Below are 67,835 nucleotides of genomic sequence, written 5' to 3' on the forward strand. Positions count from 1 at the left end.
TTGGATGTGGTGGTTCGCATCTGTAATCCTAGTACTCAAGAGCTGAGATAGGATCGTGGATCTAAAGCTAGTTTGAGCTACATAATAATATCCTATCTGAAACCAAACAAAAAAATTAATTTTTTTCTAATTCACATAAAATAAGTTTCCTCGGTTTGAGAGTGCACAGTGATTATATAAGGGTGTGGCATAGAAGCTAAAAAATGCTTCACCCCTCATTGTGAGAACAAAAGTTTAGCCATGTTTCACTGAGGGCTTATAGATATGGGGGCCTAGCAACTATTTAATGCTAAACTCATGCCTCTGCTACACTCTGTTTTGTATAATAAAAAAAAATAATTATGTCTGTGTTTCTTATTTCTAAAAACTTTTTGAAGTATTTTACAACGAAACTTTACCTTGACACCCTTCCGTGTAGCACATAGTACAAAAATGTTCGCTAGTGTCTTCTAACTATATTGAACAAGCAAGTTTGCTAATGAAGGACTGTCAGATACAATATTTATCCACTTCTGATTTCTCTAAGTAGGAAAACAATTTTCATCAGACTTCCCCCCAAGTTAAGCTTGCTAGACAAGCTTATAACGCTGTATTTTGTTCTCACAGATAAACCCTTAGACTAACACATCTACCTTTACTTAGGAGATGTTCATGGCGCTTCTCATCAAACAAACACAGGAGCACCTCCTTCTGCTTCCGGAACTCGGCCATCTGTTCCTCTTTTTCTTCAGACTCTTCCTTAGCCTTAAGGGAAAATATTGCTTTAATCTTCCCAAGCAGAGAACAGATTGCTGTTTTAGACTGCTTCCCTTAGGAGAAATAAATCCTCAGCTTGTGGCAAGGGTGTACCCTGAGTATTTATCTTTACATCAAACACTACAATGTGGAAGATAACATCTTACAAGAAGGAATCTTCCATATACTTGTTGTTCTCTCATTTTACTTATGTTTAAATAATTTAATAATATCAAATACTCTTCAAAAAAGTCTTAGAAAACATTACTTCTTAATCAGAAAGACTATTAATTCTATTTAAATTCTATTTTGACTATTTTAGTCTATAAATGAAGCTTCTTAAATATGTTTTATATTATGTTTTTATTTAATTGCTTTCTTTGATTGGTTAAAGCAAGTCTGCTTTATTTGAACACCCTACAATTCCACTTGAAATTTGTTATTTGGACTGCATTAGCCCAATTATCCTCATCCCATCAGAGCAAGCACTTTGTGGTGAAAGCCTGTAAGTAATAGTATCGCTATTATTATTCATTTATTAAATAAATGCTCACAGGAAAGTGGTGGACATAAAAATGTAAGCAAAAATTGAATCATCTCACCTCAAACACATTATCTTTTAGGAATAAGATGTGTTGCAATTAGTCACCCAAGCACAGCTTTGTGACCAGGGACAACACTATACAGGAAGAGAAACATTACCCCAGGAAGTGACAGGAATAAGAAGGTTGGCAAAGATGGAAAGCTCTGCCTGGTGGCAGACATTTTCAGCTGAGAGGATTCAGACCACTGAGATTAGCTAGTGAGAGAAGCCCAGTGCAGTTCGACCATGTGATATATGAAAAGCCTTAGGGTCCCTGTCATGGATGTTTATCTTTTTCTTGAGAGCAGAAAGTATACATAAGAGGTTTTAGGCAAGAGGAAGAGGTCATCAGGTTTGCATTTTGGAAAGACAACTAAGTCCACCACAGCACAGAGAATGAACTGAAAGGCCTACAATGGGGAAGGGATGGAACAACCAATGAAGAGACCTTTGCTTTAGTGGAACTCTGCACTCAAGTCATGGTAGTAGGTGAAAAAAAATATGTGAAAGCTATTGGAAGGCTTTGCCCTGGAGGAGATGGGAATGGGGGGGGGGGGGCTTGGGGGGAAGGTGAGGGGGACGGGAGGGGGGAGAACAAGGGAATCCGTGGCTGATATGTAGAACTGAATTGTATTGCAAAATAAATTAAAAAAAAACAGGAAGTGAAAAAAAAAGTTGGTAGTGTTCAGAGATCCCTCAAAAACATTGAGATGGCTCAGTGGTTAAAAGCACTTGTTCTTGTAGAGGGTCCATGGTTCAACTGTTACTGAAATACTTTAAAAAGGGGAATATATCATGATAATTATTTGTGGTAGATATCCTTACTTTCTATTTTGCCTACAAGTTAAGTTATGCAAGAAGTGAAGTAGTTTATTTATTGTCACAGACATCCATGGAGAAGATGAAAGTTGAGCCCATATCACGTGACTTCAAAGTCTGTGCTTTCAGAATCCCTTCTCAAAGTGGCAAAGTTGAATGACTAGAGAAGCTGAGTCATGAAGACAGGGTGAAAGACCTCTACTCTGAAGAAAACTTGGAAACAATCTCATTTAAAAAAGAAAGAATCAATTGATACTGTCTGTGGCCAATGGAAAGGATCTAGTAGAAACATTAGCAAACGTTACATGGTTAAATATATTTGCCTAGTTTCTCTCTCCTATGCCAGTTGTGTGTGAATTGAACACAATATGCAATTTTCAATAAGAATAAAAGTTACATCAGTACTAGCTGTTTGTTATAGGTAAAAATCATTCTTTGTAATGTAGATCTTAACTTGGCATTGTTTTTATCCCTATGAAGAAAGTTAAGTCTATCATGTAATATATAATCCAAGAAGATACATTTGTAAAAGACAGATTATAAAAAAATTATAACAACAACAGACAATTTATGGGTTAAATTTCTAATTCCTTTCATAATAAGGTTATGGCATGAATTCATAATTACCTGAATCCTTAGGAATTCCTCTTCCAGACCTTTCAGGATATTTTCTTCAAACTTTCCCCAGAAGTTAAATCCATGTGGCTCTAAACCAGGTGTTCTTTCTAGCCATGCCTTAAATAAATAATTATTTAGGTGAATACCTGGTAAACATAAACATTTAACACCGTCATAATTTTGAGACTTATAAAACTTGGGGCAGTGGCCACTGAGGCCAGAAGAGGACACTAATCCCCTGGAGCTATACATGGTTGTGAGCTACCCTATGTGGGTGCTGGGGACCAAACTGCCATCCTTTAGAAGAGCAGTAAGTTCTCTTAACCACGGGACCATCTCTCCAGCCACCCCTGCAATCATTCAAAGATTGCAAATGACTTTGTAGACTGGAAATCAATCTGACTTTATTAACACCTATCTTGTCTTGCTCATCCTGCATTTACTTTTGAAATTAGTCTTTTATTTACTTTACTCTGTCTTATTAAGTTTCCCAGTAGTATACAGGCAATAGTAACCTAATTGCCTACACTTGCAACACCCAGGAGATTAAGGATAGAATGCAATTCACTAGAGAAAAAAAATTAATTTGCAAAGAGAAAAGCTTAGTGACAAAAATCAAGATGAAATTTGTATCATGCTACCATAAAAAATCAAATTAATCATCCATAAACACTATTTGTAAATTCCCAGAAAATTTGAATAATAAGGGAATTTTTGTGATGGGAACATTCTTAGTAATTTAATTAGTAAAATTTTTCATTATGATTTTCAATTATGCTATATCTCAGAGAAACAAAGTTGATTAAATAATCAAACACAATCAAGGCCAAAAAATCAGCTACTTGCATATTGCTTAGGAGGAATATTTGATAGAATAATTTAATGAGGTGATGAAGCTCTTAGATACTAGCATACAATTATATAAATCTTGTGTAATTTCTCAATAAGATTCTTAACATTTTAAATATTTTAGTAAGCTTAATTACAAGTTTAGTAGGTTTTTTTTCTGTCTTTGTTTATCATGAATGTCATGCTATTTTGATAAGAGTGCTTGAATTCTGATGCCACAGAAGCTAAGTTAGCAAGAGGTTGGAGCTGTACTTGGGAGGCCATGCTCTCCTACCTCCACCAGCTGCAGCAGCGTCTGCTCCTGCTCCGATTTCAGCAACAGCTCACTCTCCTCTCCTCTGAAGTTACCACGATAGTGTTTCCTGTTGTAAGGGACTCTCAGGCTCTGAAGAACACCTATCTTATTTTCTAGCAGTCGGAACTGTAAACTTTGGAAGCCCGATGCTGGAGATAGGTACTCTCTAAGAATTAACACAAGAAGGGAAAAAAGAGCAAGGGAGAGATGAGACTGTACACCTCTACACAGCGCCTTCTAAATTGAGGGTTTGTCAGAATATCTATTGGGAACAGACAGCCACCTGGAATTCTGCCTAAGAAGCCCCTTATGTAAATAAAAAATGAGGTACTCAAGCACCACTGTCACTGTGGACTGCTTTGAAGTTGGATAGTCTCATAGTTATGAAATGTCATATATTTTAATATGTGTAATACATATTTTAGTATAAATTAATTTATAGACATAGTAGATAATATAAATTTTCTGTAAGAATAAATTGACTAAATATACACATAAATAATAGTGAGCATGTGTGTCATGCTTTTCTTTTCTAAGAAAAAAAGACAGGTGGACACTAAGAATGTGTTTTCCACAATGGCAGAAGATTGTATACAAATATTATTTAATCCATCTACCAGTGCTAGTCATGGATATTATCATCCATCTTCCTACCCAGGTGAGCATCCGTGAGATGGAGCAAGTACAAACAATGAGATGCTACCTGACACAGACAAAGATGATCGAGGATGTGACTACACCATCAAGACTCTCGAATCCTCTAACTCTCCTAAGTGATGCTGAGAGTATAATGTCTTAAATGCTACCACAAATAACTCAACTTTTTCCTCTTTTTTTTTCCTTTGAAACTTGTTGGGAACGTTGCCTATTACACATATGATGGACTCGGTTTAAATTTCTTGAGAAAATTTCTTCTCTAATTTTAGAAAAAAAAATTCTTGTATGTGTGCTTTTTAAAGATGTAAGTCATATTCAGATGCAGATATGAATGTACACACATATACAGATGGCTGTGTGTGTTTGAAAGGTTAGAGCCAAAATTGACAGTATATAATGAATACTGACATTTTGGTTGGCGTATTTTATTTATATACCACTGCTATGTCTTGCATTTTTATATTGTGAGCTATTTAAGCCATCCCATGTCTAATATCTTTTATTGAGAAAAACAGGACACATGATGATAAACTGAAATTAGTTGATCATCTAGTTTTATATCTAAAAATGAGTCATGGAATGTTTTTAACCACTCCTCAAGTATTTTGTGATCACAGCCATGAGTGTCCTTCAAGAGCTAATGAAACAGGCTTCTCCTTTCACTCCATACATGTTCTTCTTTTAAAGAATCAGAATGAGAGAGTGAACCCTATTGCATTCTGAAATGGGAAGTGCATACCTGAAGTCGTTGAAGTCCAAGGCAGTCATTGTTTCCAGCACAGAGAACTGCTGCACCAGGAGCTTGAAGATGACCACTACCCTGTGCATCCGAGTCATCACCTTGAGCATGTTCCTCTCATCCCTGACCTGGTGCGGAAGGAAGAAACCTTGAGTAGTCGGTTGGATTTTGAGAAGATACAGAATAGATTGTGAATGGCAATGCATTGCTGTCTGTCAGCTTTGTGTAAATCTTAACAGAGACAACTGGAACTAAAATGTACCATGAGTATTTGTGAAAATACTGCAATTCTGAGTTGCATGAAAGAGATTTCTCCAAATTAGAATTTCTTTCTATTCTTAAAGCAGAGGCAAGTTAGAAGCTGTCCATGAAAACAACTGCCTCTGATTTCAAAGCATGTTTCTGCTTTCATTTTGTTTCAGAGAAGAAAGTTCATTTCATTTTTGTTTCAGAGAAAAAAGCTCAAAGTACCAGAGAGACTTCTAGGAAATGATTAGATAAATGGATAACTCTATTAATCCATTCTTCACTGAAAGCCCAGGTTGCTACTGACAAACCATGGTATTGTATTCACAAAAAAGGGTGGGAGAGAGAGGCAGAGAGACAGAGACAGACACACACACACACACACACACACAGAGAGAGAGAGAGAGAGAGAGAGAGAGAGAGAGAGAGAGAGAGAGAGAGAGAGAGAGAGAGAGAGAGAGAATAAGAACTGGAGCTCATGGAGCAGAGCCTCAGAGAGGGAACCTATGATAGTGTCTCGAGCCTCAGAAATGGAAGATGGGAGATGGGAGATGGGTGGGTGTGCTTGCTCTTCTCCTAGCCTCAGGTGCTGTTCGGTCTTCTCTCATCTGTCTTCCTATCCTTTCCCCTTTTTTCTTCCTCTTCTGACTCTTCCCTTGTCATTTCCCTCATCTAGCCTATCTTGTCTTCCCCCCACTTATCTTACCATAGGCAAAACTAAGTAGAAATAGAATTCTGTTACCTGCTGTGGGATCTGGGATCATTACAAGTTAGCCTGGTAACCTACCCCATTTAGAATAGCATCTTAAAGAGAGGAGTCACATAAAGGACTTTAAGACTTGAAATAACGATGAAACTTCTCAGAAAGAATCTCCCAAAACCCTTTAGTCATTTCAGTATTTTGTTAAATATTAGTTAGAATGTTCACTTCAGACATTCTATGTGCATTAAAAAGGTACACAAACTCAGTTTAATGACATTGCAACTTACGTGGCCATTTTGAAAAATCTCACGAACGGAATCTAGTTCCCAGAGGATTTGTTTAAACCAGAGTTCATAAGCTGTAATTTTAAAAAGTCAGTTAGAAAGTTACAGATGCCTCTTTGACTATAATTATATGACAGATACTTATAGGAAATTGAAAAGTATAACTTTAAAATTAATAAATGTGATCATGGACTCATTTTTATGTTAGAAATAAGCACTTAATTTTAATTATCTCTATTTTTTAATTTCTAATATACTGGGAATTTTACTTTATTCTGTATTTTCGTTATTAGTACAGAGGCTCCTCCCAGCAGACATATTTGTTTAGGTCTTTTAGGATAGCACACACAACCCATTCTCACTTCTTGTATAGACACCTGATCCTCAGCTTCACCCCTCCACTGAGAAATTAGCAATCACAAGCTTAGATGAAGGACTAGAAGTTCTTATATTTAAAAAGCAAGGTTGTTGTTGTTGTTCTTTATTGGGGGGTTCTTGGGTTTTGGTTGTTCGTTGTTGGCACAATTCTAGGGACTTGTGGGTTCAAGATAGACAAGAAAGCAGATAGCTGACTGATCAAACAGTCACAGTGGGGCCTCATGCTAATCACATTGACAATTGAGAGGCCCTTTGTCTTCTAAGTGAGTTAGTCTGGAGCAGCACAGCCTCTCTGAGAGTTCCTGCTTCAGTTCCAGGCCACTTCCTTAAGCCAGAATTCTATCAGAGCATTTCTGCTGAGGAATGTAAGTGGGATTTGTCTGTGAGAGCTTGCTTTCCTCTTCCACAGGGGTAACCAAATAGTACAACCAATATTGAAAAGTCCTACAGCCTAGCCAAGTAGAAGATGCATGTTAGGACTAAAACATTTGATTACTAAGAATGTCATTGGGGATAAAGAACTTTCCTTAACATCACCCAGTTAATCCATTTGTGCAGTGATCAGTTATCTTCCTTTAGGTGGAAGCTTGTGCTTCAGACTCAAGATTCATAGTAAGAACGTAACAGACATAGGAAGACAGTTTGACTCATGTTATCAGACTGTTCATGGCAAGCAAAACGATTCTTTCCCATTAGCTTGTCCTTTCACATAAGAAAATTCACAAAAGAAGGATTTTCGTCATAGTCATCTATGTTTTCCTTCAGTAACTAGCACAATGCTTGGCATTGGGTGTTTGGTTAACGAATAAGCAAACTAAATCATCAGTGTAATAATTAGATGAGCATAGAAGGTTAACAATCTGATGTCCCTGGTATATCCCATGTGGTACCATTCTATGGATAAAGGCTCCGTTGTGATAATTAGGAAACTGCACTATAATTTTCAGTTGTGCTTAAGATTTGGGGAGATCAAAATTTTATATTTAGATAACAAGGAAATCAAATGTTTGCTCGTCATTTTATATGTCTGTTTCCAGGTTGAACCTTGTGTGGGTAGTCCTATGAGCCCCTGCCAGCATGCTGTAACTAAAGCCTGGAAGACATCAAATCACAATGCCCACCTTCTGTTACAAGCTTACTATGTGTTATAGTCGAATGTTTAATGATTATTATTTCATCTCCTCATCATGGAAACAAGTAGGAACACAGAATAATTGTCTTCTTTGGATGATGGAGGTCTGAAATCTAAGTAATCTGACTAAGATTGTGTCATTCAGAACAGAGATGGGGCTCAAAATTATCTTTGTATTTCATTCATGCTGACTAGCCAGGATTCCTCTCTTACTGATTTTTCTTTAGTATGAGCCACCAATGAAAATTTAAGGAAAAAAATAAACAAATACAAAACATATAACACAATGAGCTAACTCTTTCCTGTCGTTGATTTCTTCATTAAAAGGCTTTTCTGGTGTTAACCACCCAGGGGAATAACTCATTTGAACAAAAGACAAGAACTCATTGAAAGGGAAAAGTGTGTGGGTTTGTAGATTAGAGCAGAGCTCCTGGACAGACACACAATATAACACAGAACTGACAACCACACAGCAAGCATTCTTAATACTGTGGGGTCGTAGGCCTATTAATATACATATTTGTGAAAATGTCCATGTAATCTCAGTGTACAAGGCCCTTCTGAAGATACAAATTTCTAGCCTGAATACCACTATCCAGAAATAAAAGGTCTGAAAAATATTACCAAATATAAAAACTCTGTTTTTTGCTTAATACTTAATTTTTATAAAATTATCTGTATTTGTAGAAACAGAGAAGGAGTAGATTGAGGGGGGAGGGCAACGGGAAGGTAGGGTAAGGGAATGGGAGGAAAGGAAGGAGGGGAAACTTCCATCAGGATGTAAAATAGATGAAGAAACAATAAAAATTTTAAAAAATATAAATGCAAAAAAAAGTATGTATTTGTAATAAATTAAAAGGACTTATTTCTGGAAAGTAGGTTTTGTTGATGCTCCATAAAAGGAAAACATAATAGCATCTTAGCTTGCAAATCCTTTCGAAATTTCAAGATCTGTAAAGTCTCTCCCAAACTCAGAACAAAAAAGGAGTCCCATACAATCTAACCGGCAGTGAAGGAACACAAAAATAACTGAGGAGTGCTCAAAGAGATTCCTGTGAAATTTCACGTGACACAGAAATTTCTCAAGTGTATCTAACGAAGACAATTCCTCAGTCTTTTACTGTCTTACAGGTAAAGTAGCTGTTGCCTTATTGATGATAAATCATTACAAAAACAGCTGATTGTTTCCCAACCCTTATGACTTACCTTGATGAGTTATAATAAAAAGGTGTTCATCGTGGATTTTATTTCCTTTTATTTCACTTTGAAGTTCTTGAGCATTCAAAATTTTTTCCAACTTTAAATAAGAAAATGAGAAGATTGATTTTGAGATTTTAGATCTGGAGTTTCAGAAGCACACATTAATAAGGAGCTGATTGAAATCCTGGCTACCAAATGGCACTGCCCCTAAGTGAGTGTGATGTTTGGCCAGCTGCAAGTCTGCGATACCTTCCTCTCCTCCCTCCAAAAAGCTCCTGGAAGGGCTGACATTTTTTTAAATCAGTCATCCTTACAAAACCATCAAAAAAAAAAAAAGGCATCAAGGATTCTATTTTTCGTCTTAAAATTTTAAGCTGACTAGTAACCATAATGACCTCTGAATTCCTCGCTGAAAGCTCTCTTTTATTTACTAGTGATTTCGAGAAAGTTCTGTGCACCTTTAACATTTCTGCTTTGTGATGAGGAATTCGAAGACTTTTTATGGTAATCTGGGGTTCTGACCACATCTTTTTCTATGTCCTGGGCAATGCCTGTCTGCCATCTGCACCGTAGTTCATCTGTCACGATCTTCTGTCCAGATACAGAACTCCCAGCTCTTGCCGTACCTCTTCTAGGGAGGTACATTTCACCCCTTAACTTGCTAGAGTGAATTTGAAAAGGCATAGATACGTAATGAATAGTTGAGTTCTAAGGTTCAGAAAACTGCTGATGACTGAAAAAAGACAGGCAAGGAAAGGCACAGAGCCCAAGTTGGTGGCTAACAACAGCAGTTAACTCCAGTGAAGACTTGCCACCTACCTGCAAGTAGTTCCCATAGATGAGTCCACCTTTGCTGGCTCTGTTCTCACCAGTTTGAGCTTTGTCTTCTTCACTGTCTTCTAGAGATAAATTTTTCAAAGAAGATCTGCAGTTTGAGTAAATGACATAAAAACAAAGGAGCTTGAAAAAACACAGTGACCATAAATCTAAGCCACTATGATTCTGTTACTATTTCTGTTTGGTTTATTAATAAGTGAAGAAAATAATAACAAGTAAGGTGATTTTTAGGTCCAGAAATTTAACTGCTTACAGGCTAATGCTGTGGTGGCCCCCTCCATTTGAACAGAGATTAAACACTCACCCCACTCTGTTTCCAAAAAACGGGCACCCACTCATGGTACTGAGGTGTCTCAGGAGCACACAGATTTGCTAGGCCAGTGACAGCATCTACCTCCCCAGATATTTCAGTGCTGCCTTTTATGTATCCTGATTACCAGTCCCAGCCAATCAGCACTCAGCTTACACTCTTAGCTAGGCACTCATTTGAACTGGTTCAGAGCTGAACCTCTGTAACTTGAAGGTGGATTTGTGTTGTGCACAGCTTGTTTGCTAGAAGAGTGAGCCAAATCAAACCCTCTGACTTGCCAAGTTGTGCTTTTATATCCAACACAGAAGACATCAAATAAATCAATAGAGGCCAAGTCCACAGACATTTGCATTTAACCTCTTAATTCCAGTAATTTTTCTATTAGAGTAAGGATCCCTAAAGATAATGAGATTATAAACAAGTTAAATCTCTCCAAGTAGGATTGTCTTACATTCTCTGAGGAATAAGAACTGAAATGTTCCTGGAGAAAGAAACTCACTGAAACAGGCTGATGCTGCTAGAGCCACGCCCAGTCCATGTTAGAGCTCATCTGGCTGTACTGAACTCAGCTGAGGCATGCCAGTCACAGGGATTCACAGTTCACACTAGTTGAGGCATTCCAGTCACAGGCAGGACAGACCCATTTATGCCGGTGCCTGGTACAAAAAGAGCAATTACCACGTGCCCATAGTTCTGAAAGATGTCTTCATCGTGGATACAATGTTCTTTCTCTAAATACCACTTGCTGGCTTCATAAATAATGGCTTTGAGTTCTGTTGAGCCAAGACAGAAGCTCCATCACCCAGCCCATAATCGATTTATGCTACAGTTAGGAACTTGACACAGACAGCATTGCCTATTTATCCCATCCAAAAGAGATACGTCATCATCAGGCTTCTCAGAATAATCAGAAGCCAGAACCTGTTTCTAGGCTAAGCTCTAACTGTAACTGGGTAATATGAAGAAACTGATTTAAATTTTATAGCAATGTCCTCAAGAAACAAAGCTTTTAAATTAAAATTTAGAAGACTCTGATGCACATTTAATTCTTTATTTTATTATGGTTTAGTCAATTTGAATATTTAATTGGTAAATATTGTAAAATAATTAAATGGTGTGATACTGGAGAACTCAGAAATCACCAAATTCCTCTGCGGTGCCAGCCTTACAAGCTTCGTGTTCTGGCAATGGCCTGATCATAGCTTACACGTGAGACAGGGACCTTACATAGGATAGGGCTGACTGTTCCCTTCATCATGTTCTGGCCCAGAGGGTCTGAATCAGAGAATCCTCAATTGATCTCATTTATTGCTCTTTCAGCTAGGTAGGTACTTACAAGGATGAGAGCTAAGTGATTGATTTCACTCTCTTTAAGGCTTTGTACTGCGAAGTGCTCTTCACTTTCGGGTCATCGTGCTTGCACAAAAGGTAAGAAAAGTGCTTCTACTCTAAAAATTATAGAAAGTAGGTAATTTAAGAATGAAATAGTTTTCCTTTTCTTAACCTTGCATTATGCAAGGTTCTCCTAATAAGTGTCAGCTTGGGAGTTTGTTCTCCCAAATCTAGACAAAGCATCCAAAGATTTAAAGCTGATATGTCAGAAAATGGGTAAATGGATGGAGAGTAGTTTGCTACCTCCACTCAGGGTGGGTAGCTGCTGCTGCAGCCCCTAAATACATTCATTCTTGATAATGTTTGCCATAGCAACCACATCAGGTTTATGAGTAGTTATAGTCTGAACAATACTCAATTGTTTTTCTATGTGGACAAATTCACTAGTTGATATTTGCTTCAGACTGGAGATCTTTTTCTTCATTGTCTTTTTTTTATTTAAAAATTTTTTTTATTCATTTTACATACCAACCACAAATCCCTCTCTCATCCTTCCTCCTGCTTCCCCTCAGCATCCCTGCCTGGCCCATCCCCCCATTCCCTCCTCCAAAAGAATAAGGCCTCCCATAGGGAGTCAGCAAAGCCTGGTACATTCAGTTGAGGCAGAACCAAGTCCCTCCGCCCTCTATCAAGGGTAAGCAAGGCATCCCACCATAGGTAATGGGATCCAGAAAGCCAGCTCATGCACCAGGGATAGATCCTGATCCCACTGCCAGGGGCCCCTCAAACACACTGAGCTATACAACTGTCTCCTGTATGCAGAGGGCCTAGTCCAGTCCCATGCAGGCTCCACAGCTATCAGTCTAAAGTTAGTGAGTTCCTACAAGCTTGGTTCAGTTGTCTCTGTAGATTTCTCCATCGTGATCTTGATTTCTCCAATATGGAAGGAGGAATGTGGTGCCTTGTGCATGCTAGGCAAATTCTCAGTTTCTGAACCACTTGCCAAGCCCTTTTCATTATCCTATTTTAAGCTTTTACAATTATCAATATGTATTATTCCAAACAAATCTTATAATCTCAATGTCTTCCCCTCCCTCCTCCAACCCTCCCTTCCCATCTACACCATTCATTCACTTTTTAGTTCTAGGGATAGGACCACATGCCTCATGCACTCCAGGTAAGTTCTCTGTCCTGAGCTACAGCCCAGCTCCTATACTGGAAATTTCCCACAGTTCTTGAAAAAACAGATTCTAACTCAAAGTAGCAGATGTAATGTAGAAATTTAGGCACTGTGGCAGATCCGAGGAATATATGTGTGGAGGCAATGTTTTCTGGGTAATCTTCCAAACTCGTATCCAAATGCAGGTAACTGTATATGCGTGGATTACTAAGGAAATTTGCTAGACGAAAAACTGACTAAGGTGCATACTTGGAAGACTCAAATTGTAACTAATTTATCAGCCTGAATGATCCCCCAAACCAACTGCTGGAAATCCTGAAGACAAAACATTCTTCCATCCTGGTATGTAGTAACAGAATGTCAAGTATGTTAAACATAGAGGTTTTTTTTTTTCCTTTCATTGAAAATAGACTTTTCTCCTTGAATAATATATCCTGATGATGGTTTCTCCTCCCTCTACTCCTCCGAGTTACCTCCCACACTCCTCTCATCTAGATCTACTCCCTTCTCTCTCTCATTAGGAAACCAATAGGCTTCTAAGGGATAATTATAAAATACAGCATAGTAAGATAAAGTAAAAACTAACAGATTGGACAAAACAAACGGAAGGAAAAGAGGCCAAGAGAAGGCATGAAAACAGAGGCCCACTTGTTCCCACACTCAGGAGTCCCATAAAAACATGAAACTGGAATCCTTAATGTATACACAGAGAATCTGGTGCCGACCTGTGCAGACCCTGAGCATGCTGCTTCAGTCTCTGAGTTCACACGAGCTTTGCTCAGAAACACAGAGACTCTTTAGAGCAAATAATTTATTTCTAGATCTCCTTTTGAGATTTCAAGAGAACAGACATGATCCAGGGGAGCAGAACCAGGAAAAGTCTGTGCAGGCAATGGTGTTGGGCTAGATTTAGACACTAAATAGAAATGACAAAACCAGTCTTCCAGCCGCCGTGGTTTTCCTTTAACAAACACCCCATCTACTCTGTTATGTGCTTCATTGTCTATATCTACTGCCTCGACCTCCCAAGCCAATTGCCTACATCTTTAAAATTAATTATTACACTTTATTTTAAATTAATTAAATTACATATTGAAGCAGACATGAAAGTACAGAGCTAGTAGCAGTGTCATCATGCACAGATGTTCTAGTGTTCTTAACTTGGAGAAGTTAATTCTGAAAGAAGTTGAAATTTCTATTCAAATATTCCCTAGGAACCCTTGGTGCTCGGATCCTTGCTATGGTCTGATGATTGGTTGATGGGTTGATTAATTTGATTGATTGACAGACTGACTGAGGAAGGGCCAGACCATGTAATCCAAGATGTCTTAGACTGGAGCCGCTGTTTCTGCCTCCAGAGTCCTGGGATTATGGGCATGTCACCACCATGTCTAAGTGCTTATTCCTTTCCTTATGTGTGTAAGAGTTTGCATGCATGTATGTATGTGCATCACACATGCCTGGTGCCCAATAAGGCTAGAAGAGGGCATTAGATTCCCTGGAACAGACTCTTTTGAGCAGCCATGGCAGTGTTGGAAACTGAACCCAGATCCTTCTGAAGAACACCAAGTACTCTGTAGCAGTTTGAATGTATTTGGCTCCCATAAACTCATAGGGAGTGGTGCTATTAGGAGGTGTGGTCTTATTGGAGAAAGCATGGTCTTGCTGGAGGAGGCTACATGACACACACCTTTAATCCAGACCTTGAGGCTGGAGGGCACACCTTAAATCTGGGCCACACCTTCTGTTGGAAGTGTGTCACTGTAGGAGTGGGTTTTGAGGTCCTTTTCTCAAGTTTCACCCAATGTGACAGTCAGTGGACTTCCTGTGGCCTGCAAGATGGAGGACACTTGGCTATTTCTCCAGCACCATGTCTGACTGCATGCCACCATGCTCCCTGCCATGATGGAATGAACCTCTGAACTGTAAGCAAGCCCTCTCGATTAAATGTTTTGTTTATGAGTTGCCATGGTCATGATGTCTCTTCTCAGCAATAGTAAACCATAACTAAGACATACTCTTAACCATTGAGTCATCTCCACAGCCCCTCAAGTACTTATTCTTGTTGACTGCTCCTTGTTTGCTTAGTGCCACTACCTCCATACCTCTTCACGATGTCTACCTAGAAACACCATCAAATAACTCCCCAGGTCTACTGAGGTTGTGCTTTAGCGGAAAGCAAACTCATGTCTACTTATATCACAAAGTCTAACACATTTAGGAACCAAATAACAACTTTCTATTCAGCTTTAATCATTTCCAGGCAAAGAAGTGTCAGCCCTTCAATACAGCTGACAGGTTAAATCACCATACTGATGTACTTTTCTGTTGGTGGTATTTTCTTTCATTTCCATAAATGGGACTCTAGAAAGAATAAGAATCCTTTAACTAGGTGCCAACTTAATCAGACAAGTTGGAGCTTTCCAACATCTCTTTATTTAAACCCAAGAACAGACTTACTTAGTGATTATTGTGGGGGACTGGAGAAAAAGCAGGAAAGAAACTGTTGATTTCAACAGGAGGAAATCATGTTGCTATTTATGAGAGTTGTAGGACTTTTTCTTTATTACTTTCCAAAGCAAAGAGCAAGGCATGCTGGGAAGGTGAGTGCTGCTGTTACTTATTTTAGCAATCCTGTAAATAAGGAAACAAAGCACACAGAACAGCATGGAAACCACCAAGACCCCAGGACTCTTTCTCAGACTGGTTGTAAAATATGGTGTTTGTGCATAAATGCTTACAGATACACTGTTACTATATTTCTCTATTTACTAAAACACACATTATAAACACAATTACACTGAGATTTGAAATACAAATTATAGCTATTTTAAACACAAATTTATTATGAAACCTGCTTTTCTTTGTTTTTGGTGTAATTTGTGGTAAAATTCCAATCAACATTTTAAAAATAAGTTCTTTCAAGATTAACATGATACATTGGCCATTAATGTTTTTTCAACAATGGCCTGGAGATGTAGCTTATTGGTAGATTGCTTGCCTAGCATATACCAGATCCTGGGCTCCATCTCCATACTCCATGAATGAATGAATTAAGAAAATAATTAATCAAACAATAAAACTAGTTAAAATTAATTCTTCATTCAGTGGAATTCTAAAAGTAATATATTATGTGCAAATGAGAAAATATTAAAATTAACAAGAAAGATAAATTGTACAAAAAAGTTTTTGTAAAGATTTTATTTCATTCACAATGTACAAATTTTGAAAAACATTTAGAAGCACAATTATCATCAGCTATATTACAAACAACAAAATGATGAAAACCTTTGGGGCCATTTAGTGCAATATACAGTTTGAAGCAAATGAAATTGGAGTTCAATGGATCTTACTAATGGAATGTCAGCAATATTGAAAGTTTCTTGCTTTTGCTATTGAAGTATGATGAAATCCTAAACATTGGACACATGAAAAGGGGTTGTGGCTCAGGCAAACTTGCAAATGCTCCAGTAGGGAAATGTGGACTTCAGGAAAAGGAAGCTGTTCTGAGGCTGCCTTTATGAACTTAATATCCAAGAAGCCCTCACACTTGCTACTAGAGCACAGAAGGATGCATGCTCTTAAGATTGTGATTTTCAGGTCTCATGGAGGGTGAACTAGGGACTTTAAGCTTGCTACCTCCATGCTAATGTGCCCTCTCCTCTGTCATCTGTGCTTAGGGACTCGATCTTTAAAACATGCTTCTGGCAATTTTCCAATAGGGTGCTTCCTAAGATGCCTCCAAGAAAGAGTGATTTCTTCCTCCTCAGTGATTTCACCAATTATTTCCCATTCAAATTCTTAGAACTTACCAAATTTTCTTTTCTTTTTGTGTTTTTTATTTATTTATTTATTTGTTTGTTTGCTTATTTATTTATTTATTTATTTTTAATTTGTATTTTTATTTTGCAATACAATTCAGTTCTACATACCAGCCATGGATTCCCTTGTTCTCCCCCCTCCCACCCCCCATCACCTTCCCCCCAGCCCACCCCTCATTCCCACATCCTCCAGGGCAAAGCCTCCCCTGTGGACTGAGATCAACCTGGTAGACTCAGTCCAGGTAGGTCCAGTCCCCTCCTCCCAGGCTGAGCCAAGCGATCCTGCATAGGTCCCAGGTTTCAAACAGCCAACTCATGCAATGAGCACAGGACCTGGTCCCACTGCCTGGATGCCTCCCAAACAGATCAAGCCAATCAACTGTCTCACCCATTCAGAGGGCCTGATCCAGTTGGGGACCCCTCAGCCATCAGTTCATAGTTCATGTGTTTCCATTTGTTTGGCTATTTGTCCCTGTGCTTTATCCAACCTTGGTCTCAACAATTCTTGCTCATATAAACCCTCCTCTTTCTCGATAATTGGACTCCCAGAGCTCCACCCGGGGCCTAGCCATGGATATCTGCATCCAGATACCTCAGTAGTTGGATGGGGTTTCTAGCACGACAATTAGGGTATTTGGCCATCCCATCACCAGAGTAGGTCAGTTCAGGCTGTATCTCGATCATTGCCAGCAGTCTGTTGTGTGGGTATCTTTGTGGATTTCTGTGGGCCTCCCTAGAATTCCTATAACCCTGCTTAAAAGGAGCCTGTGAGCTTCTCTTGGGGATGCCATTTGTCACTTTGTCAGATGGTGAGACCCTAACATGTTGGTAATTTTTAATAAATGCTCTTGTTGATTGCATACATGACTGGTGGTCTTTTTATGAGACTTCTCTGGGACCCTAATACCAAAAGGCTATGGCTTTTGATTTTCAGTGAAAGTTGTGGCACAGTTATTTGGGTTTAGTTGGTTGGTGTTGTTGTTTTCATTATTGTTTTCTTTCTTGATTGTCACTTTGACCCAAATACCCAAGAAACCAATTTAGAAAGAGGAAGAGTTCATTTTAGCACAGAGTTTAATCAGTCTCACTCCACAGTCCTTTGCTGCACTGAATCTTGGCCCAGGAAGATCATCATGGTCACAGGAGTGTGTGTTCATGTCTGATGGAAGATACTGTTCATGTCTGGGTACACAGAAAACAGATCAAGAACCAGAAAAAAAGGTAAAACTTCCAAAGTCCAGCCTTTAGTGACCTTCTTCTTCCACTGAGCCCAGCACTTGCAGTTCCCACACCCTCCTAAAATGGTACCATGAGCTGGGTACTAAAGGGTCAGCACATGAAGCTGTGGGAGACATTTCATAATCAAACTATAACTTTAATTCTCATGATTAATTTATCACTGCCTTATGTTTGCACAGTTACCTGTATAAATGATTACAGAACACTTGCTAAACTGTAAAAACAAAAATGAAACAATATTTAAAATGCTTTTTCTATGTCGGGCACTCTGCTGGGGTCATTTTATTTCTCACTAAATTTATTAGCTTATTAATTATCTGGCAGCCAGGATTTGTTCTTGATTTTGGGATGGATTTTCTCTCTAGACTGTCCTGAAAATTCCAGACTCATCAAACCCTCCCTGCCTCAACCTCCTGAGTTTAGCAACAGAGGGTTACCTGTCCTCAACCAGCTTGTTTCTGTGCTCAGGCCTCTGAGAATTAGCTTTGCCTAGGCTGAATTAGTTGTTCATTAACAGAGCCAGTAGATACACCAAACATTTCCTCATGTGACATCTATGCATTTTCTCCTACTTGGATTGCCACATAATGCCCAATGAGTAAAATATACCTTTGTAAAGGATAAGTGTTTTACATTGTTGAATAACTAAAAATGCCTTAAATTGTCTTGTTCAGTAAATAAATTCATTTTGTGGTGTTCTATTTATTTGACTTTGATTTTCAACTTTGTTTAATTGCATGGATATGAATCTGACACAGATGGTGGTTTCACTAGTGTCTGCAAGAAGTAATACATTTGTGCAAGCATAAGTCTCAACACTTTCATATTTCCATCAACATCTGGTACTGAGAACAACCAAATGCAGAGAAATCTACCTAAGCTAATATGATAAAATATGATGGCACACAAGGATTCTATGCCTCATAATTTAATTAATTAAATGATTAGGATTATCTACATACTTTATCCATTTTATACATTCTAGATATTTTAAATACAGGCTATGTTTTAGAATTCCACCATTAAGCTAATAGTGAGGATTAATTAAAATAATATACTAGAACAATGACTGGAGATAGAGCTCATTAGTAGTGTCTAGCATGTGTGAGCTCCAGTCCAAACACGACAAATAAAACAATACAACAAATACAGATACTTGTAACTGCTGATTTTCATTGGGTACTAGACTACTTAGGTTTGTACTACAAGACTTCCTTCACTCTGCATATCAAATATGATGGCCCTGTTGCAAGCAGGTTTGGAAAATGCAGGATTGAGGTGATGAGCAGACACAGATACTTTCAGGAAGCTAGGGCCAGCAGAGAGGGAAATAACAATGAAAGCCTAAAACAAGTTGAGAAGTAAGGTGACAGATTAAGTTGTGGCTGTAGGAAAACTAAAACAGAGCTTGGAGACAGGGATTTACAGAAAGCAAAGGTAATGAGAAGAGGCACTTGTGTGAAGGAGGCTCAGATGCCAAGAGTCACTGGACACAGATCTGTGTGCATGTGAGACCAGACTGAGTATTCTCACTTCCATTGACAGAATTTTATTTCCAAAGAAAATCTATGCAATAAAATTGATTATCCAATATATTCAAATTTATAACTCTTCTTAATGTTCTATTGGAGCCATGGAGCCCCAGCCACTGCTTGCACATACCTCAGTACTGGCATTTCTGAGCTTTGCTCATACACAACTACAGGGTCACACAGCAAACTCAACAGAGTCATTTTATGTATTCTCATTAGTTGTGAAAGGTTTTTCATCAGGACACATTGATGAATTCCACTCTCTTCTTAGTATAAGCGATCATGTGAATATTTTTTCGTGTGTTTCTATCTCTTTTGTCTCACTTACAGAAATACTGGGTGATGACAGAAAGGTGAACTCAAGTCCATGCCTTCTCTGTTACTAACAAGATAAAGCCAGAGCTCTCATGCTGAGCATCTTCAGAGCTGGAAGTTTGGGGTAAGACTCCTTATTAGTTCTGACCTGCTACAATTGAACATCTTAAAGCTAACAGGTAAAAACAGCTAAAATTCTGATACCAAATAATAGAAAAACCTTGATGCTCAATGTGAATAAATAAACTACTTTTAGGATTTCATCTTTAATCCTTTTATGCTAGCTTCATGAAAATTTAAAACACAGAAGAATAATAAAGATGCAGTATATAGCTGTTTTGCTTAAGCTTCACTCAGTGTCACAGTCTACTTGCTATTGCCTTATGATTAAGATGTAACCAGCACTATGTCTGCCTGAACATCACCATACTCCCGCCATGATGATAATGAACTAAACTTCAGAAACTACCTTGAAAGAACAATGCTCAACTTCAAATGGAAAAACAAAAATCCCAGTATAGCTAAAACAATCCTTTATAATAAAAGAACTTCTGGAGGCATCCCTGATTTCAAGCTGTACTACAGAACTATGGTAACAGAACCACATGGTATTGGTATAAAAACAGATAGGTGGATGAAAGGAATCAAATCAAGGATTTGGACATAAGTCCATACACCTACGGATACTTGGTTTTTTGACAAAGAAGCCAAAATTATACAATGAGAAAAAAAAGCCTCTTCAGCAAATAGTGCTGGCTAACTGGATGTCAGCATGTAGAAGAATGCAAATGGATCCAGTCTATCACCCTACACAAAACTCAAGTCTAAGAGGACCAAATAAATCAGATACACTGATCCTGAGAGAAGAGAAAGTAGAAAATAATCTCTAACACATTGGAACAGCAGACAACTTCCTGAACAGAACACCAATAGCACAGGCACTAAGATAGACAATTAATAAATGGGACCTCATAAAATTGAAAAGTTTCTTTAGAGAAAAAAAAACACCATTAATAGGACAAAACAGTAGCCTATAGAATGGGAAAAGATCTTCACTAACACCACATCTGACAGGGGACTGATTTCCCAAATATATAAAGAACTCAAGAAACTAGATACCAACAAACCAAATAATCCAATTAAAAATGATGTACAGATCTAAACAGAGAATTCTCAGCAGAAGAATATCAAATGGCCCAGAAACACTTAAGAAGATGTTCAACATCCTTAGCCATCAGGGAAATTCAAATCAAACTGACTCTGAGATTCCATCTTACACTCATTAGAATGGCTAAAATAAAAAAAAAAAACACAGTGACATCTAGTGCTAGAGAGGATGTGGAGCAAGGGGAACACTCCCCCATTTCTGGTGGGAATGCAAACTTGTACAGCCACATTGGAAGTCAATACAATGGTTCTCAGAAAATTGGCAATCAATCTACCACAGAACCAGTGATAACACTCCTTGGCATATACCCAAATGGTGCTTAATTATACCACAAGGACACTTGCTCAACCATGTTCATAGAAGCTTTATTTGTAATAGCCAGAACGTGGAAACAACCTAGATGTCCCTCAACCAACCAAAGAATGGATAAATAAAATGTGGTACATTTACACAATGGAGTATTACACAGTTGTTAAAAACAAGGACACCAGGAAATTCGAAGGCAAATGGATGCAACTAGAAAAAAATTATCCCAAGTGAGGTAACCCAAACAAAGAAAGACAAACATGGTATGTACTCACTCATAAACGGGTATCAGCTGTAAAATAAAGGATAGCTATGCTACAATCCACAGACACAGAGAGAATAGGTGAAAAGGAAAGTTCATGGGGGATGCCAGATCTCCCTGGGAAGGGGAAATGGAAGAGATTTCAGTGGGTGGGCTGAGGGCTGGTGGTGATGGGAACAGAAACAATCATGTTTGGGGGAACAAAGAGGGGGAGTACTGAAAGAGACTACTGGAAAGGGGGGATGCATTTGGGGCCAGGTAAAAACCTAGAGAAAGGGAATCTTCCAGGAATCTACAAGGTTGACCACAGCTAAGACTCCCAGCAGTAACTGAACTGGCCATCTCCTGTGACCAGATTGGTGCCTAGCCCAATTGTCATCAGAGAGGCTTCATCCAGCAACTGATGAAAACAGATACAAACCCACAGTCAAACATTAGGCAGAGTTTCTCCCCCTGTAGAAGAGAGGGAGAAAGAATTGTAAGAGCCAGAATGGTCAAGGACACCACAAGAAAACTCACAGAATCAACTAACCTGGGCTCAAAGGAATTCTCGGAGACTTAACCAGCAACCAGGAAGCCTGCACGGGACTGATCTAGGCATTATGTATATATGTTACAGTTGTAGCTTGGTCCTCTTGTGGGACTCCTAACAGTGGGATCAGGAGCTGTCTGACTCTTTTACTGGCTCTTGGGACCCTACTCCTCATACTTGATCACCTTGCCTAGCCTCAATACAATGGGGAGGTGCTTTGTCTTATTGCTACTTGATATGTCATGTTTTATTGATACTCATGGGAGACCTGCCCTTTCCTAATCAGAAACAGAGGAGGAGTGGATTAGGGGTGGGGTGGAGGGACTGGGAGGAGGGGAGGAAGGGGAAACTATGGAGGAGATGTAAAATAAGTAAATAAATAAATTTACTTATTTAAAAAATATTCAGGGTATAAATATTTTCAAAGTGTTTATTTTACTTCAGTTATTAAAGTACATTATAGTATGGATCAGTTTTAAAAATAATTCTGATTACATAAAATTGTCTTTTCTCCTATCCCTAAAATAAAATAAAAAAAAACACAGTCTCTAAGATACCTAATAAGATAAAATGATGCTTAATTTTAATTGTTGAGGTGGCAGAAGTTATCATTACCAAGGAGGCTGGTCCCTGGTCATCTCTATGGGGTATTGTCTTGATTATATTAACTGACATGAGAAGACTTCCCCTGTGTGAGTGGCACCATTTCGCTAGGCTGGGGGTCCTGGACAGAGTAAAAGTGTAGAAAGTGAGCTGAGCACCAGCATGCAGGTATTCATGGCTCTCTTATGACTGATAGCACAATGTGAGCAGCTGTTCCAAGCTAGCTCTGATGCCTTGACTTCCCCACCACCATGGACAAAGATGAACCCGTTTTCCCTTAAATGTCTTTTGTCACTGTATTTTAATTCAGCAACAGGAAAAAAAGCAAAACCAAAAATGGTTAACTAGCTCCAATTGCCAAATCCCTTAGTCCAACTCTGGCTTTATCCCCCACCTCTGACAGGTGACAATCACCCCAGTACTTTCTTCTCCAGCCGTCATGTGAGCATGAGCAGTCCTTGAGAGGAACCTATGTTTTTAGGGAGGTTTCCTGGAGTCAGTGAATCTGATTAAAAGACACATTTTGCTTATAACTCTTAGGATACTGGATTGCAGAGTCTGAGCTGCATAACAGTTGTCAAAATTAAGTATACAAAATATTCTATGAAAGTTTATCTAAAATGATTTTTAAAACATTTATTTCACTAAATTTGGAGAGGATATTAATTAATTTATTGGGTGGTTATTTCTGGGAGCTAGTGCTCTGGGATCTAGCATTTTACAGTGGTTTGTTGTTTTATAGATATTTTGTTATCTTATGTATTTTTCTTAAAGAAATTCAAAGAGATATTTGTTTCCCTAACACCTTTGTCTTTTGACTTGATATAACCTCTCTTCTGAATGTCAAACCACTGGGTTTTTAAAAGTAGTTCTCTTTCTGAAAAACATTAAGTTCATGATATTTTCCTCTTTCTCTGTGTGTTTTAAAATATTCTTCACTTATTTATTTATCTTTGCATGCATGTGTAGGTCAAAGGACATTTTACAGAAGTTAGTTCCTTCTTTCTACCATATGCATCCCAGGCAGAAAATTCAGATTGCTATCCTTGATAACAAGTGTATTTACCCACTGAGCCATCCTCATGGCCATCTGTGTGTACTTTTAACAAGTAGTCAGATAATTAATACAAAGAACAACCAAACAGGGTAAATAGTCAGTAGCAATTCCGAGTGCTCACTGAATACAATCCAAACACCAGATTTCACTGTGAGATAGGAAAACACTGTGAATGTAGTAGCAAAGCAAACATCTGCAGGATGAGACTCGAGAGCAGACACCCACTAAGATGACAGGAGGTGCACTTCACTGTGGACAGAGGACACTGAAAAAATACATCGTGATAGAAGTACTTTAATCAAGGCTTAAAATTTAAGGAAACTTTTAAGAGGCCATTCTCGTTTTGAACCACACCACAGCATCCTAAGAAACTGGGCTTCTTCCTTAGGGTGGCGAAAGAGACTACACACCCAACAAACTCAGATTCCTTCTTCCACTAACATCAGAGACTCCAGTGAAAGTCCTTAGCCCACTTTTCCTCTTGCCTCTAGGGAAGAAAATTGCAACACTCAATCACCAATCAATAATTATCATTGTGTAGTTGTATTGATTATTTTGTTGTTGATGATGTAATAGGGTACTGTTATGGGGTACTTGAAGGGAAAAACTCCCAAGAGGCCTGAATAAGCTGAATGAAATATTTAATAACTGCTAGCAGGACTGCCCCAAGCAGGTTAGCAGGAATTGAGTTTTTAAGGGCAAAAAAAAAAAATTGCAATCGTGACATACACAGAAAGGTGACTCCGGACATTTGCACCAAGCAAGCATTGTTTACAGAATCAGAGAGATAACAGTTAAGTTGTCTGGCGGTTAGCTTCTGTCTCAGGGCCACATTGTATAGGAATTTAGGGCTGGTCCAGAGACCAGTTTTACCCAAGGTAGTTTAACACTTAAAGTGGTTTTCAGAATACATTGACGAGCAAGCGTAACTATAGTTCAGTAGCCCACTACAGCACTATGACCAAAGGCAACTTAGGGAAGAAAGTTTAATTTGGCTCACAGTTCCAGAGAGCTAGATGCCCATAATGGTGGGGGAAGAGATGGAAGAAGGGGCAGGAAGATGAGCAATCACATCTCAACCATGCATGCAGGCAGTGAGTGGGGATGAGGTGGGGTTGGCATACACATTGGAAGTGGGGGACCCTACTGGCTCCAGTGACTTTCTTCCTCCATTAAGTTTCCACATCCTGAAAGTTCTATGACCTCTCCAAATAGTGCTGCCTACTGGGACCAAGGTTTCAAATACATGAGCCTGTGAGGGATATTTCTCGTTTAAACCTCCACAGTAGTCATGATGTTGCATTACCTTCCCATGTATTTTACCATGTCAGTTCCAGTTTGTGCTTTCTGCCTTCTACTTATGGATAAGGGTGTATCCCAGCATCATCCCAGTCTGCCTGCTGTCATGATCTCTGTCATGGTAGTTCTGGACTCTAGCCCTCTGCAACTGTGAGCCCCCAAGGAAAGGTTTATTTTTATTGGTTGCCTTGGTTACATTGTTTTGACACAGCAATTGAAAAGTATCTAATAAAGAGTCGGGCTATTGGTGTGCTAAATTTTATCATGGTGGCTTTTGGAGAAATGTGGAAAACTTTGGGACTTCGAACTAGGAAAGCAGCTGAATACTTTAAGTGGGCTTAGTGGGCCATTCTAGTAAGAGGTTGGTAGACAGTAGTGCTGAGAATAATGTGTACTACAGAAATTCATCTCAAGAGGTTTTGGAGGGGAACAATATTAGCACCTGAGATAAAGACCATTCTTGTGATATTTTGACAAAGACCGTGACTGCTTTCTGCCCTTGATCTAAAAATCTGCTGGAGGCCAAATTAAAAAGCTTTGGACTACTTTGGTTGGCAAAGAAATTTTAAAGTTAGCCCTAATATTGACTCTGTCTCATGGTTATTAGCAATCACTTTTCTGTAAGTCTACAATGAAAAAGAGCAAGCTGGAGGAGGGAGGGATACACAGTTTGAGGAGAAAAGGATCATAAACAAGTTTAATTCTGGAACCAAGGCTTGTGCTGAATGAGGTAAGAAGAAGCCTGATGCCCTCAGGGCAAGACACACTCAGCCAGGCTTCTGACTTACAGGAAGTAAATGCTTGGGGAATTTTTATTCTCCTAAAAAAATAACAAAAAATGAAATGAAAAAATTAGCCAGGCGGTGGTGGTATACACCTTTAATCCTAGCACTCGGGAGGCAGAGGCAGGCGGATCTTTGTGAGTTCGAGGCCAGCCTGGACTACAGAGCGAGATCCAGGAAAGGCACAAAGCTACACAGAAAAACCCTGTCTCGAAAAACCAAAAAAAAAAAAAAAAGAAAGAAAGAAAGAAAAAATTATGCAAATGTAATCCAAGGAAGGGTCAAGCTCCATCCCAGGATGGCCAGGTAAATATTACAGAGTCAGGTGCAGCATCAGTCACGTGTTTCTGGCTTTAGAATCATGAAGGATGTACAAATAAACGAGTTGTGGATTCTTCCTCTGAGATTAAGGAGAGACATGAAGCCAGGCATGTGACAGGAAGTCCCTGAGAGGGTGTTGCATGAAGCTTGTGTTTTGTTAGAGACCCCAGGATGTTGGAGTTACTAGAGCTGCAGAAAGTCTGTCAGGAAAAGCTGCAGATAGGGAGTGGAACCAGCCCATGAGAGAGAAGTGTGTTACACTCAGCAAAGCTGGAAGGGCAGAGGCATGTAAGGCCTTTGATACCAGTCTTGGAACTACAGTATTTGGAGTTTTACCCCCTCTATTCTGGTCTTGCTGTGGTCCAGTATTTCCTCACTATTCCCTATTCTTCTCTTTTGGAATGGGAATGCATGCTTTATGTTCGAAATATGGAATCTGCTTTTTGATGTTATAAGGGTTTACAATTAAGAGATTCCCTTGAGTTTTGGAAAAGACTTTGGCCTTTTTTTTTTTTGAATTTTTAAACTATGTCAAAACTGTGAAATATTATGGGGAATTTTGAGGTTGGAATACATGCATTTTGCATTATGACATGGCTAGGAGCCTCTGGGGGCCATGGAGTAGAATGTGGTAGTTTGAATGAGAATGACCTCCATAGACCAATATATTTGAATGCCTAATTCCCAAGTGCTGGAACTGTATGAGCAGGATTAGGAGGTGCTGCTTTGTTGAAGAAGTTGTGGTCCTGGGGATGGGCTTTGGGGTGACAATGTCTTGTCCCTGTACACTATATGCAAAAATTTTTGCATCAGACCCATGAAACAGGAACTGGCCCAGATGGGTATTGGGAGCCTAACTGAGATCACCTGAAAAGGCGTGGAATACTCTTAATCACTGAGCCCTCTTTCCAGTTCCAATTTTTCAGTTTTCTTACCTTAAGTGAGCCTAAAGAAGGTATCTTCTAGCATGATTCTACCAGCTTCAGACACTTGGGGCATTCTTTAGCCAGACATCTTTAAACTCCGTGTTCGTTTCTATCTCTACGGCCTTTTCTCCTCTTTGTCCTGGTGTTCATATTGCCTCCTTTTCTGTCCCTCATAAAGACTCCAGTGTTTGGATTTAGGACTGTCCTAAATCCACAAGTATCTTATTACAACACCCTTAAAGAATTATCTGGCAAAAGCCCTACCCAAATGGGCTCACGTTCTGAGATTTTGAAGATACATAGATTTTGTTTTGTTTTTGGAGACACTCTTTGTTCCACAGTGGTATTCAAATCCACATGATGAAACTTCATCAGCTGTGGTGCACCGTCAACCATGGTGTGACCCTGTAATTTTCTGATTTTTAGTTTGCCATCTTTAGGTTGTCTTTGTGCTTTGCTCTGACATCTTCAGTTTTGTTTGGTTTTGTGTTGCAAAAGAAACATTAGAATACAATTTATAATCTCCATTAGAATAATGTCTAAATGTACTACAGTAATGGCATTTTGTGTGTGTGTGTGTGTGTGTTCTAGGGCATTGGAATGCAGGCAACTGTTACCCAGATGTTCTATTGCACAGAACTAAAAGTTCAGAATTGAGAAAACAGAAAGGAACATAAAATTTCAGGGTGAATATTTGGAGAAACCTTTTTCAGGTAACCTTGACCCACAGTGTCAGATGCTGTATGGGCACATCATTTGGCAATCTAATGGACTTGCAAGTTAAGCATTAGTGAAATCCTGTCCCCTCTGTTGACCAATGACAGGGGCATTTTTGATAACTGTGCATGAAATACCCCCTAGTTTTTAAGGGCAGCTGTGTCCGTCCTAGCCAGGATGTAGCTGTGTGACAAACAGAACCCTCCCACAGGCTGAGCCAATAGCAGGCCACCATGGACTGATGAATGAGGAGCCCATCGACAGTCTCCCAAGGGCCTTTTGCTCTCAGAAGACTGAGCACAGTGGCTAGGAGTGGACTTTACAAATGAACAAATAAGTAGGGCATGCCCATGGTGCATTTAACTAATGTTTGTTAATGGTGATGTCACAGACACATAATACTTTTCTGTCTGCATTTCTCCTGCATATAGCACAAAGGATAGCTGCTTTTCACCTTTAAGATCTAAGTATGGGCATTTTCTTCAATCTGTGTATGTAAATAGAAACCAGAATCCTGTTCGTAAACAAGCTCAGCATCTGGTTAGCTACAGTCATCGAAGAGACACATAATAAAATAATAAAAATTGTGACATTCCCCTTTTTCTTATGGCTCAAGAAGTATAGAAATTTTGTTTTTAATATGTCTGATAGAAAACTAAAAATGTATAAATAAAACATGAAAAAAAATTGAGCTATTTAAAGGGAATATCCAGAAATTAGTAGTCAATGCAGTGTCTCACCCATCTCTGCACAGACTCTGAAATAAATGAAGGCTGAAGTGGGTATGAGCTAACTCCTTTTCTACACTTAAGGATCCTGGTTTGGGCTCATCAGTATCTTAAGTATTACAAATTTGAATTCTCTAAAGACCAGAATTGTTCTTCCACAGAATGTTTTGTCTTACATTTAATGGAAAAGTATATAGCAAACTTAATTAGTATTTCCAGGAAAAATACAAATTTAAATACCTTTTTATTTAATAACTGTCAAAATATGGTATAAGTTATAAGATTATTAAACAGTCTGTGAAATTACAAATATAACCATTTTTTTTTTAATCTGGAAGAACAGAAATTAAATCTCTTCAATCTCTTCATTACAAAAGGATTCCAATCAACAAATACAGAAAGAGTGATGGGAATCAGATACTGTCATTCTACTAACATCATAGGAATAATTTCTTTCCAATGAGGTTCATTGGCTTTTCTTAAAGCCATGGCATAAAAAGATTTGGAGGGAGACATTCTTTCTCTTAAATAGCTGCCTTTGCAGTTTGCACTAATTTTGGAAGGGACAAGATACACTCACAAAGGAAAACCTGGACGATTCCATCCAATGGAAGAATGGACAGTCACCAAATACAGAAGATACTGAGAACTTGGGGCCTCTCTACATGATGCCTTTCGAAGCATCACCTGTGTGACTCCTACCATGAATATCTAACCTGAACCTACAATTAAGGAGACTGGAAATTCCTGCATGAAGATGTGCTGAGCAAAGCATCTAACAGGACTTTAAAAAAAATAAATAGCAATAAAACAAAAAGTAAATGAATGTCTTCAGATCTCTTTTGGATTATAGATTACTAAATACAAGTGAAAAGATCGATCTATGATCTTTAATTGGTCCCTGGATTAGATACATTGCATATTATAAAGTTATATTTGAAGAGACTATAGAACATTTAAACATGGACTGCTAAATAATAGGACTGCACCAAGGCTGTGCATCCTGAATGAGCTCCATATATTCTATTCATCCTGGAGGATGTTTTGGTTCTTAAGAAATAAAATGCTTATACAGCTGAGAGTGAAGACTAAACTAATGAGGGAGGTGAGGCATTGAGGTAAAAAGCAGATCTGGATACTCATTGTATAATTTCCTAAGACCAATGGCATACAAACTTATTAACATGCCAAAATAAGCACAGGCTAGTAGCCCCATCACTGAACATTGTTATCCACTAGCCAAATACATTTCAAAGCATTGCAACCCTCTTTCTCTAGAGGTGTGGCAAAAAAAGGGAATTTTAAGGGACTGGTATGTGATATTTTAGAGGACCTCAAAGGATTTAGAGAGCAGCCAATGACATTGGCCAAATTCCTTTGACATGCAGAAGAGACAATAGTTAAAATACAGTGGCCAGCCTTTTTGTATTATGCTGTATACACCAGAGTGCATGACAAAACCTTTCCAAGGGGTTTGACAGTATGGTGTGAACTGTACTCATGAGAGTTTGTAGAAGTTACTGCAAGTGAGTCTTCCTGTGATAGGTCTGGATTTTTACCTGATGAGGGGAATTCGCAGCAAGCCAAGAAAGGGGAGAATCAAGTGTGGGTTCCGAGGACAGGGAATGGGCAGGCTCTGCGATTTTTAACTCCTTCGTGACAAATTGTTCATATGCCACACTTCTGCAGCTGTGTGTTCTAAGCGGGAGTGTTTCATGTTCGGTTTTTCACTTGAGTTCTGAAGTTGATCTATGTCTTCGCTTATGTGGATTTGTACCTTATGCCTGGGAGACACTGGTGTGAAATTCATAACAAATCATCACAGCATAGTTGTCTTTTGGTTCCAGCTTCTCTCTCTTTCATCTTTATAAAGAAAGTCAAAGGGAAAATAACTGAAGGTCAGAGATTCAAACTATGAAAGGCAATATATGGAAGAGTCTTCATAGTAGCCAGTAGTCTACAGGGACCTTAAAGTTGGTCATTTGTTGAGATGGAATGAGGGTACCACATAGATTGCATACTTTAGAGCTACAGAGTAAGGACCTAGGTGGGGTGTGTGTACAATTTTTCTGAGCCTTAGCTCCACCCTCAGGCAAGTGCTGGCATTGAGCTTGGTTTTGCTGACAATGACCACTTTACTTTTTTGAGTTTCACACCGGTCCTCTTGAATGAAGCCTGCAACAATGCTGCTGTTAATTTTTTAGGCCATTTATATTTAAGGATGGAGTCTGACTGTGAGTGTTTATAGAAAATGTGTTAAAATCTTCCACCTTCTTATTACCTAGGTGCTTTGTCTTTGTGAAAGTTTCCAGATCTTTCTCCACATGAAGCGCCTCTGAACCTGACATGTTTTAACTCGTCTGTGCCTATAATCCACTCCTGTAATAAGCCAGTTTTAAATCATTTTACCATGTTTCATTTTTCAAAATAAAATGCTGAAAATCTTCCAGGAATTTTCTTCTGACAAAAAAATAAAAATAGTACAAGGCTGGGACAAATCGGGTAACCATTCATCAAGTATTTGCAGACTGCTGCCTGCCTGCTATCTATTTTTCTAATAAGCACAATAAATAGCAAACTAAACAGGCTAAATGTCCATCTTCATAGGCCCTTTATTCTCTCCCCCTGATTCTCAGCTGCCTCTTCTGTTAAATGACTGAGGCTTGTGCTGGCCATATGGGGTGCTTTTGAATCCTGAGGTCACTCTCTACATTATATGTTTTCACTTCAGATATGTGGATTTAAGTAGATATGACATATTGAATAATTGCTTCTCACTAGTGTCCTATAAAGATAAAACTGAATGCCCACATGAACTTCCAGACAGCTATGGGTGCATGCAAAAGACCTATAAAAGAGTAAGCCAGCCCAAGTCCCAACATAGATGAGGGAGGGGCTCATGAAGCCCCACGCCAGCCGAGGAACTATTTGCAACTTATGGATGCTGGATGAGGGAGAGTCAGTTCTCTTCAGGATGCAGTCCCTGATAGGTTACTCCTGCTCTGACAAACAGTCCTATACGCATGCACGTACTGACAGCACTCAGTGGATTTGATGGGTTTAAAAAAGAATACATGAAGTTGGGAGAAAAAGATGGTGAGGAGTGTATTTACACTGGTCCAGTCCCAGTTACAAAGATAAAACTCAAGTTCCAGAAACTTCGGAACTGAGGAAGTAAGGAATGGATCTAACCAAAAACATTATATGCATTTATTAAATTCTGAAACAATGAAAGAAAAATTATCAGTCAGTCACTTGAAGAACAGCAACCAGTATCAATATTAAACATGCTACCAAAAGAACATTTGTTACCAACATGAAATTCAAGCTTTTAAAAGAATCAGTCATCCTAATTCAAAATGGTCTTTATGTAATCTGAAGACAAAACTAAAATCCTGTAACAAAACATCTCCTGTACTTGCAGCCTAAATAGCACTAGGTTCTGTCAGTTTCAGTTTTATCTTATTTCAGACCCAAACCAATAAACTATTAAATTACTTATTCCCTTAAACATATGATAACTTGGGAGTTTATTTTTCAAAGTTATCGAGAAAAAAAACAAACAAACATCTATTTTAGGTAAAATTAAAAAAAATATTCCTGGTCTGAACATAAAAAGAAGGAAGACGGTGGGGGAGGAGAGAGAGGAGGGAAGGATGAGGAAAAGTCACCTCTAGGTATGGTCATGCATTCTCCCGAAGAGAAAATCAAACGTAAAATTTTGCATCATAACAAAATGGCAAAGTGGGAGGCAAATGGCAGAGTGTCAGACTCGGTAGTCCAACAATCCCTTCACTTGAGCAGGGACCTGGGTCCCATCACCACACTCACAATGACAGAAAGGAGCAGTAGCCCAAGATCTTTCAATACTGTGCTGTACGTGCCAACTCAATAGAACTAAATTTTTAATTAAAGAAAATGTCAATATTTCAAAGATAGAATTAATGAAAATATTCTTCAATAACGAAATAAGTAACGCCATAGGTGGGCCGGGGCCAGAGTAAACACAGTCCTCTAGACGGTCCTTATTGATTTCAATTATCGCTCATGCCCAGAATCTCAGGGAAAGGTCAGCTAGGTTTGGCTGTTTACTCTTCTGTCCAGCACTTTTTCTCTAGCTTTGTTTCATTTGTCAGTATTAATAAGTCATCGTTTGCTGTTGGTTGCTGCAAGCCCCGCACAACGGGGGAAGGAAATGATAACTCAGAATTCTCTCAGTTCTTGCTAAATGATTCCCTAGCTTCATGTTCATATGTGAGAAGTGGGATGGGGCAGGGAAAGGAAGGCTTGCAAATCTATCTTCTGTCAGATGCCCGTGTTCCAAACAGCTGTCACAACCAGAGAAAGAAGTGTGAGCCTCTACGTTTATCTTTAGTTAGAGATCTTAGAAAGTGAACAAAGGCAGGTAACAAAAGAACAAGGTCTATCTGTGAGGAGGATCCGGGGTTTTGATTTCAAAAAAAGTGAAGAAAAACAGAGAGGGGACCGTAACTAGACACAGAAGTTGAAATTCAAATTGAATTCAGTCACTAACAAAAAGGGGCCAGGAGTGACTTCTTGATAAAAGAAAAACTGCCAAGGGAAGCGATGTTGGGAAGCCCATTTCAATGTACAGGAGAGCTGGGGGATTACTGTTCTCAGTGTGACAAAGAGCAAATGTTGTCTATTAATATTATAGGAAAGAGGCACACACGTCCCAATGCATTTGTGGCACACAGTTCAGCTTTCTTTCCTTTGTCATAAGCTAGGAAATTGACAGGACGTGGGGACTCTCGCTTTCCTTTTATGTCTTTACTCACATGTGCCTGTGAAATAGCAATACGTTTTGGCTTAGAAAAAGGGAAGTGAGTAGAAAATGAAAACCAGAAAGTGGAGTTGACGCAAATTCGCGTTCATGCCTGAGCCTTAGGTTAGGTTGTGAAGCAGACAGAATGTAGCTTGGCGACTCTTTCTTCCTCTTGCTTTTTTGTTGCAAGCTTTTCCTTCCCAAGAAGCCCCATATTCTTGCTGTCCTTACTCCTAGCCGGGGAGAACGAGCTTTCGAACCAACCTAGCAACTGAAGACACTTCCTTTAGCAGCTCAAGCGGCACACATCTGGCAAGCAGGCTTCCTTGATTCTCCAATAGGTACACCAGACGGCTCTGCTGCACATTCTTCAGAAAGATCGTAGGAATAATTAGGTCCTAAGACAAGGGAAGCGTGAATGGCTTCTTACTGTCAGGAGGACCTGAAATCTGCGACTGCATCCCAGTCTGCGTTTAACCCAGAAGAAGAGATTTTTCGCTGAGAAATTCATCTCACAAGATTTCACCCGATTCCTCATGGAACTGAGTGGAGAAAGTCACCCAAGTCCCTGCCCTTCCATCACCCGAGGATTCTTATCTTGCCTCCATAGAAGCCCAGTTTCAACTTATGCTACTGGAGTTTCCAAGTAGATGTCCAATGTGATTACGTTGAAGTGAATAGATGCTTGTGAAATATCACCGTTACAATGCCAACAGGCTCTAGCAGAGATACTGTAATTACTGGATTTGGTCAACAGATGGCAGCATTTGTACATGCGAACTCATATTGACGTTTACTAATAAAAGTAAAAGGTAAGTTCTCAAAAGTGTTAATATGGAAAAGCTGGTCTCTGTGACTTGGCAAATTTATACTATTTCAGTTGCATTTCTTCTTTAGTTAGTATCTTTTGTAGTTCTGTTATTTTACTATATCCACTGGTCATTCCGCTTTATCTCTTATTGGAGTTTCAAAACAAAGATACTTCTACACACACACACACACACACACACACACACACACACACACACACACCTCTACTTGATTTGTATAAAGCTGAAGGTAGAAGTAAAATGTGAAAAGACTGCTACCTGAGCATCCACCAGTGGAATCAGTGGCCCCTGTGAGGTCACAGTTTTTCTTCCTTAGAAAATGGGTTCTCAGTGATGTTTTCTGGTTTCCAATCTACAGTGGCCTCTTGCCAGTCTATAAATGCCCATAGCTGGTTCTGTCAATGGTTTTTGATTTACAGATTAAGTGCTTTATGAGGCTTAACATAGCAACACAAATATTTAAATTGCTCCCACATTTTACAACCTTAACTGCTGTATTTTATATAAAGGGCCCAAAATGAATATTGTTATTGATAAAAATTGGATGCACCCAGAGGGCTTGGGATCACTGAGAGCAAAAAACAATGGAACATACTGAGAAATCAAAGACACATGCTGAGAAAGGTAGGAAATCCTCCAACTCCACCCTCTGTCCCTACACTGCAGACTCTGAGCTTCTAAGCAGATATGTGTCGCCCCACAGCTTCACATTTCATCTGAAATACTTATTGAAAAACTTCTACATTTCTAACAAATAGCAGAAAATGCCTTGATGAGGTTCACACAGCCGTCGATGAGTATACCTTTATGGTAGGATCTGGTGTCTGAAGGTAAACCTGAACTGTATTGTTCATAGTACTGTTTGCAGCCAGCAGCCCTTCGCCTGGCTAGGTACTTCCCTCTAGATCACTCTTCTCACTAACAGTAGGAAAGGTAGAAATTGCCAGTTGCCCAGCGGCTGAGTTGGTATTTCAATTCTGGTAAAGTCTTCATAAATGCCTCTAAGCAATGATTAAGTAATAAAAATTATAAATAATATAATAAACAATTATAATTATTTTGATAATAGTATCAATAAGGTTTTTTTCAGCCTTCTGATTTTACCTGAAACTTTGCCAGATGTTTTTATATGTGCTGGTTAACCTGATATAAAAGAAAGATCATGTGATGCTGCTATAGATTATGGTACAATTCCAGCAAATGATATTGATATAAACATGACTTCAAAGTTTGTAATAGTTTTAATATTGTAACAATATTTCTAAGTGTCCATGTACTGTGAATGAAATGGGAAACTTTAGAAAATGTAAATAAATACCATTTATATCATTAGTTATTCCAAACTGAGAAAAAAAATCTTAACTGATTAGAGACTAGCAAGATATTAAAAACTAACTTAATGATAAGTAAAGATTGGAGCATTTTAGAAAAAAATTAATACTGCATAGTTCACAAAAGTGATATCTATTGAATTGGAGCAAAGATTTAAAATCTTAACTAACTTTATTGTGAGGTTTAGTAGGCTTTTAAGACCTCATTTTTTGAGATTTGTGTTGTTATTTTTATTAGTAGTGTGTGTGTATATGTGTGTGTGTGTGTGTGTGTGTGTGTGTGTGTGTGTGTGTGTGTGTGTGTGTGTGTAAGATATGGGATGGGTGCCTGGGTGCCACTGCACATATATAGAGATCAGAGGACAAATGTGTAGCTACTTTTCTCCTTCTGCCTTTATGTGGGTTCCAAAGATATAACTCAGGTCATCAGACTTGCGCAGCAAGCGCCCTTACCCGCTAAGAGCCAGCCAGCTAGCCATCTCACTTGTCCTAGGTCTCGTTTCTTAAATGAGAACTTGAAAATATTTCTTAAAACTCTGAATATTTAACCATTTGCTGCATCACTATTAGAAAATAAAACATAAAAATACATAATACTGTTGAGTGTGCCTTATGGTCTATGTAATGTATCATGAGAGGCATTATACTAACATGAAAAGTCATCAGGCAGATGTTATTGCTGTCTGTTAATAGAAGAAGAAGAAGGAGATTGAGAAACTTGCCTAAAGTTGCCTAGGTTACAAGAGAGGAGACCTAGACCAGAAGTTGAATCCTCCAGTTGCAAGTGATCCTCATCCTCTTAACTTGTCAGAGAAGCTTTGCATCTTCTATTACCAGGTCAAAATGATATTAACTCAAGGAAAATTTTGGATGGCTATTTAATATATTATCAAATATATTTTAATGAATCTCTCATTTATCTCCACCAACTAATATCAATAATCATTATTGTGGGAATCTCAAAAGGACAAGTTCATTTTCTAAACAGGTGGGAAGCTGATCATACCACTGAACTGTAAACATTCTGATTAGCCAACCAAGGGATAAAGCAGTTGTGTAAAAAGCATTCAATGCATGGAAGTCACAACACAAAAAAAGTTACAAGACTGTGACAAAGATTAGCTGAGGAACTGATTGCTGGTAGTTTCACTTACAACTCTCCAGAGAATAAGCCTAACCCATACGAAGGAACTTTGTGATTCTTCAGGGAGAAAGGGTAATCTAGGACTATTTTTAAAAGTTGAGCTGTCACAAACAACTCAGTGGAAGTTGGCCTCCACAACACACCAATATGCGCCTGTCATCAATGCCTCTTCCCTAATCAGAGCTGATACCAGACGACATTAGCAGATTATCAATAGGTTCACCTTGTCTTGTCGGCACTTTTACTGATTCCTAAATAAATCACCCAATGCAAACGATTCTGGGGCCTTTGTGAATCGCATGTAACGAAGTAGCCTGCTTAGCCATTTGTGCATTGTAGTTTTTGATGAATAGTTTTAAGTCTTTCTAACACATTGACTTGTTTTTGTCTATTTTGTGGGCACTAGGACTCTTAGGAAAGATAAAGCATTACCTCTCAACGAGACCACTGCCATCTCCTGCTGAACGGAAGAAGTTTGACCGTGAGTTTGCCGTCTCCACTTCCTTTCATGGTATTTATAACATTGCCCAGAACCAGAGCAGGGTTCGAAAGGCGCTCTGGCTGTCTGTGGTGCTGGGCTCTGTCTCCCTCTTGGTGTGGCAAGTCTACAGTCGCTTGGTCAATTATTTCGCGTGGCCGACCACCACATCTATAGAGGTTCAGTATGTGGAGAAGATCGAGTTCCCAGCCGTGACGTTCTGTAACTTGAATAGGTAAGAATCATTGCTTTAGTTGTGACTTTTAATTAATTTTAGTATGGACTGATTTGGATAATGAACATAAGGTGTTCTGATGCAGTATTTGACATAGGTAAAAGCATTGACACTTTAAAATTGAACTTAAAGAACAAAGATAAGGAAAGAAAGAAACTTGCTAATTTCTTCATCCATTCATTCATTCCCCCCGCTTCCCTTGTGCATTAGCATGCTGGTTAAGTATCAAACTCTATGGTTAAGTAGATGTAAAATAATGTGATTCCCTGAACTTAAGTATGCTAATGAGAGAGGGGAATCTTTATGTAATTGGGTAATTAGTAACAGAATACAGACATATACCCAAGTATGCTATGTGGAGTATTTTGGACATAACTGGAGGTTCCAAGGAGGAGATGAGGAGGAACTAACAAGAGAACTAATGCACAGTACCTGGAGATACGAGGTTTGGTTGATAATATGACAGGATATCTGTCTTAGTAGAGGTGGGGCTAGCTAGAGAGCCAAAGGTATGCTTCCTGGTTAGTTGCCTAGGGCCCTGAGCTCTGGGGACCTTTACACTCGGCCACGTTCTCCGTGGCCACTCTCAAGCTCCAGACTGTAGCCCACTGCAGAAAGTCGCAGTCATTGAACCAGGTCAGCAGTTAGGACAGCTTCCTCCTGTGAGGCCTTCACAAACAAAGCCTTGGGACTGTCCGTGGTGACGCTTGAAAGAGCATATCTAGGAATTTCACTGGAGTATTAAAGTACCTTTGTAAGACTTTATGACTTTATTAATAACTCTTTTTCATGGGTTATTAATGAATTAATCATGGATAGATCCCTTCATTCTCTCTCTCTCTCTCTCTCTCTCTCTCTCTCTCTCTCTCTCTCTCTCTCTCTCTCTCTCTGTGTGTGTGTGTGTGTGTGTGTGTGTGTGTATGGTGTGTGTAAGGGGGAAAGAGTAGATAGATAGCTATAGATAGATATGTAATTTATTCAACCAGTTTATGTATTTTCTGTGACATCAGTTCTAGTAATGTTGTCTCTTGTTTCTGATGCAATTCAAGAACAAGTACTAGACACATTGTACATGTTATAAGGGGTTTGTGTGACCACTAACATTTTAAAGCTTCAACTTATACACTTAGGTGTCAGAAGGCAAAGATAAGTCAACCCTCTCACAAGAGAAAAGATCCTCAGTATCCACTGCCTCACACTACTGAAATGGCATGCATTGTGACAAAGGCAAGGCTTGCTTGCAGGTACACTGGATTGAAAGACTCTGAAACACTGGAAGGACCATGTGAGGAGATCCAAAGTCACTGTTCCTAGAGAATCAACTGTGGGCAAAATCATTTTCAGAAACTGAACTGTTCAGTTGTTCAGTCTGAAGGAAATATACCTAAGTAGACACTATCCTTCAGGAGTATTTACTAACTGAATGTCAGAACCGATAGTGAAGTTCTAGACAGCTTGGACAGGGTACCTCCTTTCCCATCCTCTTCTGTCTCAGCATGACAAAAGTTGGCCTTTTGGTGGATTTAGGCAAGAAAACCAAAGCTCCTGTGCCTCACCTCGCAGCCAGGGATTGCAATGTGTCCTGGGAAATTCAGGTTGACAACACACTATCTCTACCCAGGTCCATGTGGCCGAGGTTAAATTTTCGATGAGTGTGGCATGGTAGCTGGGGATACTATGCATCTCTTCGATCCCCGTGTGTCTGCTGGAAGAAAGGAGTCAGAGGTCATGCTACAACACTCTTCTGTGGTGAACTATCTCATCGGTAGGAGATGGATAGCTAAAAATGTTGCTGAAGAATTCATGATACCTAAGAAGGGAACAAAATTTTTCAATAATTCCCTGGGGGCCCGTGTGTGTGAGGATTACAGCTCAAACACGGGCTTACCCTATCCTAGCCTTACTGACACAATTCTTCCCGCTGACAGTTGTGTTTTGAAGCAGAAAATAATATGTGTTTAAAAATGCTGAAGATGAAAAGAAAGAACAAAAGTTTAAGAAAAAAGTCATATAATAATACTCTTATATTTTTGGAAAAGGACATACATTCTTATCAGTTGTGGGATTTAATAGTAACATTGCATTTATGTGTAAACAGTAATGCAAAACTGTCAATGATTTCATCTCTATCAGCCTCTTAGTGCATTAGTGTTCAGTGTACTCAATGCCACACTCAATATAGTCTTTGTATATTAAACTTAATAGATGCATGTTGGAGTTGCCAATCTGCTTCACTTGCAGCTTCTTAAAAATATCCATTAATTTCAATTTTGAAAAGTTTCTTTACAGAAAGCAATGTGCAGACAAGAAGAGCTAATCTCATAAAGGACATTTGGCACAGAGTCATAAAAATTAAGTTGTATGATAGATTCTGGGAAATGAACTATTGTTCATGACCTTTTTATTTGGAACTAATCTAGTAAATTATAAATAGCTCTGTATCCAATTCCTGCTAAATATCATTATTATAGAATTCACCACAAATTTCCATTACATTTTGCCAAAACTCTACATTTCTTTTTCTTCTACTAAAACTAAAGACAGTGGCTTATGTGTAAGAGTTCATGTGCTTAACTAGTGTTCCAAAACACACCACCCATGTTCTTCTGTCTCTTCCTCTTTACAATCATTGTGATCATTTATTTTCACCAAATCCTTGTAAATGTGTGTGTGCATGCATGTGTAAACATGTGTATATACGCATGTGTGTGCACATGTATGTATGCATGTGTGTATGTGTGTGCATGCAGACTAAAGGATTTTTAATGAAATGTGTTAAAGATTCTGTCAGTTAATGAGAGTACCAGTAAGATGTTACAATCTGCTCAAAGGGGAAGCCAAAAGTCATTCCTCTCCAGATTTCTTCTCTAACATTATTGGTAAAGATATATTGGCGAAACTCATTGAAATGCAGAACCTGGCATTAATTCAGGCATCAAGTGAAACTTTTTAATTTGGGGCATATAATTTTAGGAAGTGAGTTGAACCACTAGTGTGTGTAAGAATATATATAGCAATTGTTTTCCAGGTATTAGATTGCTTAAAGAAGTCAATATATTTTGTTATATTTTATTATATATTCTTTATATGTTAGGCTCAATAGATAGCATACATATATATACATCCATATAAATATGATTCTTGCCAGGATATGTTTCATAAAACATTAAGGCAAACGTTGTGGAAGCACGGCACAAACCTTGTCTTGCAGTTTCAACTTCTGAATCCAGTCCCATGCATGGAAGACAAGAACAGTACATTTGTCCACTATTCTCAGATATCAACAACTTTTCTTAAAGAATAGATTTTTTTTTAAGTGTGTGTCAAAGTTAAAAATAAACTCAGTGCAAGACATTTTGGTTCTATGTATCTTATAAAAACTTCATTTCCTTGTTTCTAATATTGCTAGGCTTTATTTATATCATTTAATGTGATGAAATTACGAGTATTGGCTCAACCTTCTTTAGCATAACAATATATTTTATGAGAACATTTTAAGCTGAAGGCTTTCTTAATAACTTTATTCCCATATTTATACCACCCACAGGAGGGCCAATTCTTTAATTTCACTGTATAGTCATTTTGAAAAGAATCCATGAGAGGCATTGCCTCATGGCATCTATAGTGTATCAAATTGTAGTGTGACCATTAATTCAGGATGAAAACTGTGCCTCTCACCAAAATCTATTAGTTACTAACTTTGGGAAAATAGTTTCCAGAAATGCTTTTGACTGAGAAAAGGGAGGTGTTGAAACGTAATAAAATTAGAAGAATGTCAGGACTATCTCGGAGTGAGAAAATTGTCTCAGAGTCTCAAAGTAGGATGTTTGCAGGATCAGGATGTAAGGCTGGCCATGAATGGACCAAAGATGGTGGAGTAAGACATTAGACTATCTTAGATGCTAATCATTAAAACAATTGTAATCTTTGACATATTAGGGAGCATCACATAGTATTAGCTTGGAGTTTGTGCTTGCTTGTTTTGAATCTGTTTTATATTCATTGGGAAAAGATTGAATATGGACTTGTACTAGAAAGAAAACTTTAAAGACAAAACATATAGAGAAAATTACGTGGACTCACACACACACATCAATAATAATTAAAGAAGATATTATAAATTTTGGAGGTAGACACAGGAAGATTTTGAGGGGTAGAGGAAGGCATGGGAGTGATATAGATATAGAGCTGATGTATGAAGTTCTCAAAAAATTTAAATAAGTAAATAATATAACAAGATTATTATCACCACAAGGATGATATCTGTAAATATTAAAAATGGGAAAATATACTAAAAGCACTAATCATGTTCAGTATAACTATCTGATAATTGGTTTGAAAATAGCTCAACAAAAACTACTAATTAAATAATTATCCCCCCCATTTCAAAAGGAAAATTGAAAATAAAATCTAGGTCAGGACCACCACGAGCTATCAACACCCTTCATGTGAGAATGGCTATTTCTGAAAAGACAACCAATAAGAATTGTTTTTGAGGGTGTGGGGGAAGAGTAACCTTTGTCTACTATTGGTAGGAGTTAAGTTATTACAGCCATGTGGAAAGTAGGACTTTGCTTCCTCAATAAACTACATATAGAACTTCTCATTATCCAGAAAGCCTACTATTGGCCACTTATCCAAAGAAAAGAAAGTCAATATGCAAAACAAGCATGTACATGACAACAATAATTACAGCATCATTCAGTACTTGAGAACAGAAATAATACAAAAGGTCATTAGTTGATTAATGGATAACAAAGCTGTGGCAAATGTGCAAAAAAAATCCTCATATTCTGCATTAAAATTGAAAGCTTTTTGTTTGTATTGAGGATAGAGTTGGAGAGTGTTATGTTCAACAAAGTAACCCAGGCATGCTCAACTTGCATAAACACTACAGAGTATATTCACATCTTATCCCTCTAATAAATATCTAACTTCTACCTTTATAGATCAGTCAAAGCAAATTTAATAAGTTTCTCAAAGAAAGGAATGACAAAGTCTAGAACATAAGAAGATTCTAGAATGACATGCAAACCATGTACTGGGTGACATGGAACCCTCTCCAGAACGGACCACCCATTCCATTCTGTGCTGTCAGACAAGGAGAAGAGAGGAAAACTGCTCACTGAAGGGTTTTTAGGATCAAAATATGAAATCACTAACTGTATTTTGAAAGAATGTAAGGGATGTGAATAAAAATCTAAACATGATGCATAATGGAAATTGCTTAACAAATATAATCCTTTATGAATGTCGCTTTGCCTTGTTTCTGTCTTCTAGAAAAGTTTTATCATTTTAACCAATGTCTTCATTCCTACTTATAGATTCCAAACAGAGGCTGTATCAAAGTTTGGCTTCATTGTCTTCTTGTGGGATGTAGTTTCCAAAGTCCTCCGCCTTCAGGAAACTAGTGGCAACCACACAGAATCTCCAGAGACCTTAGATTTTGTCACAAGTCACCAAAACTTCAGCATTACAGAATTTGTCAAGAATAATGGTTTTTTTCTCAATCAGCACACTTTGTTGCACTGTGACTTTTTTGGAAAACCATGTGGTCCAAAGGTAATGGTTGAAAATTTCTCCAAATCTAATCAAGACAGTAGACTATGGTTTTGTTCCATTTTATGCTCAAATAAAATTGCTCCCTTGAGAAATCAACCTGTTTATACAAGTACATTTCATCAGCTCTGCTCACGTCTGCTTTGCAACAGCAGGAGATGTGGGGTCCATGGGGGGCAAATTTCTTTTTTTCAAGAAGTGATCTAAGGGGTTGGAGGGATGGCTGAGGGGAAGAGCATAACTTGCTGCACAGGCGCGGTGATCTGAGTTCAGATCCAGCAGCCTTGCAAAGCTAGTAGTGCTGTGTGCTTGCAGGCAGCAGAGGCAGGAGGCTTGTCGGGGCTGGATACCAGCCGAGTTCCAGGAAATAAGGTGGAAAGTGTCAGTTCAGGGCACTCAGAGTTGCCCTTCGGCATCACACATGTGCATATACTGCATGAGCACATGCCTGTGCAAGCAGGGTGCACACACACACACACACACACACATGGGGGGGTGACTAGAGAAAAACGCTAGATGACCAAAGTTTTGAAGGCCTTCTTTGAAGCATAGTCTTTTTTTCTAAAGTAATAGAGCTTAACACCATAGGATACTGTAATTTTTTCCTTATCTTTCAACACCATATTTGAAGAGAGCATTTCTGTTTTCCTTAAGCAGCTATCCCACTGTTTTCAAGATAGCAGCACTTTATGAGAATACACAGAAATAAGTCTTCTAGTTTTCAACTAAAGATCATATGTCACATGCACAATACATGTAGTGAGCTTTATATCCACACAGAATATGCCTAAAATTCTGTTTCAATTACTTATACAATCAGTCTAAGGCAAAACACAGCATGACCAATCCTTTATTTCCTACATATCCAATTCCCTATGCTATGAGAGAGATTCAAAGTGAACATCAAATTCATAGTCACACGAGATACTTAGCATTCTGAGAGGCACACAGTAGATACTCCTGAGAGTTGACAGGGATGAGGACAAGCGGCAGGAATGGCTTGAACTCTAACCTGAAGGGGCTCTTCTTCCTTGCTTTGTATTTACTAATACATTTAATTTCACTAGCAAGATTTTATATATATATATATATTCCAGAAACCCAATTCTAGTAATCTGTGTAGTAAAATATATAAATTGGTTTAGTTAAGTGGGTAATATAAAAGCAGGACTGGCTTTAGAAAACGCTACACCAACGAGCCTCCTTTCTTTGATTCTTCTTCCCTGTCTCTTAACTTTTCCTGCCTGCTTTTGGTATGCTCTCTCCCCATAGAGACCCAAAACTTCAGCCACCAGTAATTTTCTCACAGTGACACAGTAGCACTCAAGAATCCAGGTGAGAATCTAATGGTAGGCTCATCATCAGTTCCTAAAACAGTTGCTGAGGCAAGAGGTCGGGGTATGCAGATTATTCCAGCTTAGGTAACATGCATACCTCTGCGGAGGATGGGACCAGTTATCATAAGAGGTCAACAGGAAGCAGAATGTGACTGCTCCGCAGAGAACATATGATTGGAGCTGTGACTTGTCAAAGGAGGGATGTGGAAGCCATTCACCAAAGCCTAAAAATATGTTTTCATGAATCATTATTTAAAAAGTAAAGTCTTATTTTTAATTGTTGTAAAGAAGCATGCTTAATTATACATGAAAATGTCTCATTTAAAAATAACATGCAAATTGACCTAAATGTCCATTATACAAGTGAAAACTGTTGATCATATACATGCATAAATTGCTGGACTATCAAATCTTTCTGATATAAGCCTCCTCATATAAACATTTGCAAGTATAGAAAAAATGCTAGAGTGATTGGAACTTTGGGGCATGGAAAAGTTCTCCACTGATTGTGTTCTATTTGGTTTATTTTCATATTGGAGGATTTCAAACACGTTTTTACTGAATATGGAAATTGCTTTACTTTTAACCATGGTGAGAATATCCAAAGCAAGAATAAAGTGAGTTTGTCTGGAAGAGGCTTAAAGCTGCTCTTCAATGTCCACCAGGTATCCACTTCACTTCATTCTAGTCTGGGTTGAAAAGCAACAAGTGCACAGGACTCCATTTTTAGTAAAAATGTTTTTCTCTGCCAAATAAATTCCACCAGTTGATTTATTTCACCCTTTGCCAACTTACTCTAATACCCAATGAATTGTGGATTACTGTTGTCTTGGAGCTTTAGAAATCAGATCCTTAAAATAGACAATGTTTGCTGTTCTAGTACTTTCTATTAACCAGGGATCATTTATGCAGTAGAATAGAGAAATGGAGAGTTCTGTCATGCCATGTCTATAGCTAATGACACTATCATTAAAAATGCAATTGTGGCCGGGCGGTGGTGGCGCACGCCTTTAATCCCAGCACTCGGGAGGCAGAGCCAGGTGGATCTCTGTGAGTTCGAGGCCAGCCTGGTCTCCAAAGCGAGTACCAGGAAAGGCGCAAAGCTACACAGAGAAACCCTGTCTCGAAAAACCAAAAAAAAAAAAAAAAAAAAAAATGCAATTGTGGTAGGATTTTAATCTGAATATGAAAATGCATTTTGAGAAGAACTCGATGTATACATTGATTAGTCATAGAATTCTTCTCTGACAGGAAGAGAAGACCCTACTGTGTAAGAATCATAAGTGTACTTAAACTAAGCCTCATTGTTCATTGGTTTGCTTTTGTTTGGGGTTGCTATTTGTAACTGGCCTAGGAAAGTTGTATTTGAACCTAAGACTCAGGTGATTCAACATCTAAGAATTGCATTGCTGTGACTTCAAAGGTGCTGAATGAATCGCTTCCATACCTGCCCTCTGCTGCCAAGGATGTATAGATTAGTACTCTGCCATGCTGGTAGAGTAAGTATTGAAAGACAAACAATGAATGGTAGAGAAAGATGTTCACCTCATCTGAATCACAGCAAATGACTTACTCCTCCATAAACTTGAACGAGGTCATGATTGCTTTTAAAGAACTTCTGTTAATATCATCTTCATAACTTCCTCCTGTGTCTCGCTCAAAAAATTGTACTTATGCCAAACACAACCCTGCACTCAGAAAATATTTGACCAATTTTAAACTATTTAGATAATAGCATTAGGATTAGTTTAAACATTAATTATGAATTTTTAATAGTGGAAAAACCCAAATATTTGTATGATACAATTTAAACCTACAAATGTAATGTAATGTTCTGTAAGCAAATGGCACCTAGATATTTCTCTAAACCAACCTAGTCAATGCTTTTTAGAAGGTTTTTTTTTTTTTTTTTTTTTTTTGGTTTTTCGAGACAGGGTTTCTCTGTGTAGCTTTGCGCCTTTCCTGGAACTCACTTTGGAGACCAGGCTGGCCTCGAACTCACAGAGATCCACCTGGCTCTGCCTCCCGAGTGCTGGGATTAAAGGCGTGCGCCACCACCGCCCGGCAATTTTAGAAGGTTTTAACAAGTCCAGGACAAATGGGCCTCTGAGTTACAGGAATTTAAAGCTTGCTCCCCAAGGATAATTACATAATAGTGAACTGATTCACCGAAGAATATATGCACACATTCAACCTTTTCCTTATATCCTGAAACTACAGCATCACAAGCAATTTACATGTTAGTATCTTTACCTGACATAGATTTATATATTTTAAAAAGCTGTTAAAGAAATAGTGTGAAATTTCACAATTATTGAAGAAGACATTTGAATTTTAAACAAGGTTTAATTACAAAGACACCTGCAGTGAAAAAAGAAGAGCCAAGTAGGAACTTCTGAAAGGCACCTAGGAGAAGAGATTGACAGGAAGTGAGGTCATCAGCTGACACCACTGTGCTTGTGGATTTACTCACGAGCAACTAACTCCCTGGGATTCAGCCTGGAAAAGCGTGTTTTAGATACGAAATTTCCACACTTCTCACACAACAATAGATTGAAACCTAATCAGGTATAACCGACTTTAGGAAGTAAATACACCATGCATTGATAAAAGCAAACCTTGACATAGGAATCTACTGCCTTTTGCCACAGAGGAGTCTTAGAAAAAAAAAAAAAAAAAAAAAAAAGCAAACCTTGAACTCTTGTAGAACTATTTTCTGTGTGTGTATATGTGTTCCCTTCAGGAGGAATTTACTGATAATCCCATGCCTGGTTTTGCTGATGCTGGGATCATCTTTGTTATTCACTCACCCAAGAAGGAGCCACAGTTTGATGGCTTAGGTTTATCTTCTCCTGTGGGGATGCACGCCCGGGTGACCATGCGCCAGCTGAAGGTAAGAACTTGGGAGATGCACAGAGAGAGAGAGAGAGAGAGAGAGAGAGAGAGAGAGAGAGAGAGAGAGAGAGAGAGAGAGAGAGAGAGAGAGAGAGACAGAGAGAGAGACAGAGAGAGAGAGAGAGAGAGAGAGAGAGAGGGATTAGCTGGTAATGAATGCATTAAACACACAAATAACCTTTTTTGTGAGAGACCCTTATCTCCTATGTTTTTAAGCTACTGCTGGAAAGGCCAACACTTCATTTCAGATGCTTTTCCTTAATATGGAGACTCCTCTGTGGCAAAAGGCAGTAGATTCCTATGTACAACCTAAGTGAGCGTGGGGAAGCCTATTAAATCCAAGGCAACTTCAGATATCATTAAGAACAGGACAACAAAGTAGGCTTCAGAATTGAATGTTTCCTCTGTGAAGCCATCTGCAAAAAATTTTAAAAAAAAGTGGGAGAGCAGCAACCATGGAGACAAGCCAGTGTGGCAGGCTTCCACAAGACTGCCTTTAACTCAGGAACTTCCTTAATTAACTTTCTGAATTTGCATCCATTCCCTGTACTCTTGGCGAGTGGACAGCTTTTCGTTTCCAGAGTTACGACGTTTAAAAGCCAAGTAACAAAAAGAAAGCAAAGTACTTGTTGCATGTTAATTAACAGTTGCTCAATAAAGGATTAATTTTTTTCACATTGGTTGATGATGGTTTGTGAATAACCTGAGTAAAATGATGATATAGCATTTGCATAAATTTTTTTTTCCTCATATGAACTAATTTTTAGAATTGTTAGTCTATTTGATGTTTTCATTAACATTTAGGTTGAGGATTTAAAGGCTGCTGTTATAGTGGCTTTCAGGGACTTTCAAGATAACGTTGTGCACAAATGGGTAAATTTAGTGTATTGAAAAAAATTTAAAACTTTGAGATAAGTAAAAGTGTACAGCATCCTTTAATGGAAAATGGCAGAAGTCTGTGTCCTAACTGTGGCATCTGCTGTCTTTAGACAGTCCACCAGGAATACCCGTGGGGAGAGTGCAATCCTAACATCAAGTTGAAGGACTTCACCACCTACAACACTTACAGTTGTTTGAAGGAGTGCAAAGCCCAGCACATCCAGCAGCAGTGCGGATGTTTGCCCTTTCTGCTTCCAGGTAAAGACTGACAACTTCTCCCCACACTGCCTAACTGGAAGCATAGGAAGCTAGTGTGTCCTTGGATAGTATTCCATTCTCGTGAAAGTCTATGCTGGAAAATGGCCCACTTGCCAAATCTTTATCTCAGTTGGTCCATTTGAAAGCATGGAAGCATCACAGAGTTTTCTGGGAAAGAAAATGATGCCATCAATCTAGGTCCTCAATTCTTTCTTAGAGGGTTAAAATGGGATGTTCTTAAGTACCTTAAATTGAATGAATGACAAAGAGTTTTGTAACCTGAAATTAAAAATTGGATCATGTATACATATAGCACTACAGACTCTAAAGATTTCACTGTTGGGAAAGTCCTTGCCTTGTGACTGTGAAGGAAACTTCTAGGCTTCTTTGCACACAGTCTCAGGTATTTCCAGGACCAGGGATCCCTCAGGTAATCATTAAGCAGAGGCCAAAACTTGGGTCTGATTTCAGACTTTCACATCTAGCTGATGTCACACCTCTCTGTGCTTACTATAAAATGGGGAGAATTGTGTCCACCAGAGCAGGGTCCTTATGAGGATGCAACAGGTAATAGAAAACATAGATAAGATCTATAGAAATGATGAACAATTTAATTTATATTTATTCTGTTGCCTCTCCTTACCATGTCCATAAAGAGATGTGGGCTATTAGAGAAACAGAAATGGAGAGAATACAACTGTGGCCACTCTAAACCCCTCGTGTTCTCTTTCTGTCTCTTTCTCTGTCTCTCTCTCTCTGTCTGTCTGTCTCTCTCTCTGTGTCTCTATCTCTGTCTCTCTGTCTCTCTCCCTCCCTCCCTCCCTCTCCTCTTTCTCCTTCACTCCTTCCCTCTGTGTGTGTGTGTGTGTGTGTTTCTCCTTCTGTCTTTCTATCTACTTCTATCTTTTTATCTCGATAAAGGCTCACAAATGTTGTTATTTCAATAAACAGTAAGGAAAAAAGAAAGTCTGGACTAGCACGTTATTCCTACTTCCTCTCTTCCTTTCTCTCCCTAGGCCCCCTCTCTCCCCCTCTTTTTCTCTTCCTCCTCCTCTTTCCCGTCCTCCTCATCTTCTTTTAAACTTTTTGAACTTGGGACACAGTCCTCCCCTATAGCCTCACAAGCAGTCTGAAAACTGTCTACAGTTCTCAGAGCACACTCTCCTTTAGATTTTGAAGACTATTGAGTAAACATATGGCTAACCTCAGAGACTACTTGTGTTAAACCAATAAACAAACATCCAGCTACATTTAAAGGCCAGTTTTTAAAAAAAAATTAGCTCAGGGAATAAACTGTAAATTGATTTTTCTTCTTTGTCTCAAGATCTACAGCAGGTGCATAACAAATTTTGGCACTTACATGGCCTAATCCAACCTCTAGATCAGTGATTTTCAACCTTCCTAATGCTGTGACACTTTAATTTCGCTCCTCATGTTGTGGTGACCCCAACCTTAGAATGATTTTTATTGCTACTTCATAACAGTAACTTCACAACTGTTATGAATTTTATTGTAAATATTTCTGGAGATGGAGGTTTGCCAAAAAGACTGCAACGCATAGGTTCAGAACTGCTTCCCTAAAGGCAGTTTATCAATGTGCGTAAAGATATACCTATATATAACTTTATACATTAATAACAAACAATACTATGTTAATATAAAGAGAAAACAGGATAGAAGATAGAGTATTCCAAGGCCTTTCTAACTGTATGGTCTAGGACAAGCCATTTTCTGAGGCTTAGCTCTTCATCTGGAAAATGATAATTCCTACATTATAAGATTATGAACATGCTAAAACAAGATGAAAATTGTGGAAACAATTGTAAAATTAAAATTTACAAGTATTTAAAAACATAAAGACTTGACTTGAGGAGACAAGTGAAAGAATCACAAAAAAGTGTTCTTCTCAGCAGTTCCTTTCTCTGGATTCTTATATGTCTGCATGTTTATTATCCTAAGAATAAATGTCAGTATGAAGGATGGTTAGAGAAGAAGATATAGAAAAGAAATGTGCTTTCATTTTATCAAAAATCTGGAGCCAATATATAGCTCAGTGCTGGAGGTGTATTTAAAATATTTGAGGTCCTGAATTCAAACAACTGCATCCTCAAAAATAAAGACACAAGTGAACTCAAATAACAATGTCCAGAATCAGTCTCCCAAATTACTTCTCCAGATAGGTGCACATTCCAAAGGTTCACCGTCTTTTCTAATGGAAAAATTTTACTTCAAGAAAACTCTTTATATGTTACACTTCTGTTTTTAAGGAAATGGTGTTGAGTGTGATCTACTAAAACACTACAACTGTGTATCTCCCATCCTTGGTAAGTAGCTTGATTTTTTTCTTTTACTTTCAAGGTTTATATTAAAATTATTTAGTTACAAGACATGAAATAACACTATGGATATCCCAGATATGAAAAAGAAAAGAATCTATATAAAGAATTTTTAATAATTAGTTAACACTCACTACATTACACAGTCAAAGAAATTCCCTCTGTCTAAGTTAAAGGCAAGGACAACAGAGTGCCCCACAATAGCTCAGGGGTTATTTTCAAATCTTTATGTTGTTTATAACTTCTGCTCTCTATATTATCAAAATGGCCTTGATTTTTATTTATTAGTGTATATGAGTGTATAAGTGTGTCAGAGAACATTCATTAAAGTATCTGTATGAGAATAGCATGCGTGAATATATGAGTGTGTTGGATTGTGTGTATGTGGGTATAGGAATGTGTAGTAGTGTGTAGGTGAAAGTTAAAAGGTGACAACCTGGTAGACAGAGAACCTCAGTGGTGCCTGAGAAGCTAAGAGAATCATGGAAACAAGGAACCTTATGTCAACAGACTATTTCACACCAATTTAGGATAAGTGTAAAGGTAAGTATAGTTTAAGCCATTGACCTTCAGAATTCTATCTGCAGGTTTCTCTCACAGTGGCATGGCACACACCACTCTCGATCCTGTTCTGTCCAAACAGCTGATCTTATATGGAAATAGTCCAGGAACATCCAGGAATTTCTTTCCTAATGAAGATCTGACTCCAGTGACTCAGTGGATCAAGGATTACAACTGTCTTATATTCTGTCATGTTGGTTGTACTAACAGTAAAATATAAACATGATTTACTAAAGTAATAGGCATAGTTAACTATGTCTTTTTCAACACAGGAAAAGAAATGATGAATTTTAGAATGCCCTGTCTCCCCATTGTGGAATCTTGTCTAAGTGCACTGTTCTCGATTTCATTTCAGACCACATTGAGCTTAAGGGACTGTGCACAATGGGAACACACAACTCTAGCTGCCCTGTATCATGTGAAGAAACAGAATACCCAGCTACTGTTTCTTATTCTACTTTCCCAAGTCAAAGAGCATTAAAATTTCTTGCCAAGAAATTGAATCAAAGCCAAGAATATCTCAGGTAATCTGGTTAGTCTTATAAATTATTCATGATTAACATTAATTTTTCCTTACTGAACACTTGAAGTTTCAGGAAATGACATGGTAGTCAGTCGAGGAAGGCAGTTTGGAGGTCGTTCAGCTAATAATGACAACGATGGGAATTTAGAGTCAAATACGGTCACCTCTGTTAGCTCCTTATTTTAGCTTTTAACATAGTCGTATGATGCTGACTGAAATTATTTGCTCATGATCATTCCTTCATTGCCCTAACTGGAGAAAATACAAATGATATCTAATATTAGTTAGTGCTTAAAACATGACAAGCCTTTATCTGTACACTTTGTGCTTTGAGACTCCTAATAACTATATAAAGTAGGTGAAAAAGAAATTATCTTCATTTTACAAGAGTGAATCAAAGTCCATTGAATTTTAAATAACTGCCTATCAAGGCAGTCAATGACATGAAAAGACTCGGTCTCTTCCCACCAAGTCTCAATGATGTGGGATTCTACTTCCAATCCTGAGTGCCCAATTAGTTTCCTCTCTGCCATACTATGTTAATTATTGCAAATTACAAAAAAAAAAGGCTGTAATGATATTTTAGTGTCTTTTTGAGAAAGAAACCAAACAGATCTCCATTTGAAATATTTTTTGCCATATTTTAGTAGCAAACTTACGGGAATAGCATAGACCAAGAACATGAAAAGCCAATGCTTTTCTATAATACAACTCAATCAGAAAAGAATAGTGAGCAGAAGGGATCTGGGACTACTGTATGGTAACAAAAATACAAATACTAGCTTGTTGCCCTCAACAAGGACTTCAAGTGCTGTATTCTCCAGAAGAATCTACAAAAAAAATCATTTATAATTGTTACAAAGCAAACCTGCTGAAACTTGTCGATGAAGAGTGTTGACTGGCATTGTGTCTGTACTTTCCTAACTTTATACCAATAGTCCACACACACAAATGAAAACAGACAAATCGCCAGTGTCTTATTCCTGTCCCTGTTGTTCCACTTGGAATCATATATTTATATAGATTCTTGACTCCATTGGGGAAAAACAAGCCTTCAGAATTATTGAGAACAAGAAAGGAAGCCCTGCCCCTTTCTAAGGATGACCCATTTCCCGGCATAGTGGATTGTTTAACATGCTCTCTCTCCATGCCTGCAGGGTGCTAGCTGGGTATCTTTGAATGTAACTGGTACATGGTGGCATAGACAGCACACAGAAAGACCAATCATGTAGGCCCCACTTACCTTCAGCAGAGCACCAGGAAGCCATGTCAATGTCCCCAAAGCATAGGTCTGTTTTGAGGTAACCAATTGAAAACATGTAAATGCATAGACAATAAAATAATCTCTATAAATCAGAAATTTAAAAAAATTTAAAAAAAGCATTTTTAACATGACAGGCCTCTTGAGTTATGAATTCTAACACACAGTAGATAAAAAGACAGACACAAAAATCCTATCTTTTTTAAATATGCTGCCTCCAATACAGACATCGGTGTTCATTTTTAATATGGAGAGCTGTTTTGAGTGTGGTGTTATGCCGTTATCTTTAAGTCTGATGTAGAAGAGCACTTTCTGCTGTTTCCTGAGTTCAGAATGACTTTATTTGTATGGTCTGTAGGCATAGTACAGGAGATTAACTGGTGAATCAGAAATACGATCCACACAAATATGCATTATTGATTTCTTTTTCTAATTCACTAATTATTACTGATAATCCTCTCTTAATTAACAGGTAGTGAGCTTGTGTGGTTTTGACTAGTGGAAGCTATGACCAGGATAACAAAGCAAGTAACACAGCAAAAGTGTCCAGACACAGGGGTTGCCAGAATCCTAGATGCAGGTAGCTAGATGTAGCTAGCTAGATATAGCTAGCCAGATGTAACTAGCTAGATAAAGATAGGGGCAAGTTGAGCTTAACTGAGGCAGATCACAATGTAGCAGGGAGTCCAAGTTCATTTGTGGCAGAATTTGATCAAATTGCATTGGTTATTCAAGTGGGTGTTTTAAATTATTTTATCGGATTTTTTTTAAATAAAAGTTGCACAAAATGGTTTGTTTTGTGCAAAACCAGATCACTCCTTCTAATGTCATACTAATGCTCAAGCCCCACAGAGGTTAGCAATATAGACACACATAATCAGTTTTCTTTTATCTCTTTGCTGTTATTAAAACTCAGATTTTATTTTATTATTTATTATAATAATGCTTTTTCCTAAGATAAGCAAGTGTTCTTGGACTCAATAGAACCATTTCATTACGACCTTGAGTTTCAATTTCAGAGACTCATGTGGATGGATGAGTCAGCTGACAGAGAGAAGCAGCATAAACATCACAATATTTTTATGGAAGAGGAATTTATCATCTTGTGAAAAACACAGATGGATAGTCTTCATAAATGATCACTAAAATTTAGCTTGGAAAGATAAACAAGATATTATCAGTGTGCATGCAAATTAAGAGAACAATGGAGAACAGGAAGTCAAGAATGTCACTAAAATGTCTGAATTCCCATGACAACATTACAACTTCTTCCATTTCGATAACAGTTTTATCACTTGTAAATATTACCATTTCTGCTGATGATCTGTCTAAGTAAATATCTTATGTTTTCCTGTTACCTAGCATTAGACTAATGGAAATTAGCTACACATATTAATGGTGCATTTTGAATTAAGTATATTAGAGAGTATTGATTCCCCAAACTGTTAACAATAAGGAAAGTGGTTTGCAGCCATGTTCCTTAGATATGTTAGCGAATGCCTTGTTTCAGGAAACATTGCTAATAGGGTCCACTCTTAATTAAAATTCCTATTGCCATCTGAAAATCATGTGGTAATTGATTACAACTTCAGTTAACAGCACAGACAGGTTAATATTTAGCCAGTTGTTTGTTGGCTTCATTTTTAAGTTGCTGCAATTTTAACAAATTATATAATAAGCATGTGTTGGGTGTTTGGATTCAAAGGCTGTGGTAGGCATGAGGATTCCTGGATGGATAAAATTTACAAGCCAGGCCTAATCGCACGTATTTCCATTGTGGTGGGAATGGATGATAAGTATGTAAGTTATATAAAATGGTGCTGGAACAGAAAAGACAAAGGAAAATCCATCTAGAGAAGCAAGAGTGAAAAAAAAAAAAGACTTGTCTTCAGATTTATGGACTGTCAGTGGGAAAGACCTTGAGCAGAAGTAAACAAAGCTCTACAACCTTGGGTCTCCAACGTCCATGCAGATGTTTCCCGTAGAGTGCCCTGTGAGTGTCAGGGGAGTGCAGCCAGAGTGTCCTGATTCAGCAGGTTGAAGAATTATCGGTTATTGTATGAAGAACAGCAGGTATTTGCTGAAGTGGGATAACTCAAATTGAAAGCATAATCTCTAGCCAGATGTCTGTAACAAAACTCCCAGGGAGAGATTATGATGGCTTGGGTGACAGTGGGAAGAGGAGGGTGTGAAACAATAGGACTCTACATAGATGCTGATGGTTCCACAAACAAGATTTGTTGTTAGACGGCTCAGGGGTGCCAAATGGAAAATATCAAGAGTTTGGCTTGGAATGTGTTGGAGTGTGTTAAATTATTAGACAAGTGAGCGGAATTATCTAAAATCAATCAAATACATGATTGGAATTCAAAGTAGAGGTCTTGGTAGAGAGAATAGAGAGTTGGGGACCTCAACTGTATCAAGATTAGAGGTTTTAAGGTGGTATTGAGCCACCCTAGCCATGTGTGAAGGTTTACAGAGGACATTAAAAAAATAAAGTCATTGCTCAAGTATGAAAACAATAAGTGGGAAATTGCATTTATCAACAGGGCAGCTTCTACTCTGGTCCATGTTTTAATTTCTCACTAAAACCTGTGAGCTCAGCTCTTCTCTACTAATCTTGAACAAGGAAACAACCCTACTTCTTCAGGATCATTTAGGCAACTTGGAAAAGTCAAGAACTGAATTAAAATTATAATCCAGAAGTTTGTAAATATAATGGGCCACAGTTAGATGATTACATGTATTGTCTTTCTTCAGTTTCTCAAGAATGAAGCACAGAAACGTGATGGGGTGGGTTCTTTCTTTCTTTCTTTCTCCCCAAATAGCATCATGGCAAGAGTGCCTTTCAGATAATGCTGAAGGGATTAAAACTGAGCTAATACACGCTGGATCGAATGCAATGTTAAATAGTTCCTGAATCTAAAATGGGGACTAAAAGTAGTGGTGACAGCTGTAAGCTATGTTCATTCTGTTTTCTTCCTCAGAGAGAATCTTGTGAACATTGAAATAAACTACAGTGACTTAAACTATAAGATAACACAGCAGCAAAAGGCAGTAAGTGTACCTGAGTTACTCGGTAAGTGTGTTGACTCCATCGTCAACTCCCATTTTCTATTGGACTAATTTCCTGTTCAGGGGTTAGGTTATCAGTGGAGGAAGAAGAATCAATTGTCCTTTCCTCCTACCAGGTATTAAGTGTTTATACTCCCTAGGAAACACCAGTGACTCCACCACACAGGATTTTGCCAAAGCAGCCACTGATGTGTATCTCAGAGTTTCACTGACAGTTACTCTCTCCTTAGGCTGCCCCATCACTATGTAACTATTGTACAGTATTTCAAGAGGTTTAAATCTTTGGAAAAGTCAAGATTTGAATTAATTCAATTAATTCTTCTTCCCAGCAAGGAGTAAGAAAGGTCCCAAGCAAACAATCTGAGTCATTTCTTTTACAGACACTGTCTGCTTCTGCTGTTATAACATGGATTTCCTAGATCCAGTTAGACACTAAAGGAAGCCACATAGGAGTCAGAAATGAATATTAGATTATGGCATAAGCATAGTCACATGAATCAGCTGAGAGAGAGATTGTGAGGAAGTCTCCAAATTCTTTAAAACTCCTGTAGAAAACACACTTCCATAAAACATCTGACAAACATCAGTTTCCTAAAGATGAGTCCACACAGACTATTAATAATGTAATCTTCCTTAGAAGGCAGGGCTACAGCAGGGATGTTTACAGGGGGAAAAACAGAAGGGTGATTGCTGGGGTCTTGTGGATGGAGGGAATTGGGGCATTATTTTTTCAAAGGAGTTCTTCAGAGGAATGTGGAAAGGTTTTAGAGATGGTAATGATGAAGATAAAAAAAATGAGTATACAGTGTGCCTTAGAACTACATACTTACAAGTTGTTCAAATGTAAATGTATATACCAATGTAAATTAAAAACAATTTTTAAAATGCAGTGTTTTAAATATATTTTTTGGTTAAATGAGCCACAATAGATGTTTAAAACAAAATACAATTAGGACACTAGCAATGCAATTTGCATGGAAATTGTCTTCTTGAGAAACAGCATAATCCTGCAGGTCCATATGGTACCAAGTTCCAGTTCTGCTTTGCATTTCATGAGTGCGCATTACATTGTAGTTAAGATTTTACTTAGCATTCAAATCTCCCAAAGTCTAAATGAAATTTTTGGAAACATAGTTTTATACCTTCTCCTTTTGAAGATGATTTGTGTGAATATTATTATCAGGTATTACTAGCTTGTATTACTTTATTTATACTAAATTTTAAAATAATATGATTAATGTACATTCATAAATCAGTCATGATTAACTTACTGGATTAAAATAATGTATACTCTAATAATGTTTACTTTTCAATGAAAAACATGTAATTTCTTTATGGATTTTTATTACAGCTGATGTTGGAGGTCAGCTGGGCCTATTTTGTGGAGCTAGTGTGATTACAATTATAGAAATTATTGAATATGTATTGACCAATTTCTACTGGATATTCATTTTCTTTTTGCTGAAAATACTTGAAATGATCCAGAGGACTCCTCAACTTCAGTCGGTATAGAAGAATGCTAATATTCTGTTACAATAAAAATATTGTTTTTTTTCTTTTCATAATACATATAATTATAATGCCTCATTCATTGTTATGAGACTTTATGTCACAGTTTGGAAAGTCTAATAAAAATCATTGAAGATTCCTATTTCTGTGTACACTGCTCTCTGCCTGTGTTGTATAATATATTCTGTATTGTTTAATTATTTCTCTATTGTAAACTGAGCAGTTAAAATAGTAACTATTACATGGTAGGCATCTTTTACCTTTTTATAATAATGAATGGAAAAAGGTGTACTTTATATCTAAATATGGTAATCACAGCTATCGAACTGCATGTGGTTGTGAGGATTGTTTTAAATGTCAACCTGCCACAACCTAGAATCACCTGTCCTGTGACTAGAGTCTTCGTTGAAGAATTATATGGTTGGGGTTGGCCCATGGGGATGTCTGTTTGTTAATTGACTCAACACAGTACAGGCAGCATCATTCCCTAGGCTGAGCCCTGAGCTGTTAAAGAGTAAAGGAAGTTACTGAAGGCAGCAAGCAGGCAAGCAAGAACCCATGCATCTATCCCCTCTCTGCCCTTGACGGTGGGTGTAAGTTTTTTAAGTTTCTGCCTCAACTTCCACTCAAGAGTTGACTGTAATCTGGAATTGTAAGTCAAATAAATCCTTTCTTCCTTAGTTGCTTTTTTGTGAGGGTATTTTTAATCATAGCATCAAAAACAAAGCTAGAACCAATGAATAATCAAGACAATTGTTCATTTCGGAAATAGTATGCATAATTTATGCTTTATAAACTTTCTCAGAATTTTCATTTTTGCTAAACCATAGCATTTTTGTTTTTTCTTCTAGATAGCTTTATTATAACTGACTTGGGGTAGGCGGGAATCTATTTTCTGTACAGATGGATTCATAAAATAAATGTAATTGAAAATGGAGCTGAATCTGACCGATAGAGGGACTCCACAGCATTTCCTCATTTCTTTCTAACACCTTTTAAGTACTTATTTAATCTAGACAAAAACTCAACAGTTCCGTTTGTTATGCTCTAGGCAATCAACTACTTTCAGCCTCTCGGAATGTTCATTCAATGGTGAATTGCTCAAAAGTCTTCTTTAACACATTGAACAATGATCAAGGCAAAGAACTCTAACTCCAGGGCTTAAGGTCAGTTAGTTTGTGCTTAGCCTGGATGGGGACCTTATTTCAGTCTGCAACACAAACAATATCAATCTAATTCCCAATTCTTTCTGTATTGCACTGTTTGGTTACAGTTTCTTCCCAACTACATGGCATCCTCACTCTTTTTTGCTCAGGTAATTAAAAGAGAAATGGCCTGATAACTAACACATACTGACATGAAAGACACTGTCCAGAATGAAAATTGATTATCAGCTGTTTACACTGGTGCTTGGCCGGCATCCAGACAGCTCCCGGTATTCAAATGTATGAGTGTTATCTGTTTGGGGATTGGTGGTGAGAAAATAAAATATTTGTACTTTGAAAATAAAGGCTTTAAATGTTACCTTGAGAAAAGTGGAATAACCTCCCAGAGCATTGTGAAATCTGTGGTAGGTGCAATCCTAGTGAATGATTACAGCAATGAGCTACCCCCAAATGTCACAGTCTTGACCCAAACAGAAGTGGATGTAATAACAAAATCAAGCACCTTATATAATCTCTTATCAAGAAGGGAGAGGTCACAGGACTTCCCCAATCTGTGGGTGACCTGCTGGGCAGATGTCATATGTGCATATAAATGATGGGCAAAATATCTGAATTAACCCAAGGAGGAACATGTATTGCAGCAAAACACAGTGAATAAAAGGAGGAACATTAGGGGAAAAAATACTAAAACATGAAACATTGGAGCAGGAGCAGGAGAGAAAAAACTGACAAGGTCACTAGACAGAGACAATGACTTTTTCTTTTTTCAGGGTGCAAAGGGGCTCCCTCCTTAGATCCAGCATAATCACAGTTAAAGTGTAGCGCATTCCTGGCCTTTTCCCCCTGGGATAAGTTTTGTAACAATACTAAAGTGAAGTGGAGAGGAAAGAGTTGAAAAAAAAATGCTGACTATCCTCTTCTCAGAAGTTGGCAGGAAAACGATGATTGGCTTGATGATCAGAATCTCTGTACCAAAACCTGTAACTGTTAACACTAAAATCCAATGAGCGGGTCGTCGTAAACAAACCAGTCCACTTAGCCTTACAGAGAAGCAAAGGTCACTTCTGAAAATCAAGAGCAGCAGTTGGAAGGTGCAGAGCTGGAATAGTTGGACATCAGAGATGATTAGAAAGGGAAGTCTGTAGGTTAAGAAGCAAGAGATGCCTGTGAGAGCAGCAGTTACACCCAAGTCTGCTGGGATACACTAGCTGTGTGGACACAGGACTTGACTGCCTCTGTCTTAGAGACTCCATCATTTCTCATATGGTTACAAGTTGTTAATTGTTAATGGTCAGGAAAAAAGCTGAACATGGAGATTAGATTCAGAGGTTTTGTTTAAAAAAGAAAAAGAAAGAAAAGAATATAGATATGAGATAGATCACTGAATCTATTCTGAGAAAAAGATAAAGAATAATAGGATAAATGGGTCGATCACTGAATCTACACTAAAAAGAAAAAGAGGAAGATATAAAAATGACAAAAGGTAGATTACTGAATCTATTATGAAAAGAAAAAATACTTTTAAAAAGGAATTACTTGTTTTAAATAAGATAAGTAATGAAAATTTTTTGTCTGAATTTGTCAAATGTTACTGGACTGGATATTGTTATATATTAATGGAGTTTTTTGCCTGACTCTGCACTGCTCCCCAGGAAATTATATCATGGGGTACCATGCTGAAATGCAATTTCTTAAATAATTCTACTGTCATGCTATTTGTCTACTTCTATATAATTCATTAGACCTTGCTGTCTTATGATCTCTTAAAAGCTAATCGCATTATATATTAAGCACCACTTTTAGCTACTTCTTAAACATATGTATGCAGGCCAGTTTGGCAGGGCAGAATACACTCCAATATTTCAGCAATTTATCCTCTTTTCAGAATAATTTCCTTTTCTTAAAAATGCTTAAGTTTCACTGACTTTTGAAGGTATTCATTCTCTGAGAAATGTCCCCCACTTTCTTTAATCACAATTTAAATCTCTTCCATCTAAATGTAAGACACTTGAGCAATAGGAAACATTTACTTACAATATTACAAAGAATCAGTAAATTCAACTAGACAGTTGAATACATTTTATGCAAAAATTAACATAAAAAAGTATCTGCATGCCATCTCCACTTTCTCTTTTGAGTATTCAATATTTCAAACACTGGAAACTTCAAGTAAGAACCAAATGAAATGAACAGCCATGTATTCACTATTTAGTTTTAACCTAACCAGCATTATCTGGATTATTTCCTTCAGATATTGCATTCATGGAGTCTTGTATACATGCTGTTCTTAACACAATGTTTATGCCCATAGATTAGAGCCACTTTCAGTCTTGGCCTGAGAGTCACTTTTGCTGTGGAAAACAACATGGAAATTCATAGCTCTGGTCAACGTGCTGTGAATAACTGACTGTTGGTAGCTCAGCACTAAATAAGACATCTATTTCAACTCTCTTGCTCAACAAGGATGTGTGAGAAAGGGGCTGGACTATAAGGTCCAGAGGGCAGGAATCCCATGAAATTCTGTCTTCTGCACATGGCATGGTCATTGCACATGTGAAATCACTAGAGTTATGATTACTTGCACAAGATCTACACAAGGCTAAGTCAACAAGACCAGTCAATGTCCCAGCAGGCAGCACTAACTGGACTGAGTGAGTTACAATAAAATAAATATAAAAGAGTATGTGGAAGTTGGAGGGAATATGTTTGGGGTGGTATGGGAGAAAGGGAAACAGGAATAGATATGATTAAGATACACTGTGGGCATGTATGAAATTGTCAATGGATAAAAGAAACATACTTTGAAAATTAAAAAACAAACAGCTGAAGAGCAGCATGCACATCTCTCTGATTCCTGAGTGAGGATGCAATTAGACCCTATGTTTTAAATTCCTGCCGCCATGATTTCACAGCACCATGGTGGACTGACTGTGCCTTGAGATGTGAGCTAAAATGAAAACCTTAACCAACGAAAAGAAGAAAAGAGAAGAGGAGGAGGGGAGGAAGAGGAGGAGGCAGCAGAAGAGAAAAAGGATGGAAGCAACGATGGAAGGAAGAGAAGAAGGAGCAGGAGAAGGGGTGGTGGCAGAGGCAGCGGCAGTGGCCACTTAGGGGAAATCCACCTGCCAAGTTTATTTAAAAGCCTGTGCTTGCCTGACTAGAGATCTGTCACTCATACAATCATTTCAATTTGCCACACCTCGAAGACACTGCTGGTTTATTTCTTATTGTGGAGCTTTGCCACACTGGGTGGGAGCCTGGGCTCTGGCCTCCAGTTGGCTTAGTACAGACACTGGTTTTACCATTCACTCTCTATTTGACTTTGGGGCATCCACCAAAGTCCATGCACTCCGGTTTCCTCATAAGTAAAATAATGAGGATTTATACATGAACAATTAAACAGATTATTACAGGAATTAAATTCCTCTAAAGTATTTAAAGTCATGTTAGGAATACAGGCCACATGGTGACATTAGTGACTGTAGCTTTACTCCTAAGTGCCATTTGCTTGTGCGGGATTTCCCAAATGCCTGGGGAGTGGGGAGTTTGAAGAGCAGCAAAGATCTTTATCATTCGCTAGTCTCCTGTGCTGGGCTCCCTGCAAGCATGCCTGCCACCACAGAAATGATCAGCATGAGGCGAGAAGAAAATCCAGTCAGCCAGACATATCACCCAGGGTGGTTCAAAGTCTAGGATCTGACATTTTAATCATAGCTAAGAACAGCATAATTTTGGAAAAACATATCCTGATGACAATTAATTCAATCCTGTGTGCACACAAAGCTTAAGTCATGTTTACATTCAAACTCTTGACAAAGTACACATGAGCTCTTCCAAAAGATGGGTTCTATTGACTCAGAAACATTGCTCAAGAGTCAGGGGAGAATGACTGAGGTAAGCATAATGCCTGTATGAATCAGGGTCAACTGGCCCTATGATAACACAGAAGCTACCTAGGCTGTTGTAAGGCACACATGCCATCTTCATAAAGATGGGATGGGACACAATGCTCAAGGTCTTTCAGGGTGGCAGGGGGAATCTAGGATAAACAAACGTAACAGTCTGAGGGATTCTGGTGAAGCTTGGCCCCACAGATAGCAAAAGATCACCAGGTTGTCAACTGCAACCTTTTCCAGCAATCAGGGTGGAAGAGAGGTAAATATCTTCTTCCTCTGAAGAGGTAAGCCTGAGTGTTTAACTTTCCTGGTTCCCCTAGTGCTTATCTGTGTGCACCAGGACCTCGTACCCTCTACACTCATGCCTATTAAGTTGAATTATTATTTATAACGCTGAACAATGTTTAAAGAAACACAAGTTTCAAAAAGGAGTGGTATGACTTAAAACAATACTATGTTTTGAACAGAAACACTAAAAGGGCATTAAATATCAAGATAATGCAATGTTCTGGAGACAAGAAGTTTTGAATTTCAAATGCTGATGAATCAGAGAAGAAATATTAGTAAATTTACAGATAAGGGCACATACTTAGTATGGTAGAGACCCTTGCTTCCCAAAGCCTGAATGGTTCTTGTAATTCTGGAACATTTGATTGAGCACAAGTACATTAAAAATGTGCTTGTATGTGCATAGGTATGCTAGTCTTCTGGTAGTCACCATTGCAGATTTCTCCTTCTGTTCACATTTTGGGAATATTTCTGCCAAATGCAGAAGGATATGTTCAGTTGACAATGGGAACATCCTTAAAAGAAATATATATATATATATATATATATATATATATATATATATATATATATATATATATATATATGTATGTATCACAAACAAACAAACAAAAAGCATCATGTGAGTACGGACTGACTGATGATCTAAATCTTCACAAAAAGCCTTGACTTTGTCACTGGACAATAGGTGCCACTTAGTGTTGCATAATTATACTTCATTAAAAATAGCAAAAAAATTGTCAAGTGGGAATAGAAGATCTCCTTTGTCATCCCAAAACATTAAGTTGCTTATGTTAGCAACTTATAAAAAGAACCAGTTTGTTTTTGTATTTTTTCTAAAAATCTTTCCCATAGAACCCTTTGTTTTCTCTATTTTATTATTTCTCTTCTTGCCACTGTATATTATGTTGTAGTACATAGAATGTTAAAAATGCAATATTCAGTTCAGAGATGCATATTGCAAATCAAAATAAAAAGTATAAATATATATTTACCATTTTTCTTTATCCAACAACTACTTTCTCTTTCAAATATTGTTATGGTTTGGATGTTCATATACTGCTTAGTTTTGATTGTCAACTTGACACAGACTTGAGGCATCTGGGAAGAAAGAACCTCATTTGAAGAAGTGCATCGATCAGATTGGCTTATGGGCATATCTGTGAGAGATTGTCTTGATTGATGATTGATGTGCAAGGACCCAGTCCACTGTGGGCAGCACCATCCCTAGACAGGCAAGCACAATCTGTCTAAGGAAGCTGGTCTTCTGGATATAGCAAGGTAGTTGATCTGGGAGAAGTTGGTGAGGGGGATGAATATGATCAAAATGAACTATATGGCATTCTTTTTTTTTTATATGGCATTCTTAATGATCTAACTAAAACATTATTTTAAAAAAAAATAGGCTAAACAAGTCAAAGGGAGGAAGACAGTAGCCAGCATCCCTCCATGATTTCTGCTGTAGGGGCCATCTTTGAATTCCTGCCTCGACTTCCTTTAGTGACAGACTGTTACCTGGAACTGCAAGCACAAACTCTTTCTCCTCCCAGTTGTTTTTGGTCAAGGTGTTTATTACATCAACAGGAACGCAAACTAGAACACCGCATGTGTCTTTGCCCCCAGGGACTGATCTCAGCAGTGAGAAGTGACTGAGTCAAAAAAAGCTATGACTTAACCAGTGGATTAATCTATTGTTGGGTCAGAATTTGGTATCATTATTGGTAGGTGGTAGGAAAGTCTAGAGATAGGGCCTAGTTGGAGCAAGAAGGTAGTTAGGGCATGTTCTAGGGCTTATCTCAAACCCCTTTCTTCCTTCTTTTCTTCCTGGTCACCGCAAGGTGAGCAGCTTTGCTCTGCCATGCTGTCCTCCATGATGTCTTCCTTGCTACTAGTTGCTTCTACTGAATCCGTTGTGGTGTCTGTGACACAGTGGATACATTGAAAGCAAAGAGAAACCAAGACAATCAAATATCTCAAATCACTCCAGGTCTTATAGAAGAGCTGGGCTACAGCCTGTATTCTTACCTCATGGAGAGCCATAGCTTTATGTGTGTAGCCTTGGAGCACTGGACTGTGGCTCACTTTAGATGTGCTGGGAATATGAAATCTAGCTATGATTTCAAACTTAGGAAGAAACAAAATGAGTAAAAGTGATGGGGGAATGTCTTTTTGTATGCTATGAAAATATGTTCCTCTGATTGGTTGTTAAATAAAGTTGTTTGGCCAATGGTGAGGCAGAATAGGGTTAGGTGGGACATTCTAACTAGAGAGGAGGAAGGAGAAAGACAGAGCAGAGGAGACGCTGCCAGCTGCCGCCATGTGAAGCAAAATGTAAAGATACTGGTAAGCCACAAGCCACATGGCAAAGTATAGATTTATAGAAATGGGTTAATTTAAGATGTAAGATCTACCTAGCAAGAAACCTGAGCTAGTAGGCCATACAGTTCATAATTAATATAAGCCTCTGTGTGTTCATTTGGGTCTGAGCGGCTCCGGGAGAGTGAGGACCCAGGAGCTGGGTGGGCACAGGAAAACTTTCAGTTACATAAAAGAGCTAACAATTTTTTTCCAGTGGGAATTTATAGAAGCACTTTTGTTAATTTAGCTTATGTGAACTCCATCCTGCCCTGTTCCCAATTTTTTTTAATGAAATATGTTTAAAGAGCTGTAACTCTCTTACTACTTTATAAGCAAGTTTGCCATTTAATCATGATTGGTTTTCTTTCCTTACCATTGGTTAAAAAACAATGTTTAATACAACTAAAACAATATCTCATTATTTCCTCTAGAACTTCAAAATCATTTCCAGATTAAAAATTAATGTTGAGACATCCCTAATCATCAGGGAAATGCAAATCAAAACAACTCTGAGATACCACCTTACGCCTGTCAGAATGGCTAAGATCAAAAACACTGAAGATACCTTATGCTGGAGAGGATGTGGAGCTAGGGGAACTCTCCTCCACTGCTGGTGGGAATGCAAGCTTGTACAACCACTTTGGAAATTAATATGGCGCTTTCTTAGAAAATTGGGAATCCATCTCCCCCAAGATCCAGCTATACCACTCTTGGGCATATACCCAAGGAATGCTCAACCACACCATAAGAGCACTTGTTCAGCTATGTTCATATCAGCATTGTTTGTAATAGCCAGAACATGGAAACAACCTAGATGTCCTTCAACTGAAGAATGGATAAACAAAATGTGGTACATATACACAATGGAATACTACTCAGCAGAGAAAAACAATGACATCACGAGGTTTACAGGCAAATGGATGGATCTAGAAAAAATCATCCTGAGTGAGGTAACCCAGACTCAGAAAGACAAACATGGTATGTACTCACTCATAGCAGAATACTAGATGTGGAACAAGGATGACTGGACTGCTACTCACATCACCAGGGAGGCTACCTGGAAAACAGGAACCCAAGAAAGACACAGGGATCGCCCAATGACAGAGAAATGGAATGAGATCTACATGAACAGCCTGGACATGAGTGGGGGTAGTGAAGGGCGAGGGTCGAGGGAAAGAGAGCTTGGGGGAGCGGGAGATCCCAGCTGGATCAACAACAGAGAGGGAGAACAAGGAATAGGAGACCATGGTAAATGAAGTCCACATAAGAATAGGAAGAAACAAAGTGCTAGAGAGACCCACAGAAATCCACAAGGATACCCCCACAACAGACTGCTGGCAATGGTCAAAAGACAGCCCAAACTGACCTACTCTGGTGATGGGATGGCCAAATACTCTAGTGGTCGTGCTAGAAACCTCATCCAACTACTGAGGGATCTGGATGCAGAGATCCATGACTAGGTCCTGGGTGGATCTCTGGGAGTCCAATTAGCGAGAATGAGGAGGGTTTATACGAGCGAGAATTGTTGAGACCAAGGTTGGATAAAGCACAGGGACAAATAGCCAAACGAATGGAAACACATGAACTATGAACCAATGGCTGAGGGGTCACCAACTGGATCAGGCCCTCTGAGTGGGTGAGACAGTTGATTGGCCTGATCTGTTTGGGAGGCATCCAGGCAGTGGGACTGGGTCCTGTGCTCATTGCATGAGTTGGCTGTTTGAAACCTGGGTCCTATGCAGGATTGCTTGGCTCGGCCTGGGAGGAGGGGACTGGACCTACCTGGACTGAGTCTACCAGGTTGATCTCAGTCTGTGGGGAAGGCTTTGCCCTGGAGGAGATGGGAATGGGAGGGGGAGGGTTGGGGGGAAGGTGAGGGGGACGGGAGGGGGGAGAACAAGGGAATCCGTGGCTGATATGTAGAACTGAATTGTATTGCAAAATAATAATAAAAAACAGCAGAAATATAAAAAAAAATTAATGTTGAGAACATAAGATTAAACAGAATTTTTCATTATAATATGAATATACTATGAATAGCACTTTAGGAAAATAAATATACTTTTATCTAAACAGTGAATACTAATATGATGCTATAAGAACTTAAAGCTTTCCTGATGCTGTTGGTTTGTCTCAGGTGGGGTTACTATTGCTGTGATGAAACATCATGACTACAGAAACTTAGGGAGGAAAGGGTTTATTTGGCTTATGCTTCCACATCACAGTCCATCCTTAAAGAAAGTGAGGGCAAGAACCTGGAGGCAGGAGCTGATGCAGAGGCTATGAAGGAGTGCTGCTTACTGGCTTGTTCATTGTGGCTTGCTCAACCTGCTCTCTTATAGAACCCAAGATCACCAGCCCAAGAGTGGTACCACTCACAATGGGCTCAGCCTCCTCCACCAATCACTAATTTAAAAAATGCCCTACAGGCTTGCCTACAGCCAGATCTTATGGAGGCATTTTTTTTTTTTTTTAGTTGAGGCTCTTTCCTCTCTTATGACTCTCACTTGTGTCAAATTGACATAAAAGTAGCCAATACAACTGACCCCTTGTCAACTTGACATACAAACACAATACTTTTCAATTAGAACCTTTCCTTTCTCATTTATTCCCAAGATGGTACAT

The 67,835-nt window shown here is 38.4% G+C and overlaps 2 protein-coding genes across 2 annotated transcripts in view; one reads left to right on the top strand and one right to left on the bottom strand.

Moving 5' to 3' along the window:
• Window positions 1-10,666, bottom strand: part of Tdo2 (tryptophan 2,3-dioxygenase) — a 15,849-nt gene extending 5,183 nt beyond the window's left edge. The window contains exons 1-8 of the mRNA XM_052731829.1: window positions 10,380-10,666; window positions 10,058-10,163; window positions 9,245-9,335; window positions 6,532-6,602; window positions 5,296-5,423; window positions 3,879-4,065; window positions 2,765-2,872; window positions 633-744 (exon numbers count right to left, since the gene is read on the bottom strand). Coding sequence (XP_052587789.1) covers window positions 633-744; window positions 2,765-2,872; window positions 3,879-4,065; window positions 5,296-5,423; window positions 6,532-6,602; window positions 9,245-9,335; window positions 10,058-10,163; window positions 10,380-10,414 — 838 coding nt within the window. The 5' untranslated portion in view covers window positions 10,415-10,666. The remainder of the gene's footprint in view (window positions 1-632; window positions 745-2,764; window positions 2,873-3,878; window positions 4,066-5,295; window positions 5,424-6,531; window positions 6,603-9,244; window positions 9,336-10,057; window positions 10,164-10,379) is intronic.
• Window positions 10,667-31,528: 20,862 nt separating this feature from the next.
• On the top strand, window positions 31,529-60,254 carry Asic5 (acid sensing ion channel subunit family member 5). The gene is made up of 10 exons (XM_052732173.1): window positions 31,529-31,601; window positions 37,003-37,309; window positions 42,634-42,871; window positions 44,745-44,870; window positions 46,949-47,098; window positions 48,090-48,237; window positions 50,505-50,561; window positions 51,490-51,658; window positions 55,906-55,997; window positions 57,345-60,254. The coding sequence occupies exons 1-10, from the start codon at window positions 31,529-31,531 to the stop codon at window positions 57,503-57,505; spliced, it is 1,521 nt and encodes a 506-aa protein (XP_052588133.1). The 3' UTR covers window positions 57,506-60,254.
• Window positions 60,255-67,835: the final 7,581 nt, after the last annotated feature.

The sequence above is a fragment of the Peromyscus californicus genome, unplaced genomic scaffold (assembly GCF_007827085.1).
Source record: "Peromyscus californicus insignis strain IS unplaced genomic scaffold, ASM782708v3 Scaffold_9__1_contigs__length_137607984, whole genome shotgun sequence".
Lineage (NCBI taxonomy): Eukaryota > Metazoa > Chordata > Mammalia > Rodentia > Cricetidae > Peromyscus > Peromyscus californicus.

What these genes read in the sequence shown, in the direction of transcription:
- Asic5 (XM_052732173.1), top strand. Translation starts at nt 31,529, where the DNA reads ATGCACGTACTGACAGCACTCAGTGGATTTGATGGGTTTAAAAAAGAA. An exon ending in GAAGTTGGGAGAAAAAGATG is followed by an intron (nt 31,602 to 37,002) that starts GTGAGGAGTGTA and finishes TGTGGGCACTAG; the next exon opens with GACTCTTAGGAAAGATAAAG. An exon ending in AAGTGTACCTGAGTTACTCG is followed by an intron (nt 55,998 to 57,344) that starts GTAAGTGTGTTG and finishes TTTTTATTACAG; the next exon opens with CTGATGTTGGAGGTCAGCTG.